The sequence below is a fragment of the Mus caroli genome, chromosome 11 (assembly GCF_900094665.2).
Source record: "Mus caroli chromosome 11, CAROLI_EIJ_v1.1, whole genome shotgun sequence".
Classification (NCBI taxonomy): domain Eukaryota; kingdom Metazoa; phylum Chordata; class Mammalia; order Rodentia; family Muridae; genus Mus; species Mus caroli.
In genome coordinates, this window is record NC_034580.1 from 47,111,873 (window position 1) to 47,182,022 (window position 70,150).

The window sequence follows — 70,150 nt, forward strand, 5'->3', positions numbered from 1 at the left end:
AAAGCCAGTCTGTTCAGATCTAGACTGGCAATTATTAATAATCTGGATGGAGATGCACTCCTCCTAGCTTATTCTCTGCAATCCTGCAGCCATCTTGGCTCTTAGGCGGAGGTTTCTGGAGAAAGTAGAGTTGATTCAAAAAGTGTGGCACTACTCCAGTCTTTTCTGATAAATACTGCTCCTTCCTGGCAATGCATTAGCACTGAGGCCCTACCACAGAAGTTTCTCCAATTACTATAAGCTTAAGAATCACCTTGGATAATTTAAAAGGCAGAAAAACCTGCTCACGGGTTAGATTCATTACGCTGAAAATGGACTCAGCTGCCTTTTCTTTTCCTTTTTTTTGTTTTTGTTTTGTTTTTTGTTTTTTTGAGACAGGGTTTATCTGTGTAGCCCTGGCTGTCCTGGAACTTACTCTGTAGACTAGGCTGGCCTCAAACTCAGAAATCTGTCTGCCTCTGCCTCCCAAGTGCTGGGAAAGGCATGTGCCACCACCACCTGCCTCAGCTGCCTTTTCTTGAGTGGGGCCAATTAATTATTGTATTATCCACTAAAAAATTCTTTTTTGATTTAGGTTCTTGCTTTATAGCCTTAGCTGACCCAAAACTATGTAGACCAGGCTATCCTTGAACTCACTATGTGCAGAGGATGCCCTTGAACTTCTGATTCTCCTGCTTCTGTCTCCTGAGTGCTGGAGTTACAGACCTGTGCCATCATGCAGTTTGTGGGGGTGTTGGAAATCAAACCCATGACCTCACACATGCTAGGCAAGCACATTGCCAATTGAACCACATCCCCAGACCCAGAAAATAAATAGACTTGCAAAAGAGTTGTAGTCCTGTATCCAATCCATTGCAGGGAGAAAATTGATATGTAATATATACTTATGAGCCCATACCAAATGGTGGGAAAACATATATATATATATATATATATATATATATATATAAATCACCCTACGTTTGCCCCAGCTGCTAGTTCCATTTCTTTAGGCAAAGGATTTCTTGTGCATCTTTTGTGAACTATCTTGCACCTTAAATATTGAACTCAGGGGCCTGGGCACACTAAGCTTTGTTCCAGCTCCCAAATCTCCATTTTCTGCTCTAAGCATTTGTTAATTCCGTTACTGGAGGCTCTCAGACCTCTGGGAAAAACCATATACTTTGTGCCAAGCAGTGTGCTGGCTTCTTAGGCTCGCTGTATGACCCAGGACTGTTTAAGGAGCCCACCGAGTACTTGGAGGAAAAGGCTCTCTAGTGGGCCTTCCCTAGGAGGCCCGAAGCAGGAGCTGTGAAGGGCAGGCAGCGCTGCAGATAAAAAGCCTGAGAACTGTGGGTCTTTCATCTTCTGTCATCGACTCTGGCACCTGGCAGATATTGGATACCAGCAAACAAAGACCTGGTAATTCAACCCATTGCTTGGTCTCTCTGCCCAGTCTTGTCCTAGAGAAGCTGTAGTCTCTGGTTTCTTTAGGAGGTCCTGTGTGGAAAAGTCTTTTGTCTTTGTGGTGCCAGGAATACCATCATGTGCTCACTGGTTAGGTGAGCCTGGCGCCTTGGTGGGGACAGTGATGCTCCCTAGACACAGCAGGGCAGGGCAGGGCAGGCAATTGCCCTCTTCCTGGCTGGGCTGAGGCCAGATGGGTGCTTTCAGGCCTCTCCCTTTACTTCAAAGCTGTTTCATTCTAGCGACCTTATCACAGCCTTCTTTGAGCCGCCTGTACAGCACAGCCTGTTCAAGTTGAGCCTGACTGTCCCCGTTCACTGCTGGATTGATCCCCAGCACTGGCCTCACAGATTGGCCTAGAGCATGGTTACCCAAAGAATGTAACCTCCATGCTACATTCACATTGACTCTCTCCAGGCTTGGCGCTTCACTCCAACAATGGCTATTTGGGGGCCTGGAAGCCTCTTCAAAGTTCAAAGGTAGGAAATAAAGGTGAAGATTAGCCAACAGGGTGGTCCTAGCCTTGAATCTCCACGCTGGCTATTGGGAGGCAGACAGATCTGAGTTTAAAGCCAGCCTGGTCTAAATAGCGAGCTCCAAGCCTTATATAGTAAGACCCCATCTCAAAACAAAACAACAAGAGTATCAGGTAAATATATATGTGGTGAAAATGCCTGTAACCCCAGCGCAGGTGGAAGGAGATCATGAATTTTAGACCAACCAGGTCTACATACTGAATTTACAACTACTCTGTGCCAAACAGGGTCCCGCCTTAAAATGCAAAGAAAATAAAACTTTAAAAATCAAATAAGCAGGTGTACCATGTCAGGAGTATTTAAGAATTCTAAGCCGCCTAGGTTAAAGAAACACCTTGTCTCAACATGGCATATATATATATATATATATATATATATATATATATATATATTTAATTCAGTATCAGTAGAGTAGGTTCAACTCCTGAATCCCTGGTCGGCAAACTCAATTCTATTTCCTTAGGTTATTAGGAGAGTAACGGTGGTCAGACTGAGGCGAGTCCTTTAAGGAAAACACACACCCACAACCGGTTTTGCGGTTTGTTGTTTCCAGGCTTTTCCAGGACTGGGGTCTTTCAAGCAGTTTAAGACAGCCCATGCCTGAAAGACCCTTCGGGTCGCGATGGTTCCCCAGCCGGTGCCGGAGTCCGCATTGAAGGAGAGCATGGCGCTGTTTAGGCCAGCGGAGTAAGGAGGAAGTCCCTCTTCTGCCCAGTCACCCCTCCACCCGCAACGCTCAGCACCTCTCCAGGAGACCTCTGCGGCGCTCAGGGTCTGCCGCCTGTCTTTCGCCTGCCGTCAGGCGATCTCAACGACCAGCCCGGCCGGCTGTGTGACGTCACGGGATCGGGGTCCTCGGCGCCCGCGTCCCGCTGCTATAAAAGGCGACGCCGCGCGGCGCCGCTCGAGTGGCCTTGTTCTCGATACTTCGGTGCGGTTGGGAACTCTCTCCGGCAGCCTCGGGCCTGCGGTCTTGAGACGGAGCACCGTGAGTAGCAACCCTCGAGCCGGACCCGTTCCTCGAGGGAGGGGCTGGGTGGGAGCCTCGCGTTGGCTGTGGAGTGCAGGAGGTGGCGAGGCGACCTGGCCTCGTATCCTGAGGCGCCGTGCGGCCCGTTGTAGACCCCCGGACCGCGGGAGGCTCGAGTCGGCCGAGTCAGGCCTTCAAGGACCGCCCATCCTTTCGGCGCTCGCCCAGGGGAGAGAGTCGAGCCCTGTGGCAGGCCTGCCGCTTTGCAGGCGACGTCAGTCGGCCCCGAACGCGACTGCAAGGCCCAGGCTTCGTACCGGGCCTGCCTTAGCGACAGGCTTGCTGCTCCGCGCTCCAGGCCGGGTGGGCGGCGAGGCTTTGAGTAGGGGTCCTGGGCCGTTCCAGGTGGTGGCGGTCGTTGCCACTCGATTCTTGGCTCCCTCCCTTTTCTCCTGTATCTGGCGTCATTAGCTCCTTATTGGTCTCACCTTTTTAACCACCGAATATGCAGGTAACAGACTCCCAATGTTTCTTTGCGTTGTTTTGTCACGTTCTGCAGTCTCTGAACTTATTACTGTAATAGATACTGTTGTCTGAGGTGTGTGGCTTTTGACGCTAAAACCTGAGGTGTTTGGGTTTTTTAAGGGATAGTGTTAAAACCTGCCTTCTGGTTCACTTTTTCACGGAGTCCTCGGGTTTGGAGACTCAGTTTTTCAGCAGAATGTTACAGTAGACTGTATTGTGGTATAGAACAATGCAGTCTCTTCCGTCCTGCAGTGTAGTAACAAGTGTCAGAATTTCGAGTCACTTAAAACAGGTTTGTTTTTAAAGTCTGGTATACTAGAATTCTCATGCTAGACTTGGATGGTTGTTTAATTTCCAAGTCTAGGAGCTTAGAGAACTGAAGAAGGGTTTTTTGAAAGCATATCAAATCGAAACCTCATACATTATTACTTAAAAATTTTGCACTTAATTCCAACACAACAACAAAAGTGAAGTCTAGGATTACAGAGTGCGTTGAATTACAGATTAACCGATTGCCTCCCTGTCATTCAATAAGATTCTGGCTCCCTTGCAAGTAACCTAATACCTAAATTTGACTATGACTAAGCACATCTTTATTTATTGTGAATTATTTCAAGGAAATACGGAATGGTCTTTTAAAATAATTTATCAGCTACATAGACTTGTTCTGGAGTGCTCATTGTTGTACTAGAGATCATAAAAAGAACATAGTGTCTTGCTATTAAAAACTGGCCTATTTTAACTTTTATTGTTGCCTTATCATAGGGAGGGTCTGCTGCTCTGACTTCTCTGTTCTGCAGACATGTTTGTTAGTTGAAAAGTGAACTCTTGAGTCTCTTCAACCATGGAGTGGGAGCTGGGTATTTCAATGGATGATTGTAAAACAAGCTTTACCTCTCCCAACCTCCTTTCTTGAAGCTTGTTTACTTGAGGAATTGGGGACAAGTGTCTCAGAAAGCTAAATGAATATTTTAGGAGATGTGCTGAGTCTTAAGTGTTTGACCCTAAAATAGGTGTAGTAGTTATTTTAAATGCTAAACCCTATACTTTTGTGAAAAATCACGTTAGTAATACAACTCAGATCCAGAAATGCTTAAGAAGTACCTTTACAGTAACATTGAAGGCTTGTATCTTCCTCAGAAGCACAGACCCTGCCTAGTTGCATGTGAGGTAGGGATTTTGGTACCCACCTTTAGTCCCAGCACTGGAGGCAGAGGCAGGTTGATGGCTGAGTTCAAGACTAGTCTTAAGTTCCAGGACAGCCAGGGTAACACAGAGGAACCCAGTCTCAAAAAACAAAACAAAACAAAAACTACCAGAAAAAAAGTTGCTTGTGAATTTTAAAGAGGTCTTGAATTAATCCTCTTCTGGAGGGATGAAGGGGAAATCTGATGATACGAAATTGCTGGCTTAGAGCTTTTAGTATTAATACTGATTTGTTTTTATTTGGCTTTGATTTTTTTTTTTCCTAAAACTCAAGTCATATTAGGAACTAGTTGCTTAATTTTTTTATATATGAAATTATATTTTTCCTAATGACTCATTTTATATCTCAGTTGATGAGGTTTTGGATTTTTGTTTTTTGGGGGCATTTGTTGAGTTTAGTTTTTGAGACAGGGTCAAGAAAACCAGGCTAACCTTAAATTTATTTTCCTATGTGTCAAGAAGATGGTCATAAACTCCTGATCCTTCTATTTGGCAAACTGTTGGGATTATGGGATGTACTTACTTGGCTCACCTTTTGGGCAGAGGGGGAGAGGGTGGTGTTGCAGATTGAAGTAGAGCTTTATACATGTTAGGCATTATACTAAGGAGCTATATCTCCAGCCTCTTTTGTATTTCATTTTAAGCAGACTCTTACTGAGTTCCACCAAAGCTGGCTTGACCTCATTATGTTACTTAGCCCTTGAAATTATGATCCTCACTCAGCCTTCCAGAAGCTGGGCATTACAGGACTTTTCTCTGTGTAGCCCTGGCTGTCCTGGAACTCACTCTGTAGACTGGCCTTGAACTCAAAGAGATGCACCTGTGTCTTGACTCCCAAGTGCTGGAATTAAAGGCATACACTACTACCATGCCGTTTTAAATTAATTTATATTTGGTGGTTTGTTTTGTTTTTGTTTTTTGGTTTTTTTTTTTTTTTTTTTTGAGACAGATTCTTACATAACTTAGGCTGGATTTGAACTTGGCTGTGTGCCTGATATCTGAATTCCTGTGTCTTAAGTTCTGGCTTTATAGGTGCCTGCCACTATGACTTAAATGCATTTTGTAGTTTGCTTTCTTGGAGACAAGGTCTGTCTATGTAGTCCTGGCTATCCTGTATGTAGCTATTTAGACCATGCTGGCCTCTATCTGTCTGCCTCTGCCTTCTAAGTGCTGGGATTAAAGGCCTGTGCCACCACTCCTGGCTTTAAATGCATTTTAGAAGAGTTTTTTGTTTGTTTTTTTTTGTTTTTGTTTTTTGAGACAGGGTTTCTCTGTGTAGCCCTGGCTGTCCTGGAATTCACTCTGTAGACCATGCTGGCCTCTATCTGTCTGCCTCTGCCTTCTAAGTGCTGGGATTAAAGGCCTGTGCCACCACTCCTGGCTTTAAATGCATTTTAGAAGAGTTTTTTGTTTGTTTTGTTAGAGTTTCTCTGTGCAGCCTTGGCTGTCCTGGAACTTTTCTCTGTAGACCAGGCTGGCCTCAACTTATAGAAGTCTGCCTGCCTCTGCCTCCCAGTGCTGGGTTAGGATAAAGGCATGAACCACCACCCAGCTCCTTTAAAAATTTTTATTACCTATTGCTCACTCAGGTGTTCAAGTTTGAGATTGTTTGGCTAAGTCCCTACCAAAAAAAAAAAAAAAAAAAAAAGACCTGTTTCAGCCAGGTAGTGGTGGAGCAGGCCTTAATTGGAGCAATATTGAGTTCAAGACCAGCCTGGTCTACAGAGTGAGTTCTAGGACAGTCACAGCTACACAAGGAAACCTTGCCTCGAAAAAACAATAATAGGTCTCTTTTAAATTTAAGTTCTGTGTGGGTTTTAGGGATGGTATTATCAGCTGTCTTATACGTCCTTTATTATCTTGTATGTGGTCTTGTTTAGAAGTGAGCATACACTAATCTTCTCCTTGAGGTAGTTTATTTGTTTTTTACCGGTAGATTTCATTGTAGGAAATTTACTTTTATTTGATAGCTTTGTTTATTTTGGATTGACTTTGCTCAGGTTTGTTAGTAATTGTGGCAGCTAAATTTTCAGATTGAGTAGTTATTACTCCATGACAGCATAAAAGAATATAGAAATCGTGTATTATATGGAGATTTCTTGGTCCTGCCAGCAGATGAACAATGACACAGAGACCTTTTTTTGTTTTGTTTTTTTCGAGACAGGGTTTCTCTGTGTAGCCCTGGCTGTCCTGGAACTCACTCTGTAGACCAGGCTGGCCTCCAACTCAGAAATCTGCCTGCCTCTGCCTCCCAAGTGCTGGGATCAAAGGTGTGCGGCACCGCGCCCTGGCGACTGTCAACTCTTTATTAAACCAAACATCCAGCAAGGAAGGTGAGGAACCATAAGAATAACAATACCAAAATCGGAGCCATACTCAGCTCTCTGCCAACACAGAATTAACAACTGAATAGCACAAAAGACAACCATCACACATTGTATAAAAGTCACCACACAGTGTGTCTTAAAATTTTTGAGGAGCTAGCAAATGGTTGGCCCAAGCCTGATGATCTAAGCCTGATTCTTGGAACCCACCCAATGAAAGAGAGATCTACCTTCCTGCAACTTGTTCTCTGACCTCCACATGTGTGCTGAGGTATATGCACACCCACACACATCTAAAAGTAGATGTCAAAAACACTGCTCTTAAAACCAGTTGTATTAATCCCAGCATTTGAGAGGCAGAGGCCGGCGGATTTCTGAGTTCGAGGCCAGCCTGGTCTACAAAGTGAGTTCCAGGACAGCCAGGGCTATACAGAGAGACCCTATCTCAAAAACAAAACCAACCAAACAAACAAACGAAAAACAAAAAAACCCAACAACAACAAAAGTTGTAAGTTCAGTACTGCCTTTAAATGGACCTTAATGACTGAGAAAATATTCCTCCCTCCCTCCCCTCTCCTTGTTCCTTTCCCTCCCCTGTTCTCTCTCCCCCCTTTCTTTCTTTCTCTCTCTAGATAAAAGCAGAGCCAGGTAGTGGTTTCACACCTCTGTCACAGCACTTGTGAGGCAGATGTAGACAGATCTCTGAGTTCAAGGCTAGCCTGGTCTATAGAGTTCCAGGACAGCTAAGGCTGTTACACAAAGAAACCCTGTCTTACCCCCCACACACACACACACACATACACATATACATACACACACATATAAAACAATTTCAACAATTACAGGCTTGTTTGTGAAGAACTTAGAACTGTACAAACTGCTTTCTGACAGACTAGTTGATGAAATGTCTTGTGGGATGGAATTAATAGCACTTAAATTTCTGTACCCTTTTTAGATGCCTACGATAAAGTTGCAGAGTTCTGATGGAGAGATATTTGAAGTTGATGTAGAAATTGCCAAACAATCTGTGACTATCAAGACCATGCTGGAAGGTAAGTTTGAGACCTTGTGTGACAAAAGGCGATATATATAACATAGGATGGGGCATATAACTTGCAAGTTATTTACTTGAGCTCGTCTGTTATAAGCTTGAAGATAATTTTCTTTCTGCTTTGTGTGAATAAAACCATAAACTATTAAAGTTTTTATTTATTTATTTATTTATTTATTTTTAAGATTTACTAGGCAAGGTGGCTCACACATTTAATCCCAGCATTTATCAGAGCAGAGACTAGGGATCTCTGAGTTCCAGGCCAGCCAAGACTGCATAGTTGACACATTGCCTCAGAAACAACCAAAAAAAAGATCATTGTGTGTGCAGGCATGCCATGTCACCCCAGATAGTATATTTCAGGAGTTAGTTTTCTGCTTTCACCTCTTCTATCCTACTTTATTGGTGTTTGTTGTGTTTTAGCTTTTGGTTTTGAGACAAGTCTCTCTCTGTAGCCCATGATGTTCTGGAACTCCATGCAGACCAGGTTGGCCTTGAATTCAAGGAAATTCACCTGTCTGCCTTCTAAGTGGTGGGATTAAAGGTATGCTTACTATACCTGGCTACTTTGTTGCTTTTTAACTTTTGGTTAATTATGTGTGTGTTTAGGTATATGCACATGCTTTCAATTGCCTGTGAAGACCAGAGGAATTGGGTTCAGCTGGTGCTGGAGTTAACAGGTGGTTGTAAATTGCTCAGTATGGATGCCAGAAACTGAACTGGGTCTGCTACAAGAGCAATACACTCTTTTGACCAATATACCGTCTCTCCAGTTCCTCCCCATTACCCCTTCCACTCCCTTTTGAGGCAGGGTCTCTCTTGTTTCTGCTACTACAATACACATCCTTACCTCTTTGCCACAAAGAGTGCTTAGATTACAAATACAAGCTACCACATCTAGCTGCTTATGTTGATTCTGAGGATCAAATTCCCCTCTTACATAGCAGACTTCTCCCCAGTGAGTCCTCTTGCTGACCCTAATGTGACTTTACATATCAGACAATGGTTCCTTTTTGCTTGTTTTTTTGTTTTTTAGTTTTTTGAGACAGGGTTTCTCTGTGCAGTCCTGGCTATCTTGAAACTACCTCTGTAGACCTCTGCTGCCTGGAATGCAGATCACTTGCCTCTGACTGAGTTCTGAGTGTTGGGATTAAAGGCACATAGTACCATGCCTGACTACAACAGTTCTTTTCTGTTTCAAGTAAATTGGATTTAAAAGTGTTCTTTGTATTTGTTTTGTTTTCCTGACGATAAAAATCAAAACATTTGGATAGGGGGTTATCTTGATAAATAGCAACCAAATAGAACTGCTTGCTGTTTTGTTGTAGAAAATAAGCTGTATGGATCAGATGCTGTTGAAGACTTTCAAAAGTCTACACCTGAAGACTATCTGTATTTAATTTTTTAAAAATATTTATTTATTTGTATGTATGTGAGTACACTGTCACTGTCTTCAGATACACCAGAAGAGAGGGTATCAGGTCTCATTACGGATGGTTATAAGCCACCATGTGGTTGCTGGGAATTGAACTCAGGACCTCTTGAGAGATCATTCAGTGCTTTTAACCTCTGAGCCATCTCTCCAGCTCTGCATTTAATTTTTAAAAAATTATTTTTATTTTCTGTGTATGTCTGTTTGGCTTGCATGTGTATTGTGTACCATGTTCATGCAGAGGTAAAAAGAGGGCATGGGATTCCTTGGAACTAGAGCTGCTAGGAACCAAACCCAGGTCCTCTACAAGAGTAATAAGTGCTCATAACTACTGAACTGTCTCTGCATTTAGTTTTTATTATGTGTCCTCTGTGTGGTGTGAAATGTGCATACCTCAGGACAACTTTTGGAAGTTGGTTCTTTCCTTCTGTTGTGAGTTCTGAAGATCATTGATCAGTTAGGCTTCCATGGTAAGCACTTTTTACCCAAAATGTTTGGTTTTGCCCTTTTTTGGTTTTTCGAGACAGGGTTTCTCTGTGTAGCCCTTGGCGCTCTCTCTCTCTCTCTCTCTCTCTCTCTCTATATATATATATATATATATATATATATATATATACATATATAGGAAAGGTCTGCAGCTTATAAGTTCTTGAAGGATGCAAAGAGTAATACAGGTCTAGTGGACAGAATCTATAACTTTAGACTTGGGAGATTGAGGCAGGACTCTGGAACAGGCTTGGGAGTTACATATAACCATTAGCTACTCGGCCTGTAGACCAGGCTGGCCATGAACTCAGAAATTCGCCTGCCTCTGCCTCCCAAGTGCTGGGATCAAAGGCGTGTGTTTGTTCTTAAAGAATTTACAAACTAGGAACGATACCAGATACTAAACAAAACTTGCAGTAGCATCTTGAATGGTGTCAGTCCATGTTTTAGAGACACTACAGTGTGTGGTAGTAGTGAGACAGATTTTAAGTTCCATAATTTTGAGAAATCATGCTGGGCTAAAGTAAACAGGATTATTAAGGAAAATTAAGCTAGTTATAGTGGTGCATGCCAGTAATTACAACACACAGGAAGGTCAAAGCTACCTTCTGCTACATAGACAGTAAGGCCATCCTGAACTGTCCTTTCAAAAAAGGAGAATTGAGGTGGCTAGAATGGTGCTTCGGTGGTTAAGCGTACTGGCTGCCCCTCCAGAGGACCCATGTTTGATTCTCAGCAGCCACATCGTTCACACACATAGTGGCACTCACTACTCTCTGTAACTGGTTCCCAGGCCGTCCAGCACCCTCTTCTGGCCTCCACAGGTACCAGGTGTGCAGGTGTACATGGACATAGCAGACAAGTAATCATACACATAGAATAAATACACAGTTTGGTTTTTTTTTTTAAAGGAGAAACTGATATTTTTAGTGGCCATTTGTCTAGATGGGATAGAATTGTAATACAGTAATTGGTGAAAATGTAAATGAATTTGAGAGGAATATTGATTAAAAAAGACTGAACTTGAATTGTGTTGAAAATGCCTTCAAGGGGCTGGTGAGATGGCTCAGTGGGTAAGAGCACCCGACTGCTCTTCCGAAGGTCCAGAGTTCAAATCCCAGCAACCACATGGTGGCTCACAACCATCCGTAATGAGATCTGATGCCCTCTTCTGGAGTGTCTGAAGACAGCTACAGTGTACTTACATATAATAAATAAATAAATCTTTAAAAAAAAAAGAAAGAAAATGCCTTCAAGGGAAGAGGGAACATTTCTAGGTGACTGGAGTGCTTGCCAGATTTCATAACTAATATAGGGCCTTTAACCTTCTTGGAGTGCTGGGGACTGAACCCAAGGCTTGTGCATTATTAGACAAGTGCTCCTCGCCTTAGGTAGAGGACTTGTAATGCTGATTGCACAGGATATGTCTTCTATGTGACTTTAAAATAAAAACTGGACACGTTCTTTTTGGTAATTGGTATATGTCATATGGCACTTGAAGTCCTATATTCTGGTAAGAACATTGTAGATCCCTTCTATTAAATCTGTAGATCCCTTCTATTAAATCTGTAGTCAAGTAACTGTTGAATGAAGGAGTATGGAATGATCACAATAAAGAGACAGTGGTTTTCGGGGCAGTGGTAGCACACGCCTTTAATCGCAGCACTCGGGAGGCAGAGGGAGGTGGATTTCTGAGTTCCAGGCCAGCCTGGTCTACAAAGTGAGTTCCAGGACATCTAGGGCTACACAGCGGAAACCCTGTCTTGAAAAACCAAAAAGAAAAACAGTGGTTCAAGTATCTCTGTAAAGGTAGGTAAGTAACAGCAAATTTGCTCCCTCAGTACTTGTTTTGGCAATGGAAGTATTTGCTTCATCTTAGTGGTTGTTTGATGTGCTGATCTGACCTGTCCTGCTTCAAAGAAGCATTTGCCATTTTAAAGAGCATTAGTTGCCTAAAAACTTGTGCAGACTGGCTTTGATCTCAGAAGTAGATTGGTAGATAGCAGTAGTTAAAGGGTTCTTTGTCTTTGTATCCTTTGTGGGCTCAGAGCAGAATGGTTTCATCTGAAGTGAAGTACTTGTAGCTTATAGGATTCTAGCCTATTGAGATGTGGAGTTCTTTGAGTTTGGCGTCTTATTGCTTTCTATGTTTTGTATCTGCAATGTCCCTGGTTAGAATTTCATGTGACTTTAAAGTCAAAATTAAACTTTTTAAACTCAGGATAATCAGAAGTGGAAATCTTTTTTTTAAAGATTTATTTATTTATTATATGTAAGTACACTGTAGCTGTCTTCAGACACTCCAGAAGAGGGAGTCCGATCATGTTATGGATGGTTGTGAGCCACCGTGTGGTTGCTGGGATTTGAACTCCAGAAGAGCAGTCGGGTGCTCTTACCCACTGAGCCATCTCCCCAGTCCCCAGAAGTGGAAATCTTGATAAATGTGCACGTGAATTGGCTTATTCAAGTCAGGAAGTGGTATCAGATACAGGTGTCTGTCAGAACACCCTGAAACTAAATAGCTTAAAGGGATGTGTTCTGCTTTCTGGTCGTAAAGAAAAAATGCAGCATATCTGCATACTAGAGAAGCAGTTCTTAATAGTCGCAAGGACCTTAGTATTACTCAAGCCCTCTTCCAAATAGCTTTATATTTAAACAAATGTATTTTATGTTTATGATATGTTTATATCACCCAAAGAGATATTTTATAGTATAGATTATTTTAACAGTATTTGTTGGGGAGAAGGGGTGGTTTTTATATATGAAACTTGAGGCTTTCTTTGCTATTTGCTTTGCTTTGTCTTTGTTTACTCTAAACTGGGAAGAAGTCTAGGAAAACTATTGGAATTATGAGGAGAGATGATCTCTTTAGTACTCTACTGGAACTTGTTGTAAAAGGCCTCAGTGAATACTTCATTAAATTACCAACAAGAATGTGCCCCCATGCCCGTCCATACTAGCTAGTTTTAGGTCAGCTTGACACAAACTAGGGCCATATGTAAAAAAGGAACCTCAGTCGAGAAAATGTCTCCATTAGATTGGTCTGTGGGCATTTTCTTGATTAATGATTGTGGGAAGACCTAACCCATCGTGGGTCCTCTCATCTGTAGGCAGGTAGTCCAGAGTTTATAAGAAAGCTGGCTGACCAGGCAGAAGAGCAAGTCGGCTAGCAGTGACTTCTATTTTAGTTCTTGCCTTCAGATTCCTGCCCTGGTTCAGTTCCTGTCTTGGCAGGCTGTTACCTGGAAGTATGCGGTGAAAATGATTTTCTCTCCAGTTGCTTTTGGTATTTTATCACAGCAATAGAAGTCGTATGTTGTTATGGAGTTGAGAAATAATGACTTTTCTCTCCTGGTTTTCTTAGATTTGGGAATGGATGATGAAGGAGATGATGATCCAGTTCCTTTACCAAATGTTAATGCAGCAATTCTAAAAAAGGTAAGCGATGATTGTTTTTGTTTTTCTTATTTTGGTACTGGGGAATTGAATTTAGGATCTGAAACATACTTAACATATGATCTGTTAGTAAACTAAGCTCCAATCTAGGTAAGATCTTTTTGGGGAGTGGAGTTTATTTCTTTGGTTTGTTTTTATTTGTTTGTTTATTCATTTTTGTTTTCGAGGCAGGGTTTCTCTGTATAGCCCTGGCTGTTCTGGAACTCACTCTTGAAGACCAGGCTGGCCTTGAAATCAGAGATTAACTTGCCTCTGCCTCTGAGTAGTGATATTAAAGATGTGAGACACCACCTCCTGGCTTGGTTTGTTTTTTTTAAAATAAGGGTCTTGTTTGATAGCTCAGGCTGGCTTTGAACTTGGAAGAAATTCTACTGTTGCCTTGTGGGTGCTAGAATTGGAGGCATGTGTCATCATACCTGTCTAGACTTCTTAATGAACTTAGGTTATAGTCATTCTGTTGTTTCTTTGTATAAATGAGTAATTTGGTTTGTGGTATATGTGTGCATGTGTCTTGGTTGTATACCTGAAGCCTGAGGAAGACATTAGGTGTCCTGATACATTCCTTCTCTATTTCCTGAATCTAGAGCTAGACTTTTAACCAGCAAGCACCCCAATACCACCAACACTAGGAGTTGCAAGTGCATGATGTCTCAACATTTTTATGTAGATACTAAGGATTCAAAAATGGGATCCTTGGGCTGGTGAGATGGCTCAGTGGGTAAGAGCACCCGACTGCTCTTCCAAAGGTCCAGAGTTCAAATCCCAGCAACCACATGGTGGCTCACAACCATCGGTAACAAGATCTGACTCCCTCTTCTGGAGTGTCTGAAGACAGCTACAGTGTACTTACATATAATAAATAAATAAATCTTTAAAAAAAAAATGGGATCCTTATGCTTGTTCAACAAGTGTTCTTACTGACTGAGCTATCTTACCAGTGAGGGGTGGGATATGATGAGAGAGGGAGGGAGAGAGGGGGGGGGGGGGGGGGGGGGGGGGGGGGGGGGGGGGGGGGGGGGGGGGGGGGGGGGGGGGGGGGGGGGGGGGGGGGGGGGGGGGAAGAGGGGCAGAGAGAGAGAGAGAACACACGATAATTAAAATATTTTTAAAAATTGACTCTTAACTTTTTGTTAGACTTCCTTAGCGAGTTCTCATCATAGTGTAGTGATGTCCCCAGCATTGAACTCTGAAAGTCTTGTCATAGAATGCCAGAAGTATTTGTTGTTGTAGGTCATTCAGTGGTGCACCCACCACAAAGATGACCCTCCTCCTCCTGAGGATGATGAAAACAAAGAAAAGCGGACAGATGATATTCCTGTTTGGGACCAAGAATTCCTGAAAGTTGACCAAGGAACACTTTTTGAACTTATTCTGGTATGTTAATGTATAATGTAGTTCTGTTGCAGAGCCTTTGTCTATTAAAGGATTGAATTGGCTAGGTGCATTGATCTTCAACTGTGGATATTCTCTGTACTCAAGAAATGTAATATACTTCAGTAGTTAAATGTAATATACTTTAGTAGTTATATTAAATGTAATGATCCAAACACCTTTGAGGGGTAGAAATAGCAGGTCAGATAAAGCAAAACTATTTTTTGCTACCTGTGTGAAAATGGAAAAGAGTATGCTAATGCAAATCAGAAGAAAGCTGGTTGTATTTTGAAGTTAAGAGGGTTATTTTCATAATGATAAAGGGGATTCGTGAAGAATAATTGTCATAGACATCTACCTAGAAGCAGAACTTCAAAAGGAGAAAAGGAATGAAGCACAAAGGTCAATACACAGTTGTGTAGGCACAGAAACTCCAATGTTGCTTCTCAGTAATTATAACAAGTGGACAGAAAACCAGGTCAGCAACACTGCTGAACAGCTTGTCTTAATTTATATGTAGGATGTTATATTTAATTATGGCCATATAAATTCTTGTCAAGATAGACTAAGTTCTGAGCCATACAAGTCCCAAATGTAAAAGTATTCAAGTTATACAAAGTATGTTCTCTGACTTCAGTGGTAGAAGCATGAAAAATGTTTGAAGCTGGGTGCAGTGGTGCATACCTTTAATATAGAATATAGGGGCAGAGCTCTGAGTTTGAGACCAGCCTGGTCTACATAGCATGTTTTAGGATATTCAGGGCTACGTAGTGAGGCCTTGTCTCAAAATAAAGTAAAACCTGGGAAAAAATTGTGAATATTTGAAAATTCAGTAATTTCTTAGTAGTTTTTAAGCCAAAGGAAAATTTTAAATTAGTATTTTTAATTGAATTTAAATAAAACAACTTAAAATTCAGGATAAAGCTAAAGCAGTGTATAAGAAGAAAGCTAGTGCCAGGCAGTGGTGGCGCACGCCTGCCTTTAATCCCAGCAGAGGCAGGTGGATTTCTGAGTTCAAGGCCAGCCTGGTTTACAAAGTGAGTTCCAGGACAGCCAGGGCTACACAGAGAAACCCTGTTGAAAACAACAACAACAAAAACCAAAGAAGAAAGCTAGTGAACATTGAAAATAATCAGTATTACAGGGCAGAGAAGTTCATAAGAGTTCATTGAACAGGGTATCATTTTAAGCTCAATTTGATGTAAATTGTTAACCTCAAATATTCAGTACATATGACTAAAAACCTGCTATTAATTACAGGCTGCAAACTACTTAGACATCAAAGGTTTGCTTGATGTCACATGCAAGACTGTGGCAAATATGATTAAGGGGAAAACTCCTGAGGAGATTCGTAAAACCTTCAATATCAAAAATGACTTTACTGAAGAGGAGGAGGCCCAGGTAGGTAGCACACAACCCATCTTCAATTGCTTTTTAAAAAGAAACTGGAACCCAATACCAAGACAAAAAAAGCCCATCAGAAAGTCTTGGGCTTGTGCTGCTTACCTGAGAACACCTTTAAAATTTCCTTGATACCAGTGGGGCATGGTGGCAAATGCCCTTTATCTCCCAGTACTTGGGAAGCTGAGGTAGACTGTGAGTTCCAGGACTACATAGAGAAACCTGTCTTAGAGAACAAAAGAACTAATAACAAAAGTCTTGATACAAAGGTATAATGTGCATCTGTCTCTGGATCTAAGCACTTAGGTGAGAGTTCTTGAAGACTTTAATTTTTTTTTTTTTTAAGATTTATTTATTATTATATCTAAGTACATTGTAGCTGTCTTCAGATGCACCAGAAGAGGGCATCAGATCTCATTACGGATGGTTGTGAGCCACCATGTGGTTGCTGGGATTTGAACTCTGGACCTTCAGAAGAGCAGTCGGTGCTCTTAACCACTGAGCCATCTCTCCAGCCTGAAGACTTTAATTTTAATTCATGAGTATGAGCATGGTGCCCAGAAGAGGGCATCAGATTTCTTGAAGTTGCAGTTACAGGTGGTTGGGAGCTGTGGGTGGGGGTGGGATAGGATAGGAATAATCTCCTCCAGGATAACAGTTTTAACCAGCCTGGTACTATTCTTTTAGAAACCTAAGAAAAATGGATTTTGAACTAAAGAGATTCTTCATTATCAGATTCTCATTTTTTTTTTTTTTACCTGTGACATTTGTATAGGTCGTAAACTGTTGGCTTTAGAAATCAGGGCCTGATAATAGAAGAGTGGATAAGTTGGGTGTACTTGCCAGCTTAGAAAGTGGGACTAGAGCTTTCAAGTTGACATCTGCTGTTCAATGTTAGAAAGTTAGTCATCAAGTGTGCTTTTACTTAGCCTAATATTTCCCAACTTTCCATTTTCCTTTCTCATAGACATAGGCTATTGATGATACAGTATGGGTAATGCTTAGCCATCTCAGGAAAGACTACTCAAGGTATACCTTCTGTCTCTTCTAGGTACGCAAAGAGAACCAGTGGTGTGAAGAGAAGTGAACTGCTGTGCCTGTCACTGTAACACTAGAAGGGTTGTTCCAAATGCTAGTTGCACTGCTCTGTTTATAATTGTTAATATTAGAGATCAGTAGACAAACATGGCCTTGTCTTCACTGCATGTGTAGTTCCAGTCCAGATCAGACCTGTGGCTGAGTTTCTTCTGTGAGCAGAAGTTTCCTTTCCCCCCATTACTCTGAATAAAACTGAACTATGGGTTCTCTGCGGAAAGTGGCATTTTGGGCTTTCCCTCTTTCTGTAAAGTGATTTCTGCCTCTAGTTCATTGTCCAGTTAACTTCAGTGAGCCTTTCAAAGTTGACATTGTAAATAAAACAACTTAAGAAAAGTATGCTGAAATAGAATTAACAAAACATGACACTTGTTCATGAATCGGAAACTGGAATAGGGCAGCTTGAAGTTAACCATGTGGGTGTCTTCCAACCTCTATGCTGCTGGTAAGCTTGAGTGCAGCTGGGCTCTCTTAATTGGATCTGAGGCCTTGTTTTGTCTTTTTTTTTTTTTTTTTTAAATCTTCTCAGCTTTGAATATGTTGCCTAGAGATTTAGTTTACTACCCAGTTTGTGGTTTTGGAGTGGGGACTGTAACTCAACAATTTGTTAGCTTTTCAATTAAAAAAGACACTTACTTCATGTGGTATGTCATCTTTTTATCATCATTGTTCCCAGGTGGAGAAACACTACTTGCATGTAAAAATTAATTTAACCTTTAACATTAAAGTGTATGGTAAAACTCAGAAAACAGCCATCCTAAGTACAAGATGCTTTTCAATAAAAAGTAGTACAATAGGTAGTAAACAGTTGCTTTTGTGGATGTAAATGTGTTTCTTAATGAATTAAGTTTTTTTTTTTTAAGATTTGTTTATTATACATAAGAACACTGTAGCTGTCTTCAGACACACCAGAAGAAGGCATCAGGTCACAACAGATGGTTGTGAGCCACTATGTGGTTGCTGGGATTTGCACTCATGACCTTTGGAAGAACAGTCAGTGCTCTTACCTACTCTCTGAGTCATCTAGCCAGCCCACTTGGTTATTTTTTAATTGTAGAGAATCTTGCTGAATGGTAGTAGGTAGTACCCACATCTTTTTTAATCCCAGCACTTATAAGGTCAGCCTGGTTTACAAAGGAAGTTCTAGAATAGCCCAGGCTACAAAGAGAAACCCTGTCTTCAAAAGCAAAAGAAAAAAATTCAAGTGATTTCTTTATTTTTGGAGAGGGGGTGGGGGTGGGGGTGGGGGGTTGAGACAGGGTTTCTCTGTGTTGCCCTGGTTGTCCTGGAACTCACTCTGTAGACCAGGCTGACCTCGAACTCAGAAATCCACCTGCCTCTGCCTCCTGAGTGCTGGGATTAAAGGCGTGCGATTTGGTTTTTTGAGGCAGGGTTACTCTGTAGACCAGGCTGGCCTCAAACTGCCTGGCCAGTGATTAGTTCTTAAGACGTAACTGCTCAGCCACTATTTTTTTTTTTTAAGATTACTTATTATACGTAAGTACACTGTAGCTGTCTTCAGACACTCCAGAAGAGGGAATCAGATCTCGTTATGGATGGTTGTGAACCACCATGTGGTTGCTGGGATTTGAACTCTGGACCTTTGGAAGAGCAGTCGGGTGCTCTTACCCACTGAGCCATCTCACCAGCCCCTCAGCCACTATTTTTAGCTTCCTTTATGGTAGATCAGTTTTTCCCTTTATTTTGTAATGTTGGACATTGAACACTAAGGGCTTTGCACACGTTAAGTGCTCTCTCCCTCTGAGCTCCATTGCTAGACACTGCCTTTTCCTACTGAGGCTCCCATTTATTTTGTGGTTTTGCTAGCTAGTGACGAGTAATTCCGTTACTTTACATTCTCAGCACAGTTGCTGAGAAGCATGCTGGCCTAGATTATCACTTTACACAGCAACTTGGCTCTTCCCTAGCAAAGCCTTAAATGTTGCCTTTTAATTCCCACTTTATTCTCAGACTAGGTTTAGCTATGTATGTCTAGGCTGGCATTGACTCAGGGTAGGGTCCTCTTGCCTCGTCTTTGAGAGCATTGGGAATTTGAGATGCACACCACCATATTTTGTTCCCATTTATTTTCTATACGTAGATAAAATAACATACCTGTCATCTTGTTCTAGTCTGGTTCTGCCATCTTTGTAAGATGGTCTTTACACTTGAATTTGAAACCTTTGTTAAAATATTAAAAATGCAGCAAAGTAGTGGTGGCACATGCCTTTCGGAAGTCAGGGGCAGGCATATCTTTCAAGTTTGAGGCCAACCTGGTCTACGAAGGGAGTTCTAGGATAGCCACAGCTACACAGAGAAACCTTGTGAAAAGCAAAAATAAACAAATGGGGCCTATGAGATGGCTGAGTAGATGAAAGCGCTTGCCCCCAAGAATGATGAACTGAGTTTGATCTTAGGAACCTACAAAATGGAAGGAGAAAACTTAACTCCTATGGGTGCTCTGCTACTTGCATGCATGACACAAAAGCGCACCCCCACACACACACACATATACTAATAAAAATTTTAAAATAGCCAGATGGTAGTGACACATGCCTTTAATCAGGAGGCAGAGACAGTGGGGTTCTCTTGAGTTCGTGGACAGCCTGGTCTATAGAACTAGTTCCAGGACAGCAAGGTTACACAAACTAGTCTAGGAAAACAAAACACCCCCAAATATATTTGAAAATAGATCAGAAAGTATAAAATATCTGGCTTTCTGAAGAAATTTAAGCTCCCCCCCCCCATTTTGTTAGTTTAGGAAAGAAGGAAGATGATAGTCCAATGTTGGCTGGAGTATTTCACTTGCCAGTTAGTTATAACACATTTACCCAGCTTTGTAACCCTGCTTGTGTCAGGACAAACCCAAGTTTTTACTAAAGCTCTAGGATTACTGTTACATATCCTGTTTATAAAGCAAGTGTCAATTTCTAGGAAAAACCTGGGTTGAGCCTTTTGAGACCAGGAGCGGAAATGCTAGGTCTTGCTGTATGGCCCAGGCTGATCTCAATTCATGGACATAGAAGTCTTACCCTAGCATCTCTAAGGGCTGGAATTGGGTGTGTGTGAGATGGGGGAGTGTTAGCATTGACGTCATGATGCTTTGAGATTTAGTAAGCCCAGGATTTTGTGAGAATGGCAGTAGGAGTAGGGACATCACTATCTGTATTTAAAAGGTGAAATGAGCAGAGGTATGCTGAGTTTGTTCTCTCCTTGACTTTGGAAACTATAGCCTAGTCCTCTTTCCTGATGGCTCTCTCAGATATCTTTTACTATATAAAATACTATATTGGCTCATATCAAACTTGTATTTGTCAAGAAGCTGAATTCTGCTAATATGACTCCTATTCTTTTAGACAAGTGAAAAATAATTATAGGATTCAGATTAATAGATCTGATAGCTTTTCTGAGGGAAAATTGGCAATTTGTGTCCACTGTTCACCAGGTTCTAGGTCTGGTGTTGAGCCCTTTTCCATGCTGGCAGTTTATGCCACTTCCTGTCAGGTACTCATTTCTTTGTGTGTTCATATGTTCATAAGTATGCATATGTTGAAGTCAAAGGACAGCTTTCAGGAATTGTGGGACCTGGGGGTTGAGCTCAAGTTGACATACTTGGCAGCACTTTTACCAGCTGAGCCATCTTGCCTACCAAGTGCTTCCCAGGCTCTCACCCCTCACCAGAGCAGCTGAACCTTACTCTTCTGTGTGCATTTACACTTTGTGCTTTCCCTTCTTTTCATTAATTTGAAGACAGCCTTGGCAGTTCTGAAAGTTGCTATGTAGGCCACCACTGCACTGCTCCCTCCCCCTTTTAGACTTTGACATGAAGGCTGACTTGAGGCTGGACTGAACCTCCATTGCTTCAATCCTGCATGGCCCTGAGCAGGTTGCTATTGTTTTAGCCTTTCAGTCTGTTTTTATGATAGTTGATCCTGGCCACTTGATGGCAGGCCTTATTTAGGGCAGTACTTAGCAGCACTGTTCCTCTATAAGGATCAGAAGTGAGAAACCAAGAAGTACACAGTTAGGTGCTGAATGTGATTGAGAGGACGCTCACAGCTCTGGATTTGAACCCAGGGTTTTGTATATACCAGGCAAGTACTCTACAAATGGAGCTATGTCCCCAGACAGGGAACTTGTTCTTGAGCAACCTTTAGGCTTAATTAGGGGAATGCATTTTATTGTGTTAGATTGGTGATTGCCAGCTAGAACTGAGGAGTGTCAAATTTTGTCTGTACCCAAAGTGCCTAGCTGCCACCTACAATGCATTGCTTCTCAATGCTTCAAACTCCTGCGACTGTGGTCAGCTTTAATTTTGCACACAGCCCCTCCACTGTCCCCCCCGCCCCAACACTTAGGATTTACCTGTTTAGCTGTAAACAGGTAAAAACTAGGACGTTTTTATTAAGGTGTAGGGTCTCACTATGTACTTGAAGGCCTTGAACATTGAATCCTATGGTGTGTTGTTGCTATTACTGACTTTAAACTCCCAAAGCCTGAAGAGCTTCCCTCCATCCTGTGCTCCTCCCTCACGTAGCCAAGGCTAGCTTCTAGCTCAATGTATATCCTTGTTTGTGTGTTCACCTCTGAAGTTCGGGGATTATAGGACTGGAAGCACTAAGGAACTTTAAGAAATCTCTGAAGAAACCCAAGGAAACTAGCCTAGCCTTCCTAATCACAGAGAAAAGCCACCTCAGCTTTATGTAGTTAATTTGGGGCTCTTAAATTCTTTGATATGAGTCTGGCAAGTGGGATTTGACATGGTCTTGTATTCTTGCCTTCTGTTTGCTGATGATCAGAGGCAGGAAAGAGCAGAATGAAAAGTGCCAGGCTGTTCCTCTCTATGAGGCTAGGCTTCCTATCCCTGCCCTTTGTTTCCCCAACAGAGATAGGCAGAGATCTGGCTTGGGCTTCCACATCCAAAAGGAACTTGAGATATACGTGTCTCTCAGAAGAGTCCAGACAACTGGTCTTGGAAAAGAGGGAAACTTCTGCCTTCAACTTGGAAAACATGGCTTCAGTTGAAGCTATTTGACAGCTTGCAGGGCTCAGCTCTCACTGTCCATTCAGCATAGAGTGAGAAGTGATTGTAGCCGAGAAGAGCATTTAAGATAATGTATTCCAGGGAGTCCTAGTTATTGTCTTGGAATGGGTTACAAAGGCAAGGGGTGGGGATCTTGTTCTCTAATGTCTTAAGAAATTAGGTTGGTTCTTGGCTGGCTGTGTGATGAGATTGGTGTGGTATGTGAAGTCGAATTAGGTTTCCATTCTCAAGTCCTTAAGACCTCCTCAGGTCTCAGGAATGTAGTGCTGTGAATTGGAAGGATTCAAAGTTTGTTTTTGGAGTCAGTTTTTCTAAAGGGTTTCTTTAATTCTAACAAAGTTGCCAATGTCTTCTCCCCACCACACACACCAGCTCTGCACTCCACAAAGAGTGTATTGTTCAGTGTACTCTAGAGGATACACCAGATCAGATACAAAACCCCCAACTTGCACCTGGTAAGAATGCAACGTCTTTTTGTTTTTAAACATCGAGGCTCACAGCCAGAGCAGAATTCTTTAAAACGGGACAAATGCAAATGTCCAAAGATTGCCTGGTCATCTTTAGCATCCTCCCAGAAAAAGGTTAAAGTCCAAGATTTCAATTTCTAGTGTTCTATAAAAGTACTTTGGGAACTAAAAGCTGCACTGCAGGATAATGGTTTGGTGGCTGTCCTTGAACATTAAGTATCTAGGTTGACCTACTGGGATGGTGTTCATACCATCATGATAGAGCTCTACAAGTTAGCAGCACAGTGTACTTTAACATGGTGTACCTATGTCCAAAAAAGTCGTTACGACTCCAACTTCACAGGTCTAATACTGAAGTGCTTTAAAAAGGCAGTCCTAAGAATCTAGCAATCTTTGCGTAGGACTTTTATGACAAATTTTAAGACTGGACTGCGTATTTTTCTTCAAATAAGTTTGAAGTGTTTTTCTTCTTTCTGTCCTTAGAGGAAAGTTGATCCTGAATACACTTCAGGTTGGACTGTTCAATATCAGAATGGCAGCTGCTAGCTAGCTCATTGGTGCACAAGGGTATTGGGGAGTAGGCTGGCCTGCGTGATTGTAGTGTCAGGATTAAAGGAAAAGCTTGGAAAGTGAACTCAGCTGTGGTGTCAGGACCAAGTCCCTGTCTGTCGAGAGACACTGATTGTGATTGTTGGCTTTTGCAGGCAGTCTTGGAATCTTTGTTCATACTAAGGGATACACTCCAGGTTTTGTGACAGAGAGAACAACATTAGTAGACACTGCTGAGAGCTGCCATGCAGGTGCTGGGAACAAAACCCCGGTTCTCTGCAAGAGCGGCAGTGTTAACTGTTAACTCAAACAGCTACTCAGTCAGACTTTGAAAAACCAAGTAAAAAGATTCTTTATTCTCATTGTTAAAAAAGCTTTTCTATGGTAATGCATTACAATACAAAAATATTTGGGATACAAGTTTTTCTTTTTGAGAAAAGGTCTTCTATACAGCCCTGGTTGTCCTGGAATTCACAGAGGTCCCCCTGCCTCTGTCTCGCAAGTGCTGGGGTTATAGGTGCACACTACCACACTTGGCCAGACTTTCTCAAGACTTTCAACACTACGGTAGAAACATGATCTTTGGATTGAGAAATGAGTGACTAAAGTAGGAACTAAAGGGTATTTTGTTTTGTTTTTGTGTGGAATACTTGGATAACCCCTTTTTGTTTTCTTTGGATTCAGGCTATCTACAGCGAGAATGAAAAAAAAAAAAAAGTTACAACAAACAAACAAAAAACTTGTTTTTCAAGGCTCAGGGTTAAGTTTGGCTCAAAAAGAGTTTCTAGAATGTGGCAAGGAACCATGTCCACCCCAGAGAGGTTTTATGGGTTCCTTGCTTTTAGTAGTAACATGTCTTCCTGCAGCCCCACAGAGAAACTGAAGCTGGCCGGTTCTCAATGCTGAAAGATAGGCTCTGGCTGTTGAGGGTTTGGGGTCTGCCCTCTCACAGTTGCCCAGGAGCTGACTCAGATGAGCTGGAAATGGAACTGGGAAGAGCCTGATAGGAAGGGTGCACACTGGATTTAGGCCAACTTTAATTTATTGACTGTAGTTTTTAATGCTGGTGAGCTTCTTGGGAAAGATTGAAATGAAAGCTGACTATTGCCCACCAGTAGGTAGTTGGTGCCAAGGTTGAAAGGCCTAAATGTATCCTAGTCCCTCCTCTTGCAAGCGCCTGAGAACACAGGGAGACGCTTCCTCCGGCCCAGCTTATGAACAGCAGCTGGTTTTTGTAAACAGAACTTCTCGGTTTAAGAGAGAAGCGTTATTGTTTAGACTTGTGGCTGGTTGACCACAGATGTATTTTGTGTGACAAACCAGGTACTCTTGGTCCAAGAAGTATTGGCATGGGGAGGGTGTGGCAGAGGGCAGGAGAAGCATTTGTAGGGTAGGCAGCTGAAGAGATCAGTCCAACCCATCTGACCTACAGCAAAACAAAACCTCCTAGGCCAATAGGGAGGTCCAGCCAGCAATAACAAGAGATATGGCTGTCAGAGGCAGCAGGATCCCCTTAAGATGACACAGCTACATAGATCTAATCCCCCACCTCTCGAATTGATGGCCCCTGGTTCAGGGAGTTGTGCAGCCTTTGAAATCTTCATCACCTTAAGAGGACCCCTAGCTGGTTCCATGGGAGCTGGTCATGTTGCCTCCTCCTGAGTTAGGGGTGGGCCCCTGGAGCAAGCCAGGTGTTCTGTGCCTAGCAACCAAGGTTGTTAGGCTGCCTGTCTCTGAGATTCTTGTTGCTGTATCTGTGGATTCTGGAGGGTGCTGTGGGGGGTCTTTGGAGACTTAGGGGCTGGAAGAGTGAGAGCTGCAGAGCGACCTGAGAATGTTGGTGCTGGCTCCACTGGGCTAGCAAGCAGTTCTGTGGGGAAGGAGGGCAACAGAAGATACGAGGGTGAGTCCTGGGGAGCTGGGGACCGGGGACAGCCTAGAGCACTGTCATCGGAAGGAACGGGGCTGGGGCAGCGGCCTTCTCCGGGTAAGTACCGAATGCATTTCTTTTTCCTCCTAGGAATAGTGAAGAGAGTTATCTGTAAACAGAGGGTGAATCCATAGTCACACATCACAACCAGAAAATGGCTGTCCTTGAACAGGCCTGGCTAACCACTTTTTTTCTCCATTGCCAAGGAAACTCTGGCCATCTTCCAGCCCTACCTGGCCCAGACCTAGGACAAATGCAATGACACGGAACAGCCACAAGGTGGCAAGAGGAATCTTGTGTGTAGGCCTGTGGGCTGCTGCTTGTTTTCCAGGGGCTACTGTTCAGTGTCTATTTGTAGGGATTAGATGAGCATTATTAAGGCAAGGCTGACTAATGCTTGTGAGCAAACTTGGTTCTCACAACCAGGCTAGTAGAAGAAATACAAAGGAACTGTTGCTTAGTAATAACTAGCTCTAGCACTTTGGGGGCGGTTTGTCTTTTGCTCTTTGTCTTAGACAGGGGCTCTCAGTGGTGCTGGCTGGCCTACCTCAGCCTCCTGAGTGCTAGGGTTCCGGGTGTACACCTGTCCCCAGCCACAATCTGTCTTAAACCGCACACATGGATGGAATAGGACCTCTCCTAGGAACGGAGTCTCCATTTCCTATTGGAGCACAGCACACATCCACTTCTTTCCTCCTTGCTCTTGGATGCTTCTCTCCCGTATCCTCGGTCTCCTTATCCTCGGTCTCCTTTTCTGGTGTTACCAGAGCTAAGGTGACAAGTGATCACACACGGGTGATCAGACTATCTCCAGGAGTCTCTGATACTATCTATCACCTTGTATCTCTCAAGCAGGAATTCTACTTTAAAGAAATGAGGGAGTTTGTGGAACTTAATCACTTTGGAGCTAGGAGTAGGGGCTTCAGCTACCTAAGTGTGTGACAGATTTGTTTCCTAAGGTAATGATTTGGTTATCTTGTTACCAGACCCACTTTTGCTTATGTATGTCTCCCCCTTGCTACTTGTCTCACCTTCACAAGCTGTGCTCAAAATTCAGTTGTATTCTTAGGAGTCATGGGTTTCCTTCTCTAAGGGCTTGCTAGGGGACTGAGGGACAAAGGAAGGGCTGCAGACCCGGCAGAACATGTGCAATAAGGGAAGCAGCTTGAAGCAAAGGGAGGATGACGGTGGGGACAAACCCACCTGCACGGACCACACCAATCCGTCTGCTGGTTGAGGCCAAAGCGAGCACGACATTTCTTAGGCGAGCCAGGGTCTGCTCACACCCATGCCAGAGGGGCAGAACAGGGCAGAGGGCGAGCAGGCAGGCAGCAGGGCAGAACAGGGCCCAGAAAGAAGAGGTAACATCAGTGTTAGCCAGTTATAGACACCCCATAGCCCCCACAGGCAGAGTGGACTTCCCATGGCAGAGCCAGACCCAGGGGAAGCCTTAGGACCCAGAGCAAGGGATGAGAAAAGGCAGTCACCCAGCTGGGCAAAAGAGTCAGTGGGAAGAGTGACGGAGTGTGGGGTGCTCTTCACGTGCCCTCCCTTTCCCTTGCCTGATCATCCTTCTAGCATGGGGGCTCCAGAACTGCACACAAGGCCTTTAGGACTTCTACATTTTCTATGTTGGGGCTGTCCTCTTCCCCCAACTACCTCCATGCTTTATGCAGAGCCATCTGGCCCACATTCCTAATAAGGCTAAAGGTATATATGGCATAATTATACCTAATGTTCCACACTACAGATGGGAATAAAGACCTGTTCTATCCTCAGAGAAAGGCCTAGGAAATTCTTTCCTGTCCTGTCCCAGTCCTAGGCTCCAGCTTTTCTGTATGGGAGCAACGTAGCTGAGAATGTGCATCACAGTCTGTCACCTAAATCATCTGAGCTGGGACAAGATAAGGCCTCTGCAGCACTGCGCCCTGCCATGAGAAATGGGAAGTAGTGATGGAGAAATCACTTGGTACCTGTCAGCAGGCTGTGTGATTACTTCCGGGTCCTGGCTAACATTTCTGGTTTAGACATAGAACTTTATGATCAGTTCCTCACTAGCTGTTCTCGTGGAACCGAGCTGGGAGCAGGGCTGGCAAAGGTGGCATGGGGTGTGTCGTGTGCTCCTGCTGGTCCATTCCTACAGTTAAGCTGTTACTAGCATGGAATTAGATTTAAGAGATGCAGATTTGTTTCCAGAGGGCTCAGGCACTGAAGCTTTGTGGCTGAGAGTTCCACCCCACCCTCTGGGCCAGAGCAGGGCTGCTCTTGAAAAAGGAATGTGGAGAGGAGCCTCTATATTACTGAAGCAAGCCCTCACCTGTGGTGGATTCTTGATGCTTTTCCCTTGACCGCCTCTTCTTCTTTCCCTGCAGGAACAAGAGAGATGGTTGGTTCTGGGTTATCTGCAGCCTACTGCCTTTAGGATATAGACCTCTCCTACTTTGGGACTCCTCTTTCTTGACTTTAGTTCTTGTAAGGCTACAGTAGACAGGGTATGACTAGGGGTTCCTCCCTCTCTCATCTCCCATTCGAGGAGGGGTTTGCAGGCCCCTTCCTTCCCCTTCACGTGGCCACACTAAATACTGAGCAACAGTTCCATAACTGAATGCATTCTGGAGTGGAGAACCATCTTTAAGGGAAGTTGCTTAAGCTTTCTTCTGATATAGTCAAGGGGGGTCTTGGGCTTTCTGTGTTACTTTGCCTATATTGTCAAGGTAAATTCCCCTTCGTGTGTTGAGGTGGTTGCTTTGGGTATGATATTTCAGGGTCCTTGCCCCATGGTGTATTGCCAGCCACTTACGTAGTTATCCCGCGCGGACCAGCCTGGGTATAGCTGCATGTGCAGCTGCCTTTCCTTGCGGGCCAGTTCATAGTACTTGGCCTGCTCTTCTCGAGATAGTGCATGCCACTGCAACAGGGAAGCGGGGCAGACGGGATGCATCAGGAAATGAGGAAGCCGGGGTGAAAAGGGGTGGGGGCAATCCCTCAGCCCACGTGCCAATGGCCTCACCCTGCGACCCAGGATCTGGTTGATGGCAGCGCTCTCCTTGAGTGTGCACTCGGCAATGACCTTGGCTCTCATCTCCTTCATGTAAAGCATGAAAGCATTGAGGGGTTTCTTGATGACTGGCTTCTTAGCCTCCTTCTCCGCCTTGGGTTCTGCCTGTGTTTTCCTGAGGTGCACAACCAGATTACATTTACTTGGAAAGTAGCCCCCCCCACTCCTCCCCACCCCCGGCCCCCAGCAGTGAATATAACCTAATGCCACCACCACTTTTGTTCTTTGGAGACAGGGCTTCTCTGTGTAGCCACGGCCTGGAACTCACTATGTAAAACAGGCTAGCGCTGAACCCAGAGATCTGCCTGCCTCTGCCTTCCAAGTGCTGGGACTAAAGGCCAGCTTTGCCACTCTTCATGTAGTAGAGTTTTCTAATTGCCTCACATGAGTGAGCAGAGAGCAACTGTTCCTTTCAAGAGTACCACAGCCAAATGGGAAAAGCACACAGAGACTCATCCCCTTCCTTCTGGGCTCCTGATCCTTCCCTACCCACTCCTGCTTTTGAAGACTACAAAACACAGCAGTCATGGTCAATGCCAGAGCCACAGAACAGCTGGCCGGAGCCCTCCAGGCAGTCCTGTGAGGTGCCAGGAAGGGGACCTTGGACCCCGTGGGAGGCAGGTATGTCCTGGCTGACCAATCCACTCTGTTCACCTGCCCAGCTCACACCTTCTCGTCCCTTCCCCTCAGCCTCTGTATTAACTCACAGGTTTCTATCATATGGCTGCAGCTCCTGCTTCCCTGAGGAGGGCACAATGGCCGGGTGAGGGATGGCTGCTGGGTGTCCAGGTACACCAGATCCCAGCATCAAGGATGGGTGGGTGAACCTGAAAGCAGAAGGAGAGCAACACTAAACCAGAAATTTGGGCTAGATTTTGAACACACATGGAGATCCCTGCACAGAGGACACAGCTGACAGATACTTTATACTCATTGGTCTGGACACAGGTACACACATATGTATGCACAGACACTGCAGAAGACTCGCATGTGTTACTTAGATGGTTATTAATCCTGCCCCTATGAACAAGCTTGGAGCTTCATAAGCTACCCGTGGGCCTGTTTGCTCTCCACAGCAGTCCTCCATGCTCCCCTCTCACAATAAACTGACTTTTTGTTTTTGTTTTTTATTTTTTGAGACAGGGTTTCTCTGTGTAGCCCTGGCTGTCTTGGAACTCACTCTGTAGACCAGGCTTGCCTTGAACTCAGAAATCCGCCTGCCTCTGCCTCCCGAGCAGACTGACTTTTAAAAGACTGCTTCTGGCTCACCCCAGCTCAAGTTCTCCTGCTATACACAATGGAATAAAACTCAGCCTGCTTCCTGCACCCCTACTACATTCCTCCCCATCTTCCTACTTCCCTGTCACAATCATCTCCCCATCCCTCAAGCCAGCTCCAGCTTCTCGGTTTACCTTTTTCAGAAGTCGATACCCACAATCCTCTCTGACCCATCATGCCTGCTGGGGTCTCCTTAAGGCTTGTTGTCTTCAGCCCAGCTGACCCATTCTGCTGCTGTTCCTGTATCTCTACCTCCTAATCATGACATGTCTAGTGCTACGTCTGTCACTGATGAGCTAAAGGAAGGGGCACATATATACACCCTCACCCCCAACCCCTCTTCCCTGCTAGTGTGCGGAGACTACTCTGTCCTTTGCTGCTTGCAGAGATCTAAGAATCCTGAGCAGGCATGCCCTAGGAGACAGCACTATCTAGAAGGTACTGCCTTGGCTTGTGCAGAGCTCCAAGGATGCCCCAGCAAGGGTGAGCAGTAGAGCTGAATTCACCACATACACATTGTTGTCTTGGCTGCTCTGGGATGCTCTGCCCAGTGTGTCTTAGGCTGAGACTTTTAGTTGAATCCTCAGGCACAGAAGAGCATGGGACTCCAAAGCTACAGACAGACAGATGGACAGACAACTAACACAGGGTAAGCACTGTCCTGAACACAGCCCTATGTGGGCATTGGAGCCTGGGCAACAGGAAGCAGGAGCCTGGCTGCAGGGATGGGGACTCACCTGGGATAGGGGGCGCCAGGGGCTGCAGTGGGGGCAGGGAAGTGCTGTCTATATCCGCAGGAAGGGGACAGGGGGTAGAGAGGAGGGCTGGGCCTGTGGTTGGGAGAGACAGCTGTTAGCCGTCTGACTGCTAGCCAGACATGGGGAAGGACTTGTGCGCCTTGTGTGGTGGGACTCGTACACAGTGCTGCATGCACCTGGCAGCCTTCTCTCAGAAGTGAGAGCTGTATGCTTTCTACTGCACTGTCTGCATTGCTCTTCCGTCCCAACTGCTCCAGCTCTTAAGTTTTACCATTTGCTAATGTGCATGAGTGTTTGGCCTGCATGTGGTCTGTGCACCACATGCATGTCTGGTATCCAGGAGCTCCGAAGAAGGGACTGACTCCAACACGTGGGTGCTAGGAACCAAACCCTAGGTCCTCTAGAAGAACAGCCAGTTCTCTTTAACTGCTGAGCCATCTCTTCACAGCCCCTACTTCAACTCAAATGCCCAGGGGACCCAAGGAGATGAGGTGTCTCTCTGGGCTCCTACAGTTCCAAACCAAGACAGTGTTAACAGTGCATCCTAACTCCTGGCTTCTTGCCTGTCTGTCCACTGGGTAGACTTTGCTTTGAAGAGCAGAGATCTAAAGTCACAATCAGCTCCAGCAGAGTTTCTCGGGCACCCACATTCCTTGCCAGCACATACAGGGCTCGCTCAGTGCAGAGTGAGAATGCTCCATGTCTCACCTGGCAGCAGCTAAGAGCATAGAGCTACACTTCTCTGGGGGCTCAGTTGGCTCGGATTTCCTGGTCTTTGGAGCTGCAGACCTAAGGGATTTAATAGGCTGTGCAAACAGTTGCCTGTTCAGAGCACTGGCCTGGCACCATTAGGCTGAACGCTGAGTCCCACCTTGGTACTGGGATAGGCTGACTTGTATTCAGAACGGAACTTTGTCCCAAACATTCTGGAAATGGTGCTCACTTCGGCAGCACATATACAATCTGGAAATGGAAGAGTGTGCTGATCATGGATAAGAAGCAGGTAGAACAGGGCAGGTAGGCCCAGGCTGAAGGTCTGCCCTTCACTGCCTTCTTGGGAAGACAGTCTTTCCTGCTGCTGATTAGAGATCTGCTCAGGTCACACTGTGGCCAATGAGTAAAAGGCAGGCGAGTGGCCTGTTGAGACCCAATTCTAGCTGAGAACAGACTCTGGCCAATAGGCCTGGTCCAGCCTTAGTAGACCCTTCCAGTAGGCTGGTCACAAGTGTGGCTCAAGCAAGCACCAGAGACCAGGAAGGACCATTCTTCATAGAGCTCCACCAAGGCTGGGACGGACTCGCAACACTCAGGCCACCAGGGAGTTCCCTGCCTGCCTAGCAGGCAGCTGTGAGCGGCAGCAGCCTCTCCATTGGTGGTGGTTTATACTGCCACCCTGCTCAGGTCCAACTGTGCTTCCTCACCTTCTGGAGAATTAACCTCATAGGGTTGAGACCAGCAGCCAGCATTCCTACCTCCCTAAAGAAAGTATGCCAAGCTCCCTGGGGAATGCTCATAGTCGCAAGGATCGCTAGCTAGCTCAGAGCTAGGTAAGGCAAAAGCTACTGGCTACAGAGCTGGCAGCTTGGGTCTCAACAAGCTGGGTAGAGGAGGAACAACGGGAGGGCAGGTACAGTGCCCCTTTTTCCCTGGGCCCACACTTACCAGCTCACAGTATGGGGGAGCTGTCCCATGCTGCCTGAGGTCAGAGAATAAAATCCGGAGAGATCGGGGGTCTGCAGCGGCCTGTGAACTCCTGTAGTGGAAAGGGCCAAGTAAGCAGGTTACCTGACCTGGGTGGGAGGTTGGAACAGTGACTGTCTGTGCCTTCTATAGAGGCCTCTAATGTCCCCGCTTCCTCTTACTAGAGGCCCAGATATCAGCTGGTTTGTTTAGAACTCCCCTAGGGTAAAAACAATGCTCTTCTGACAAACAAAGGAACCAAGGACAGAGGTGCTGAGTGACTTGCCTTAGGACACTGCCTGGACAGAGGCAAAGCTTCGGAAAACTGAGAGGTCAAGCCTCACTGATTCCTGGTGCACTGCTGTTCGGCCTCGGGGGCCTCTGCTTAGGACTCTTGCCTGGCTCTTTAGGTAGAAGGCAGCCCCTAGCCTAGCAGAACCTGACCTGAGGAGGCAGGGTTCCACCCAGCCCCAGGGTTGAGTCAGCAGGTTTCCCACAGCTGATAATGGTGGATTTCAGAATGACTTTGGCTGAGGCTGAGGTGAATCAGCCATCACCACCACCACTTTCCATTTTCTCACTAGGGGGAAAGGCCATGAGGTTTACAGCTGCAGCAGTGCACAGAGCTGCTCTCTCACACTGCAGTGGAGAGCCAGCAGCCTCATGTTCTGATTGGTTCTTCCTCCTCTGCCCTCAGACTTGTCCCTTTCTGACTTTTTTTAAAAACCCTCCAGGGCAGGATCTTGTTTTGTATCCCAGGCTTGTCTGGAACTCTTGTGTAGCCCAGGCTGGCTTCAAACTTTCAATCCTCTTGGCTCTGCCTTCTCCACCTGGTACCTTTCTGACCTTTTACTTGGGCACTGGGTTTGCAAAGTCCCAGCTTTGTCTGTTATAAAATGCAGGCCAGCCTATGTGGCTTCAGAAGTCAGGAGCTTGGACCCTAAGTTCCCACCTCAATGACATTCTCCCATCCCTGGCCCATACCTTGCTTCTGGCTGATGTCCGCTGGTGCAGGGGTGGGGTGTGGACTGCTGAAATGTTCGTAGAGTGGAGAAAGCTGGGGGACGCCATGTGGGGGCTGGCCGGGCTTGTTATGCTGGAAAATGACCAGAAGTCTGATGAACATGGAGTGTTCTGGGGCAGGGGGATGCAAAGGTAGGGGCATGCAGAACTTCAGGAAGCTCTGTGGTCATCCTGGCAGCCAAACATCACAAGCTTATGGGAAGAGGGCACTCTATACTCCTCGTGTCCTGTGGCACTGTTTTCCTGCCTCCCAATCTTGCAGACTGACTATGCCGTCCCACTGGATGTCTCTCCTGTCTAGAAGCCCTCCCTCACCTCCTTTCTAGGAAGCCCAATGGCTGTCTGCAGCCTTTTCCTTCCACAGCTCCCAGACTGTCCCACCTGAGCTCCCACGGCATGTGTGGCTCGGAGCAGGAACCTCCTTTGACCCCTGACTTGGGTGAGGTCAGGAGGTACCTGGCTCCCTCCAGGGACAGTCTGTCCAGACATCATTCTTCTGGTTTCCTTAGCACTGCAAGACTCTTACTTTTCACAGTCAAATGGTTCTATGTCAAGAGATGACTCAGCAGGCCGAGAGAGCTCCCAGCTCAGCCACAAGGAGTCGCTGCCAGGCCTGGTGTGCATGCCCTTGCAGGCCAGAGGTCTGTGGATATCTACAACAGGGGCTCAACTTCCACCCAGACAAACTTGTCTGTTGAAACGCTGTTGGCTGAGAGCACACAGGACTGAGTGACTGCTCACCACGGCACAAAAGGAAGAAACGAGACATCTTGGAACAAGACAGTAAAGAGGACACCTAAGAGAAATAAAGCAGACGAGTTGGCTGCAGGCATTTCAGTGGAACAACCCTCAGATCGCGGGTGTCTTCCGGAAGGCAATGGCCTAGCACAGGTCCAGGCTATTGCAGCTCCGGGGTAAAGCCTGAGGGAGAGCTGGGTGGGCATGAGGCCTCTAGCTGGGCACAGCTCCAGTAGACCACAGACATCCCGGCCTACCATCGTTCCCTGCATTCCTGCCTCCAAGCAGGCAGCTGTACCTTCCCCTCAAGTCTTGGGCTATCTCAGGCCACCATGTCTTAGATAAACAAGAGTTGACGTCTGAAGCTGGGCATGTTGGCGCTCCCCTTAAATCCCAGGCTCAGGAGGCAGAGGCAAGTGCATCTCTGAATTCAAGGCCAGCTTGGTCTACATAGTTCCAAGCCAGCAGCATCCAGAGCTACATAGTATGTCTGTCCACTATGGGAGGAGAGACTGTGAGATGCATGGACACATGTCAGGCACATGCCACTAGTGCACAAACAGGCTGTTGTCTGTCTGTGATCCATCTCCCACCTATCACCTCATTACTCTTCCCTCCAGAGAACCCTTAGTAGGTCCAGCCTTGTTCAGTGACTCCAGATCTCAGCTCTCAGTCTCCCCTCAGCCTAGCCTGTCTCTTGCCCCAAGAAGACCTGTTAGCATCCTCAATGACTTCCAAAATGCCGAGGTCAGTCCCCAACACTGTGCCCTCGTGAGAAACGGATTCCTCCTCTCTTCCTTGAAACCAGGAATTCCGTCACGTGACTTTCAGAATACCCAATTGCTTTACTTCCCTCCAGCCTCAGAGGCCACTCTTCCTTTAGCCCTGGAGTCGATTCTCCCATCCACATGGGTGCGGCTGTAACATCTTCAGGCTGGAGGCTGGTGAGATGGCTCAGCAGTTATGAGCACATGTCAACCTGTAACTAGAGCTGCAGGAAATGTGACGGCCTCCACAACACACACACACACAATACAAATACAATCTGAACAAGAAAGAGAACAGCATCTATCTCCTGACCCCACACTCTCTTTTCTTTTTTTCTGAGACTGCTGCTTACTATGCAACCCTGGCTGTCCTGAAAGTCACTCTGTAGATCAAAATCAGGTGAGCCTCCAACTGAGATCTGCCTGTGTCTGCCCCTTGAGTGCCAGAATTAAAGGTGCGTATTACATATTACATGCCTACCTGACGTCACATTTTGCCAGGAACTCTACTCTAACTCCTACTCAACTCCAGGTCTAAAATGTCTCCAAGCTGGACACTCACATAAGTGTTCTACTACTGAGCTGTATCCTTCCTCAAATCACAGCCTTCGACTCTGCGGTATGCTGTGGACTTCCTCAGTTACTGGCAGCTCCATTCTTCCATTAATTGAATGTTCAGAGCAGACAACATTCAAGTGGTTCTTGACATTGACCCCATGTTCAGTTTCTCAGCGGATTCTAATGGTCCACCTTCAAAGTCTAGACTCTAACCACTTCCTACCTCCTTCTCAACCAGGCTGAGCCATCACTCGCACCTGGAGCACTGAGCCATTTTAGAGCAGAGAGCTGCATCCTAGCCAGGTTCCAGCAGACACAGAGATCACGCCACTGCTTAAAGCCACCCTGACTGTCTCCTTACCTGGTGAGAGCTCTGTGTGACCACCCCCAGCTCCCTAGTGACAGCATCACCTACAGTGTCCAGGCGTCCCACTGGTTAGGTTTTGAGGTATACGATGGTGTGAAGGGAGCCTGGAAGCTCCAGGCGCTGCTGACCATTTCCTGGTCCTGGCACGCCAAGATCCTGGGCAGCCTCTCTTGCCTCCTGGGCGCAAGTGACAATATCCGCCCTGCCCACCTATCAGTCTTTTGTTTGTTTGTTTTCCGAGACAGGGTCTCTCTGTATAGTCCTGCTGTCCTGAAACTCACTCTGTAGACCAGGCTGGCCTTGAACTCGGAAATCCGCCTGCCTTTGCCTAGTGCTGGGGCTAAAGGCGTGAGCCACCACCGCCCGCTCCCACCTATCAGTCTTAAACCAAGCTTTGTCCTAATTTTAAGGAGCACCTGTTGAGGCCCTTTATGACAGGAAGCTTCCTGACAACAATCTTTAAGGTCTTTTTCATCCTCACAGATTCCAAGAGAATGGCAGGTAGCAGCCTGGTGGCAACTCGGACCTCACCGCACTGCACCCCTCATACTGCCTAAAGCCCCCAAGCCCAGCTTTGCCTCCTGAGCCCCAGGGTGCAGTGCAGCTCCAGCCTCAAGACGCCTCAGAAAACCAGCTCAGCTTACAACTCCTGCCTACAGTGTTTGTGTGTGTGTGACTCCTGCCTTTTCTCTCTCTCTCTCTCTCTCTCTCTCTCTCTCTCTCTCTCTCTCTCTGTGTGTGTGTGTGTGTGTGTGTGTGTGTGTGTGTGTGTGTGTGTGTGTAAGTTGGGGGTCCTGGGGATGATGGGCCTGTACTGCCTACTTGTGTTTCCTGGTTTTGGGGGGGTAAAGCCTTATTAATCAGAAGTCTGCAGACAGACCACAGAAGTACTGGGTGGGCAGGGTGGGGCACAGAACCCACCAGCAGCTAGAGGTCCTGGCTAGTTCTTCTCAAGCGCATGTAGTCTGCCTCCTCGCCCTGGTGCTAGCCAGGGGGAACCGTCTGGCACAAGGCTCCTTGCCCCCTTAGGCCAGCAGAACGTCCCGCTCCAGGGCTTCAGTACAAGACTGTCTCAGCGCCAGACTTCCCAGACAACAGGGTGGGGTTGCCTAGGGCTTGGTGCATGCACCGCAAGTTCAGGGCCTTGAGCCCTCCTCCCTCATCTGCCTTCAGGTGACTGTCCCTAGCCTCCAAGGGAAGGAGGCAGGTTAACTGTCCCCCCCCCCCCAGGCACTGAGCACCTCAACAGCAGAGTCCCTCATCTCCTTACTAGGGGAAGGACACAGTGGGACATAAACCTTCATACAGGAGGCAGAGACCCAACTGCACGTAGTGCTTCTGCCGCATCAGACACTCCACAACCCCACTCCTTGCTGGAGCCCTGGCAGCTGCTCCCACCAGCCTGGGGCACTCCAGGACAGGTCCAGGACTCGGAGTCTCAGGGGTGCCTGCAGCTACCCTGCTATTCCTGCCAGGACCTATCTAGCCTGCTGGCCACCTGGTGGCCAGCTCTCCCCCCCACCCCCCAACAAGGAGGTCCTTCCTGCTGCTGGCATATCCCAGACTCTCCCACACCCACCTGCAGCTACTGTCCCAAAGGGATCTTCTGAACCCTAGCCTGGCTATCACCTCCGGGCAAGGCCGTGCAGAGTACAAACGGGGAGCCCTGAGCAGGTCTCTGCTTCAGAGCTGAGCTTGGGCCCAGCTAGGCTGTCCCTAGCCTCCCACTTCCTGCAGGTTCAGGTAAAAAATAAACACAGTCGGCATTTTCCCTGCAGACCGCAGCGGTCTGCTCACAAGGCTGAGAGCTCTCTGAGAGCCCCTGTCACCACTAGCAGAGAAACTCCCTTGCCTCTGACGGTTGACTCTGAAAACCCCCAAGCTCTTGAGCCCCACAACACTTTCCCAGCGAAGAAAGTTGCTATTTCCTCTGGCCTCAAGCTTGATGGGGGTAGAAGAACAGATCCTCTCAAGAAAGCCCTGTGGCAGAGGCAGAGCCAAAAGAAGCATCCCCAAACACCTAGGACCCATAAGCTCAAACAAGTATCAGGATGTGTCCCCGAGCTCCTAGCTTGTGTCAGGCAAAGAATGTCTGAGGCTACAAGCAGCACCTGCTAATGACTGAGTGTTGCCCTCCCTCCCGGCAGGCAGAATTCTGAGCACCAGACACACCGCTTCAAGCAGACTTACCATGCAGGCACAGTGACTATCACCACTGGCAGGGAAGGAAACTGAAGCATAAGGTCACAGCCAGAGCTCAGCTGCTAATAGCTACAGTGCAAAGACCTGTGATTACTATGGACAGAGTATGGGCAGAGGAGGCTGAACCAATCTCTCCCTTCAACCTGGCTAGCTTACATACACTGTGCTGAGCCCATGTTCCCCTGGCTCTAAAAGGAGTCGCCAGAAACCAACCTGATATATGCCCCCTGAGGCCCTAGCATATCTCTGTGCCCACCCTGGGCATGCTCCTGTCTGCCTAAACACCCAGATCTCTGTCTCAATGCCTCTTCCCACCCCTGAAAGACTCCACAGCTCCTACTGCTCCTTGTCATGCTGGCTCCCACACAGACCTATGACCACCTCTAACCTAGGTAAGGGTCGGCCAGCTTGGCACGCAACTGCCTGAGCATCCTAGAGAGCTGGGCATCGCTGCCTCTCCAGGCTTTGCACTCACAAGGTCTGGGAAACTCTTGGTGCCCCAAATTCCTGCACATTCCACTACACTCGCCACTGTCCCTCAGGAGAGGGGGCTGTCTCCAGTTCCTATTACAGAGCTGGGAGTGGCCCCTAGGGACCATCTGAGGCAGGCACTGAAGCGAGGCTCTGTGAGGAGAGAATGGCATCTACAGCACAGAGCCTTGGGGACCCTTCAAGGATCCTTGTCATCAATGATGCTGGCTAGCCACACCCCTATAAACTTTCCTTTTCTCACTCTTTGTACCAGCCACCAAAAACTGGAGTGCTCTTTCCTGCCTCATATCGAGGAGACTGCTTCTGGGAGACCTTTTCTTTTCTTTTCCTTTCTTTCCTTCTTCCTGCCTTCCTTTTCAAGGCCAGCCTGGTCTACAAAGTGAGTTCCAGGATAGCCAGGGCTACACAGAGAAGAAACCCTGTCTCGAAAAACCAAAAAAAAAAAAAAAAAAAAAAGATTTATTTATTGTATGTGAATACACTGTAGCTGTCTTCAGACACACCAGAAGAGGGCGTCAGATCTCATTACGGATGGTTGTGAGCCACCATGTGGCTGGTTGGATTTGAACTCAGGACCTTCAAAAGAGCAGTCAGTGTTCTTAACCTCTGAGCCATCTCTCTAGCTATCAGAGAACTTTTCGACCCTCTACACATGGCTGGTACCTTCTTGTGTCTTCACCCACCTTCTCTCCTCCCTATGTTCTGGAACTATGCCTTTCATTTTTGTCACTGAACTAAATCTAGAACCCAGGTTGGTTCTCTGAAAGCGGTGCAGATGAAACCAACCTGCACACGTGGTTTGCACATGTTCAAAGAGACTTGCTGCCCTGGGGAAGTCTGGGGCTTCACCTAGTGTTATGGCAGCATACAGAAACTGGGACCACTTTAGGGTCAGGGGTCCATCTGGCATCCGAGCCCCTTCCTTTTCTCCTTTCTACACCCTAACCACCTGAGGCACTCTGAGAATGACAATGACCATAGTCACAATCAGACCTGCCACTAGTTCAGATGGTGTTTTGCTCTAATTAGAAAAGGTACACACGGACAGAAGCCCAAGCCTCATCTGGGGAACACTGCAGGCTGACTTCATCCTCAGCTAAGTGCCCTGAAACAGTCCAGTGGTAGCCACTGCAACAGTTTCCTCAGTGCTCACTCTTGTCTCCACACCCAGCCATCGTCAGCAGCAGCAACTTGTGTGTGCTTGGGAGTCTGACTAGCTGGCTCGCCAGTGCCTGAGCCCATGAGAGTGAGTGTCCCAGCTTGCAGGGGTCCTGCAAATGACTTCGACCAGGGCTGGACCTGCACATTTCCACAGACCCTCTTCTGCAGGCATACTTCAGACTGGCTGAGAGGAGCAGGCTGTGCTCCTTTAGTCCCCAGCTCTGGCCGCAGGTTCTACTGCCCAAGGCACGACAACCTATAAGTGTCTCACCAACACCCTGTGCCAGATACCTACTACAGAACCAGGGCCATGGCCTTAGGACCAGCAGAGCTGAGAGGGCTGGGGGACAGCTGGGCCACACCCTATACCAAGAGAAGGCTTTAGAGCGACCTGTCGGCAACAAGGTTGCCATGGTTGCAGAGACAGCATGTGGCTAGTCCACTAGCCTCCTGGCCCGACAATCAGATAATGGACCTGCCTCACTGGAGGTGAGGACCAGAGTCCCTGCACGCAGCCTTGGCAAACCTGTGGTTTCTCTGCCTAACCCAGTGGCACCATTAGACTGAGCTGAACCCTCATAAGCTGAGTGGCCTTGCCCATGGCCTCTTGTGGGTTCTATGCATTTGTCTGCTTGTGTTTTCCTTCCTCCTCTTTGAGGTAAACGCCCCTCAGGACAGGATGTTTTTAGAGGAAAATGTAAGCTTCCGGGAGCTGCTGCAGCTGAGCTGCTAGCTAGCACTACAAACACCCTGTCTGCGGAGTCTGCAAGCAGTGCAGGGCTGGGCAGGCCCCAAGCCCAGGCAGTAGCTTTGCTCCTCCCACCATGGATGCAGCCTCAACGATGTCTGGGCTTAGCAATGGGGAGAGGGAGGCATGTCAGCAGGTTTGGGCCCTGGGGGCACAGCTGGAGGCTTTGTAGAGATGCAGGGCCCAGAATAGGAAGGAAGCAAGGTGCAGACTTGGAGCTGGTGGTCTCTGCCAGTCCAGCAATGGCTGGCTGTGTGTCCAGCAGTCTACAGAGTTCCACCTTGTGCCAGACTCCTACCGGTCTTCACAAGACACTGTGTTGTGCACGAAGATTCTACAGATGAGGATGGTGAAGCACAGAACATTCTGGTGAGCCACTCAAGTCTTACGGCCAGCAGTGACCAGTCTGGATCTGAGTCCAGCCCTGAGCTCTTGGCCAGAGCTCACGGGCAGCACTTATGCTGGCAGCCCTCTGCAAATCAATCTCGCTGGCTGCTTCTGAGACAGGGTCTTGACTGTGTAGCCTGTGTAGCTCAGAAGAAGCCGACGGGAAGATGGTGGGCAGTAGTAAGAATGTGGAGGAGAGAGACCTGGAGACCTCTTGCCCCAGTTTAGTCCATGAAGGACAGCATGGGGCCCCCAAGTCACCTGGGCTGCCTAGACTGCCTCAAGAAGACAGTTTTGCCTGGAGGCCACACAAGGATGCTCCTTCTGGTCTGACCCTTGAAGCTCCTTTGGGTTAAGGCCCAGGAGCTCTGTGTAGACTCAATCCAGCCATTTCATCCACAAGGTCACAAGACAAGGAGCAGAAAGAAGTTGCGAGAAGCAGGTCCCAGCCCTGGAGTGCTGCCATAGCCCCTACACCCAGTATAATAAGCAGAGGTAGGGCTGTGCCGTTCCAACAGCCACAGGGTCTGAGCTGAAGCCCCTTTGGAGGCTGAGCTAGGGGCTCATGTAAAACTGCACTACCGCTCACCTGTAGGAAGTGCCCCTACCCAAGGGCATGGAGGCAGAAGCATGGGGGAGCCAAAAGCACCAGCTGTCTGTCCCAGGAATGCTGCCTACAGAGAGGCAGGGCACTGTGAAGGAGCTGGGTTCAAGTCACCCCTCCAACACTTGCGCAGGGCAAGTCTCTTGGTGACCACACTTGGTGTCTATAAAATGCCCATGAGCTAGTGGGACGCGTCGAGGCCTAGGTGAGTTCTTACATGTGTTTGCTAATATTCTTTTTGTACTTAAGATCAAAAAGAGAATGAAACGACAAAAGCAAGCCCTGTCCCTAGACAAAGGCTTTTCAGGAAAGTTAACTCCATGCCAAGTTGGGAATGCCGGTCCTCAATGTCCTTTGGACCATTGCCTGGTCACAATCAGGCCAAGCTTCTGAACTTCTCTCTGGCCTGCAGTAACCACAAGGGACAGTTAAAAAACATTGTCCTCAAAATGCCCCCATGAGGCTGGCAGGAGGCTCTGGCTCTCAAGAAGTTTGTTCATAGGTGTCACACCCAGGCCTTGGATTGCCCACCATCTCCTTTGCCCACCTTTTCCTAAGGACTTGGAGCCTCGGAAACTTCAAGCCAGAGAGGCCAGGCAGCAGACTTTGGGCTAAGTGAGGACCAAGCTGGCAAAGAAAACTCCACAGCAGATAATTTCTAACCATCTTCTGTCACACACCAAACCTGGCTCAACCTTAAAGGTCATTTACAAACTGTTTCTTGTTGACATTTTCTTTGGGGGCTGGGGGAGAGAGACATGGACTCATGTCTCTTAATCACGAAGTGCAGCCCTCTTCACCCTGGGAGGACGGACCGTGCCAGGTGTGCAGGGAGAAAGCCAACTCAGGCCCAGAGCCTGGAGTGCAGGCCGAGCCAAGTCTCTTCTTGGGGTCAGAGGAGAGCCACACAGCTCCATAGCCAGCACTGCTCCTGTCCCTCATGTTCTAGAACCAAGGGAGCCAGCAGCAGGGAGCTCGGACAGCAGAGAAGAGCCACGTCCAAATCCTGACCACCAACTACCTCTCTCAGCCTCAGTTTCCCTAGCAATGCTAGAACTCGCTGTATGTGTGCGCGCGCGCATGCGTGTGCATGCATGTGCTCATATATATGAGCCTGTGTGCAGAGGACCGTGTGTACAAATGTATGCGTGTATATGGCAGCCAGAGGTCAAAGATTTCCTTGTTTTCTATTTTCTGAGACAGGGTCTCTCTCAATAAAGCCAGAGCTGCCCAGAGAGTCTGGCTGGCTAGAGTGCTCCAGGGTCAGCCTGTGTCTGCCTCCCTGGCACTGTTGTTGCAAATGTACATGACCAACAAAACAACAAAACAAAACAGGGCCTTGTGTAGCCTTGGCCTTGAACTCACTACATAGTAGAGGATGACTCTGAATGTCTAACCACTCTACCCAGGTTATGTGGTACCAGGAACTGAACCAAACCTAGGGAGGCTTCCAGCAAGCCAGGCAAGGACTTGGAACCTACAGGTTTCTTTTTTTCTTTTCTTTTCTCTTTTCTTTTCTTTCCTTTTCCTCTCTCTCTCTCTCTCTCTAGTTCTGTCATAAAGGAAGCTACATCTAGACTCATGAGATGTTTCTGTTTTCTGAGCGTCAGTACCGAAATTCCCATACTAAAAGGAACAGATACAGCCAACTCTCTTCTCCCAGCCATTTCTGATCAGAGCTACTACAGTCCCTGCATGCTTCAGCTGATGTAGCCACCAACCTTTTGGTCTCGGATCTCCCTACTTCATCTGTTCCCTACATCCCCACCCACAGGGCTGCCCACCACAGCAGGCAGCTCCCAGGGCCGCACACTGCTTCAAAGCCTACCATCACGCCCTGGGGTGGCTACCGCAACCAGCACACCCCAAGTGTCCAGCCATGCCTGGCAAAGCCCCCACTGCTTCCCACAGGCTGCCTCGAAGCATCAGGGGCCCACCCACCCTCTGCCTGCCTGGCCACCGGGAGGCCACAGAGCCATCTGATCTGAGTGAAACTTCAAACTTAATGACTTTCATGCTGGTTATTTAAAACGCAATGTAATTTTCTTAAACACCCTATTATTTCCTTTGATAGTTACAAAGCTTCCCCCAATCCCATAAGCATGTTTATTTTTAGAGAAAAGAGTGGCTTGCAGTTGGTCACAGAGACCATAGGGAGAGGGAACCCACAGAGAGCAGGGGAAGGAGTCAGCCTGAGGCCCTTCTGCTAGCTCTCCACCCAGCCCAGCATCACACAGGCCCACCCTTCCCTTCCCAGCGCCTCAGCCAGTGACTGTCCTGTGCCACACTAGCCAGTGACCAGGTCAGTGTTAGGCTGGGTCTCGGTGCCCTTGATGATTCCACTTGCTGCCCATGGGGCCTCCCACAGATTCTGGGCCAGGACAAGAGAAGGGTCCGCACCACACCCTCCAGCAGTCTTTCTTTCCCCTGTTCCAGACAGTCCGCCTCAGGTAAGGCCTTGGGCCTGAAGCCTTGGCCAGCAGAGGAAGAGCATGTCTAGATACAGCAGCCTCAGGCAGTGACTGCCCACAGTGGGTGGGTGGGTATGTGCAGCTTGCCATTCGGAGCTGCTGGGCAAAGGAGGTGGCATGGAGGAGGGTTTGTGTGCAGAGGTCAGCTGAGCCCCACCAGTGCGGGGCGTCCTCTGGGAGCAGCTATTTTTAGGTCTGAGGCTTTCATGTGGCTGAATGATGGGAGTTTACAAAGCATCAGTAATGCGTTTCAGATGGCGGCCCAGCAGGCCAGGAGGCTGGGCCCCTGACACCAGAGACAAGTCAGAGTTACTCAGCGTCTCCATTTTGGGTTCCCATCACCTGTCCTTCCCTCTCCATGGCCCCTACTACCTAATAGTGAGGCTGGTCCTCGCGATGGCCAGCAAATCCCACGCTATTAACAGACCTTCCCAATGCATACCTATCGGAACCTCAAGAATCCTGCTGGGGACAGGATTCCCACCCATTGACGAGAGGATACCGACACCCACTTAGGTCGACAGGTGACCACAACCCGCTGCCCGTACAGGAAAGCCAGCTTGAAGGGAGTGATCCAACACCATTGGCCCCCAGGCCTGCTCACACTCACCATGAACATCCTGAGCCCACACCCACTGTTCCCTTGGGCCTGGACCTGCCCACCCAGGCCTGGAGTCTCTGCTATACACACGTCATCTGGAAGCAGACAGACAGTGTGGGGCCCAGACAGCTTCCCTGTCCTTGGAGAGGGAGGTGGCTGTTTTAATGGGGGGAGAGGGGTTGAGGAGGAAGCGTATTTATTTGACAGCGTGTCTGCTTCCTCTGATCTCCAGGGAGTTCTGGCTGTAGAGTCAGGGCCTCGAGGGAAGGCTGTGTCACCCGGTTGGCTCTGGCTCTAAGGCAGAATCTGGGTGCAGTCCAGGGAGGCAGTCTCCATGGGTGGGACAGGCCACAAGAGCAGCCTTCTGGCAGAAGGGACCCAAGCTCACACCCTTCCCAGCTCTGCTGAGGCAAAGGCCCCCAACAAGTAACAGACGTCCTCCAGCCTGAGGGCCTGGGTACCAAATGGAGCAGCGGCAGTCGATGGGTACAAACCTCTGACAAGAGCAAACCCTATTAAGCTTTGGTGGCACAAGCCTGTAGTCCCTACTACTTAGGAGGCCGAAAAAAGAGGTGCTCAAGAGCTGCAGGTGCCACAGGGTGGGTTCAAGTTGAAAGATGATGCAGCAGGTTAAGAGCACTGTCCTTCCACATGACTTCACCAAGTGAGTGTGGAAAGAAAGGAGCGCCTGTGGATATAGCTCAAGCCCCACTACCACCAAAAACAAGCAAACAGTACACTACACAACAGATGATGGGCCCACCAGGGCTAAAGACAGGTTTTCAGTCTGAGGCCGACGACCCAAACCACATTTGTAACTGGTTTTGAGACAGGGTCTAATGTAGCCCCAGGCTGGCCTTGAACTCAGGGATTAACCCCAGGCAGGGCTTTGTGCCTGCCGACTAGGTCCTACCAACTGAGCTACACCCCCAGCCTAACATCATCTCTTTAGAGACTGTTTTTTGTTTGTTTTTAGGTGGTTTGCAGTTGTGGGTTTTTGGTTTCTGTTTTCTGTTTTGTTTTGCTTTGCACTTTTTGAGGTTGGATTATTAAGTCCTGGCTGTCCCAGAACTCTGTAGACCAGGCTGGCCTTCAACTCACATCCATCCTCCTGCCTCTGCCTCCCAATCCCTGGGATTAAAAGCATGTACCACTAGAGACAGTGTGTGAGGAGAGGCCACAACTGAAGAGAGGCAGCAGAGACTGTACTAGGTTCCAGAGCCCTCCATAACCCTGGGCCCTCTGATCCTTGTTAGATGGACTCTGACCAGACGTCCTTCTCCACCTTGACTGGCTCGACAATGGTGTGAATGACAGCAGTGCCCACCTTGGAGGTCCTCTGGCCTTACCTTGGCCCCTCATTTCTCTCTGCCCAGAGCTCACCCTTTCCACGGTCTGTTCATATTCCTCCAATCGCCATGCCACTCCCAGCGTCCACCCTGCCCCAGCTGCCAGCTCTGTCTGCCACGGTCCTCCGACTCCATGTCCAACCCAAACCATCTGTGGTGGGCACCGCCCTGCCCTGCCAAGGCTGCCAACCCAACGCATGTGATCACCCACCCCTCCCGGGCTCTGGAATCAGTGAGGCCCTGGCCCTCAAGGTCACATGTCAGACCCTTTCCTGGCAGCACTGCCCCTGCCTCATCTCACCTTCCTCAAGGACCCCAGGGTGCGGTCTGTCCCGGTGATGCGAGAGCAGCCCACCTAGGCCTCTCTCCGCTGCTCTGCTGCGCCCCACCCAGGACGTCCTCCCACTCGCCCCCGCGGACGCCTCTTCTCTCAGGAAGCCTCAGCAGCTGCCCCCGCAGCCTTTCACCCGTGTGCATTTGATCCAGCTGAGCAGCACGCTGGAGAAGAGCTGGGGCTCTCGGGGAACAGCTCTTTGTCTTTCCAAGGACTGAACTCTGGTGGGCAGTGGTAACCTCCCATTCATGTGACTCAAAAATACAGAGTGTGGAGTCAAGGTTCTAGCAGGCACTGCTCCTAGGGGATGGTGGCTGCCTGGGGAACCCCAGCCCAGCCTGAGGTACAAGGGTCCACAGCAGCCTGTCCTAGTCCCAGGCCTCCAGTGTAGTTTCTGCTCAACTTCAGACTTCACATGTGATAGCTCATCCCCCAAAGAGCAGAGCCCTCCTATCTTTGCTCTCAGAGGTGGTGGGTGACGTTCCCAGGGCTATCCAGCTGGGAAGCAGCGTATCTATAGCAGAGGATGGACCTTCCAGACTAAATGCTTTTCCTCTTCATGCTAAGACAGGATCCTCCCCACCTGGCTTCCCTGTCCATCCCCACCTGCAGAGGCAGAAGGTTGTTCCTCAAGAATCTGAGCACTGTACGGTTGGGGGGTGGTGACGCTCCTGTGACCTGATAAGACACCTGTTTCCTCCAACACAGCCTTGTTTGTACACAGTGGCAGGAAACACCAGTCACAAGGTGTGAGGGGGTGTGACTCTACAGCTCTGGGACCACAGCAGAGCTGCGGAGGTTCGGAGGGACGGCAGCTGCTCCCCTTCACCTAACCCTACCCCTACCCCTGCCCTGCAGGCTCTTGGGCCTAATCTAACCTCGGCAGTTATAAATGACTTTGAACTGGCACCCCTAGAATGCTTTACGGTTCAACTCAACCCTGCTGTATTTGCTGTATTCAGGAACAGGGGAGGGTTGTGGTCTCTGCAGAGAGCACCCCACCACCGCTGCCGTACGCCCTCCTGTGACTACCCAAACCCATGGCTCAGAGCAACCGGCAGAGCTGGGACAGAACACTGGGTCCTAGTGGCCCTAGCAACCTTCAGGGCTTTGTGCTGACCTTGGTGCCCGAGAACAGTCTCTCTGCCCCAGTGAGCTAGCTCACCCTGTCCTTCCAAAGAAGTCAGAAGCAGATTTGCAGCTGTAGCTGTCCTCCCTGGCCCTGGGCAGGGTGAAGCTGGAAGGCCCAGCTCTAAGCAGGAGTCTGAAAGGCAGACTTCTGAACCTGCCAACAGCAGTGAAGTGAAAGCCACCCTCAGAGATTCCTAGCTGGGGACAGAGGAGAGGCAGCAGACAGTCCGAATGCTACACCAGCCCCTCACAGCCCTCCCAGGCTTCAGAGAAATGCAGTGCCCGGGAACTTCAAGCCCCACTGCCCACCCACTGAGTGGAGAGCAACACAGACAAATATCCCACAGGAGGCGGCTCTGAACCAGCCTGGGAACAGTCATAGGCTCAAACCCAGTGAGTGACCTGGGGCTGCACCAATTCCTGGGCCCGGAATTACTCTGGATGCTGTATCCAGGAAAACCATCCAAACAGACGCCAAGGTAAAGAACTGGAAGGAGATCCGTGGGTGCTGCCTGGGCTGCACTTTTTCAAAGCCTTACATACTGGGAGCCTCGGGGGGTTGGGGGGGACAGTGCCAGGAAAAGGTCCGCAGATGGCTCAGCGGCCAAAGACACGAGATCTCCGTTATCCTTACAAAACCTGATTTCCTCACATTCACTATAAGGGCTAAAAACTATTCACTATAAACTAAACCTTTGTGGTTGTGGGCATGGGGTGGGTGATTTTTAAGAATAACACATCTGACTCAAAGACCCCCGGGGCAGGGCACAAGCCAGGTAATAGCCTGGTAGCCTGAACCCTATATGTGCAGGATTCAGACGTTCAGACCACTCTGGCCCACAGTAGAAGCACAGCTATCTGTATGGGAAGACATCTGAAGGCCCATGAGCCAAGACCAGCCATGGCCAATGCACACCCTCACCAACTGCCCGCACCTCTCTGGCAAAGTTGCAAATCCACCTTCTGCTTCTAGAAGGGTGCTTGCTAGTCCAGAGTCCAGAAGGGAAAGCAGGCGATGTTAAAAGAAAGGTTCAGTAAGTGCCCGGGGACAGCAGCACCCACTGCCTTGGTCTGATGAGCTGCTAGGGTTAGCGTGGCAGCCAAGGCCTGAGGAAGACCAGGAGACCCCTAGAGCAGACGCCTGCAGTCAGCCCTGACTGAGCAATGAGGTGGTATTCATGTGAAGAGCCTGAGTGAGGACACAGGTGCAGAAGTCTGAAGTAAGAGGGGGATCTTGTAGGGGCAAGCCCCACAAGGACAGGGTTGGAGGGGGAGGTATTGATTCCCTAATTGGTTCTTGATTGTGTCAATAAAGGGGGCAGAAGCCAATCGCTGGGCAAAGGGGAAAAGGTGGGACTTCTGGGTCACAGGAGGAAGGGAAGGGACCAGAGGGAGGAGAAAGGTGGAGTGGAGGAAGTGGCCAACACGTAGGTCTGGGGCACCTACAGTTTGTAGCCTCCACCGTGGGTGCAGGTCAAGGAGGATGAGGCAGGATAGTCTTCGCCCAGCCATTGAGTTATCTGGCTAGTTTTAAAATATGAAGGCTGTCTGGTGATTTCCATCCATGGCGACTAAGGTAGTCAAGAGAAAAGGCACAGCCTGGGCGGTCACTGGTGGCTTGGTGGAGCTAGCTGGGAGAGGCTGAGGGAGCTCAAGTAGAGCTCTTGAGAAAGAGCTTGCGTGTTTTTAAAATTACACGCAACACGTGGTGCTGGCTACTTCGAGGGGTGGGGAGAAGATGGGGAGCCTCAGCACTGAAGCTGTGGTAGATGGCATAGACTTTTCTCCAAGAGCAGTGGAGGCCCTAGTGTTTCCAGGCAAGAGATGCCCTCCGACCCTGACTCAAGTTCCTAAGAAGGCCTGTCACTACTGTGTGGTTGTAGGTTAAGGATGGGTCTGGGAGGGAGAGAGAGGCAAGGGACCCTGGAGGAGGCATCCTGACATCTAAAAGACAACATCTATGTGGATACTGGGTGGATAGCATGACAAAGTAAAGAACAGAAGATCTGGAATGTATCTGGAGACACAGCTGTCCAGAGGGAGGCCCCGGTGCATGCTGGACCCTTCTTTGTCTTCATCAGTTGAACCAGCAGCTTACAACACTGCTCACTGGAATCCTTCATGGCCCATGCAGGGGCCAGCTCTGCCTAGCACACCCAGAGATGGGCCTTCTAAAATAAATGGGCATTTCCAGGGATAGCCCTGCTTATGGTCACATGGCACCCTGGAGCCAAACTCTAAACTCCCTCTAACCAATTTCATTATGCTCTAGACTGGTGCCCAGCTACCATTAAGACGTAGCAAACCTTCTCTGGGAGGAAGGCTGACACTCACCCAGCTCTGACAGAAAGCCCACAAGGCAACAGGAGTCCCCTCCTTGGCTCCCAGGAGTCCTGCTTAACCCCTCTCCCCTGCTCCCTTAAGGGTTCACTGCATGGCTTTCAGCCTAGACCTCAACCCAGGAATACAGATGGGAGCCTGATAGTTTGGGCCCCTGCATGAGTCCTGTGTCTCCCTTCTGGAACACATATTCAAGTAGCAGAGAGCTGTGGGGACTAGGGACAGGGAAATGTAGCCCCTGCCATGGCCAAAAGCCTCACTTTAAAAAACAAAAAGTCAGCCAGGCAGTGGTGGCGCACGCCTTTAATCCCAGCACTTGGGAGGCAGAGGCAGGCGGATTTCTGAGTTCAAGGCCAGCCTGGTCTACAAAGTGAGTTCCAGGACAGCCAGGGCTATACAGAGAAACCCTGTCTTGAGAAAACAGAACAAAACTAAACTAAATACCAAAAAAAACCCCAAAAGGTTGAGACATAACTCTCAAGCCATAAAATACACCACTTTAAGTGTCTAAATTCGTGGCTTTTAGTAGCTATATGTAAGGTAGCGCAATAGTCACCATCTCACTTAAAAACATATTCATCACCCCAGGAAAAACCCCACAGCCACTAGCAATCACCCCTCTGCTCCATTCTCAGCTACCTGCAACCCCTAAGCTGCCCTGTCTCTCTGGTCTGGATATTACCATTTGAATCACATTCATCTGGAGGGTAAAGGGCTCTTAAGCGGTTCAGATCATAGGCTCCAACAAGAGCCCACAGAAGAGGCCAAAGACTCATGTTGTCTCTGTCCTGTTTGGGATAGCACTGTCACGCAAAGCCTCTTGCCTGAGTTTCCCTACAGAATACCTCACTCACACCAGCACCTGCCCCCAGCACCTAGTCTAGCACATCAGCTAGGTCCCCTCCTTCCGTACCCCAGTTCTGTTCTGAGTCTCAAATCAGAGGAAAGAAGATAAAAAGCACACAGGAACCTGATGCTAAGCCTGAGAAGACAACCTGAGTGTGATCCCTGGGACACACGTGCTGGAGGGAGGAAACAACTCTCGCGTTCATGCATGCACACATGCATGAATGAATGCCAAACCAAAAAACTTTCACACATCCATGGCGATTGGCCTAAGCCACTAACTGCCTACAAGCCTACAGGAGATACCCCACCTCGCCAGTTAAGGGGTCAACTCTGACCAATTTCCCATTCCCATAGAAGGAGTAAAGGAAACCAAATGCCAAAAAGGCCACTTGGACAGGGAGGGGTGAGTCCACGTTCTGGGACAGTTAGCTATGGTCGGTCACGTGGCTCACTGCTCTGGGCCAGGCTCAAGCTGACCTGTTTAGATAGATGTCTCTGATGTAACCATGTGGCCATCCCACTGACAGGGCAGAGAGGGTCCCTGGAGCAGACTTTCCCTGGTACCTAGGAAGGCCTAACCACTGGTCTTAGGCATCTCAGCATAACTGCTGATCTCCTGTATGCCCGTAGGCCAGGCTGGGCAAAGAGAGCGGAGGCCTAGCTCCAAGGCCAATAGGCAGGGATGACCGACATATTGTCTGTCTTCCTACAGAGGAAGTGTGGGAGAGGCTCAGCCTGGGCAAAAGACTCCCTGCACCCAAGATCCTTGCAGGACACTCCTTACCTGTTAAGAGAATGAGGGTGTCGTTCCCAGCACCACGTGTGAGCCTTGAAGTCAGGTGACGATGTGCTCCCCCAAACACGGGATGACCGACTCTGCTGTGTAAAAGCTGACTATCCCCGGAACACCCACAGTCCTTCGTGAGTTGCCAGCTGCTTTTACTTTTTTGACCTTTATTTGCTGCGCGGTCTCTCAGGTTTGCTAGAGACTCTCTCTTGGGCCAGGAAGACGGCTTAGCAGCTAACCCAACTTGTGCAAGCCTGAAGGTGTGAGTTCCAGCCTCAGAACTCTTGTCACAGCGGAGAGAGCCAACTTTAGTTATCCTCCGGGTGTGCTTGCCCTCATATACATTACACACATGCACACTCACAAGTGTGTGCAAGTGCATGCATGCGTATACACACACACACACATATATAACGAATAGTCTCTCTGCATTCCTACGCATCTATGTCCCTAACCCAGCACCCCTCCAGCACAAGCCCCTGATACTGTCTTTGTTTCTTACTCTGCTCAGCAGAGCTCAGCAGCCAGGAAAGTCAGTACCAGAGCCTACTCTCCCTCTCCCATGTTACCAGAAGGCAGTGGTAAGGGCAGTGGCTGAGAAGGAGGGCAGGGGAACAGTGACATGTAGTTATTCATCTGTTGTAGCTTGAGAAGGACCCCCCCCAAAGCAAAATATGCAGAGCCCTAAGCTAGGTGACTTTGGTCCTGACTGTGGGAATCCACCATTCTCCTGCTCTTGGACCTCTCTGAGATCCATCACCCTTACCCTTAGGCTGAACAGTCATGCCGCTAACTCATCCCCACCTCCGGCAGCTCTGGGCAGCTTATGCCTCTGGCTAAATCTGTGAGTAAACCTCCAAACCACACTGCCCTTTCCCCGTGTGGCTGTACAGTCCTGAACATCCACCTTGCCAGCAAGGTTCTGGGGGCTCTGCCTTTTGTCTCGTTATAGCTACCATAGTGAGCCTAGTCCCAGCCCAGACAATGCTTGCCAGTGACTTCAAAGGGGGAGGTTCTGCCAACTGACCCCCAGATGGCTTTACACCCATTAGGGGATTTTAAAAGATTGTCTTGGTTAAGCACTGTTTGTACAGGGCACAAGTCTCTATCTAGAGCATGTGTCATTGTCAAGCGGCAGTGTCAGGAGCCAGCCACCTCTTTACATACAAGAGAAGCACCTCATCTACCAAGCCATCCCAGAGCAGAAAGGCAGACAGACAGACAGACAGAAGCCATCCCAGAGCAGAAAGGCAGACAGACAGACCATTCCGTCAACATGCACAGCTTACAGGTAAAGAATGGAGTCCACTTCCAAAGTCTACCAGGTCTCCCTCGGCTAAGTGGCCTAGACTCCCCATCCTACCCCTCTACCGGGGAGCCTTCTGCATGGGTCTGCCACTCGCCATCCAAGGCTCTACCCTGGGGCTCCAACCTGCACTGGGCTCACAGCTACACCCAACAGACCTCCATGCTTCCTGTACACCCTAACTCCCGACTGAGGACACTCAGGAATCCCAGTAGTTTTCAGGAACCCCAGAACTTTTCAAAAATCATATTTGGCTGCTACCCAGCTCAGAACTAGCCCTTCACACTTTGCTTGCCTTGAAGGGCCAAAGCCATGGCTCATGATGAATACAGCCATGTCACCAAGCCTGACACTGATTCACGTAGCTGACCCCTAACCAACACCCTGATCTGTCCTACATTTAGCAAACCTTTCCTGGTGTGTGCGAGAGCAGCCCAGCCCGCTCAAAACCTACACCATGTGTCAAGGATCCTCAGCAAGGACTTATACACGGCAGTCAGGACACAGTGGAACTGGGCAATGGAAAAGATTAGGTCTCCTACCCAGTCTTCTCACACCCGAGCTCCCTTGCTTCTCTGAAGGAAAAAAAAAAAAAAAAGCTAACCACAGAGCTCTAGCTCAGAGCATGCACATTACACTAGGGAATGGCATGGGCTCAGCTCAAAAACGTTTTCAGGAGACCTCCATCCACAACCCCACCGTGGGCCAACACAGACACCTGCTTGAGCAAGTTGGGAAGACAAAGGCTGACAGCAAGTGAGAAAGACTGGAGCCCGGGCGCTCCTTCAGAGATCTCCTTTTGGGTCAGACTCCTCTGGATGTGAACTGGGCAAGAGCATCTAGGAATTGGGCAGAGAAGTCCTTTTTTGTCCAAGCGTCACCTGCGTAGGCAAGTAGGTAGCCAGCCCCATTACAGGGCCTGACTGCTTCGGTCACTTACCAGCGGGGGTTGAGGCTGCGGATGCTGCCCTGCTCCCGAGGCCGGTGGGTAGGGCATGAGCAGATTGAAGGCAGAGTAGACAGTCTCTTTGTACATGCCACTGGCACACTCCGGGGCCTTCAGGCCTGGAAAAACCACAGCTGGGTCAGACACCAGCCCAGCCAGCTGCTCCTAAGGGCTGAAGGCTGTCTCCTCCGGAGGGGTAAAAAAAAAAAAACAACAAAACCCTGCCAAGGGGTCCCGTTCAAGTTCGTGACTTGACAGGGAACGGCGACCTCCGAACGGGTGGAAATATCCGCAAAGCCAAGTTTTTGAGGAAAGACCCCCGAGTCCAGACCTCCACTTAGCCACCAGGACTTGACTCCCTACCCCACCCTCCTGCTTGGGAACCTTAGCCAAGGCTTGCTCCTCAAGGCAAAGGATTAGTCAGTCACCTGGGCTGGAGGGGAGGCGGAGATGGCGGGGGTCTGTTTACTCCTATAAAGGTCAGGGCACCGGAAGTGACTCCAGCTCAGTGGCGCCCGGGAAACCCGCCCCCTAAACCCCTACCCCCGTTTCTAGCGCCTTCTTCCCCAGCCGCGCAAAAACTCACCGTCCTCTAGGGACTCTGGAAGTTTGTCCGGGAAAAGTCTCTGCGAAGTGTGCTCCCGTCCCAGGGCCTGCAAAGCGAAGCAGAGGGGCCATGAGGAGCGGAGGGAACAGGAGGGGCTCCAGAGATGGGACCCACGAGGACCGCGGGGCGGGCGGGGGGGGGGGCGGGGCCGCACGAAACCAACTCGGGACGAGGTCCTCCGGGGAGGAGCGGGCCGGGCTCACCTCGGGCGCTCCCTCGGCTTCTCCATGTACTCGGACGCCGGGACCCGGGACCCCAGCGCCTGCGGCCGCGCCTTCGGACTCATTCACCAGTGAGGACTTGAGCTCCGCCAGGTCCCGCTCGGGGCCCACAGCACTGTCGCGATTCTTATCGTCCTGTTCCTCGCCTTCGTCTTGGAAAGCCAGCAGCTCGTCAGGCGCGCCGAGGTCGTCGCCTGCGCCCGCGCCGCCCCCGCCCGAGTCCAGCTGCGGCATGGTGCGCTGCGCCCGCCGGGGCGCCGGGTGCGGGGCGCGGAGCCGGCCGGGGAGGCGGCGAGCCCAGGGTGCGGGGCTCCGAGCCCGGAGCGCGGCGGGCGGAGCGCACGCTGACTCCGCCTGAGCGGCCAGTGGGCGCGGGGCGAGGGCGCGGGGCACAGCAGCTTTGGGAGCCGGCGGGTCGGAACATCAAAGGCACCGCGGGCAGCGAGCCGGGGGCGGGGCGGGCGCCGGGGCGGGGCCGCGGTGGGAGGGGCTAACGCCCCAGGCCCCGCCCTCCCCTCCCTGGAGAGACCGGGACAGGCCCACTGGGCATAATCTTAAAGGGCTCGCTCTCCTCGAGCTATTCTCTAACCTTTTACTAAACTGTGGAACTCCATTTCCTTAACTATCAGACAGCCACAACTTGCGTCCAAGTTGCGGAGAAGGTGGTTCCTTAGACCGATGGAACTTGTGGGTGACTTGGAACCTTGGTGTGAACAGCATCCTCTGCTTAATCTGGAGGCTTCTTACGTCCCTGGGATGCTAGATGGACCCTGACACACACACACACACACACACCTGCCCCTTTGATCACCCCTGTGCCGATTAGGGACCTTATTCCAGACAGCCTGCCCACATAGGCACAAGCATTAGCGCCTCACACATTTATTGAGCGCCTGCCTGTTGTTGCATGTGCAAATCAAACACCATAAATATATGACATGTGGTGGCTCGAGGCGAGGAAGGATCATGACCACTCACGTGGTTTCTCCAGCCCGCTATGACTCTCTGAACTAAGTTCGACGCCTAGAACCTGCTGTCCAGGAACTGAGACTTCCGGCGGCCACGTGGGCCACGAAATTCTCTCTTGGGGTCTTTAGGCAGCTGCTCAGTCTGGGAAGTTGCATCCGGAGCCCATTGACTCAGACGCTAGTTAAGGCCGCGTCTTCAGTGGCATCTCCTTGGCACCCAGGGTCGAATCCACCGCGACCGGTCACTGTTTCTGTAAGACACTAGGCCCTTTGGATGGTCATGCAGTAAATTGAAGGCGGCACACCTCCGCCTCAAGCACGTTTCGGTGTTGGAGTCAATGTAGACCTCTTCCACCTCTTGGGAAAGCAGTTGAAACAACAGTGGGTAATTTGTGAAGGAGGACACTGGCCGCCTCTTCGACTCCGGGCCCCACAGGACCCCTGGCAGCGGCGCAAAGCCGGCCGGAAGACAGCCGCACCGCCCCTCCCGGTCCAGGCCCAGCCTGCCTGGCGGAGGATCAAAGAGACCAGGCCTTGCTTCTCAGCGCTCAGATCCTATCAGCGCCCTGCCAGCGGGGCTTCTGAGTCCTCCAGCTCCCAGCCGGGATGCCCGTTTCACCTCCTTCTCAGCGATGGGGGACTTGGCCATTAATGCTGAGCTTGGCAATAGAGATGCGGTGCAGACCCCGCCCTTGGCGCCTCTAAAGTCCTTCTTCCGCAGGTGCCAGTTTGCTGCTGATTTTGACCCCATCTTCTCTAGATTGGGGGGCAGGGCAGGGGCTCCAATGGAAAGCTACAGGAGAGGAAGGGCCCAGGGGCGAGGCCTCCCGCTACGACCTCAGGTCCGAGGTTGTCCCGGCTAACTTTGGGGTGAGCCCTTCTCTGAGAAAGTTGCACAGAAATTGAGAGCATCCTAAACCCACGCGCAGCGGATCCTCCTGTGTTTATAAACGACTCCAACTTTGGCAATGTCGCTTCCATGATGGTTGGCAGACCATGAAGTTTCAACTGACACAGGTCATTGGGGGTCGAATTTCTGAAGAAAAGTCAGGGCAGGGGAGGTGTGATTCGGCCCTCCAGGGTAATTTTTTTTTCCAGCTTGGTATTGCCCTTTTATCAAAGAACAAGGCCTTTGGGCTTTATTGGTGCAGAAGTAGCCTATCCTCAAATGATAGTGAATATATATATTTGGCATGAGAAAATATATTTTTTCCTGATTTGTTAGCTTTCCCATCCCCCAGTTTCTTTGGATGACTTTATAGAGCTGTGAAATCCCCCCTTCCTGGGATCCACTGCCCTGGGGCATCCTGGCTCCAAGCCTCACCCCCTAGGGATGAGCAGTGAGGGGGAGGCAAGAGGGGAGAAAAGGAGCTTGAGGAGGGGGGGGGGTTCTCCGCTTCCACACTGAGCATAGTGTAAAGGCTCGCTGAGTAGCAGCTGATGTAAACTCACACAAGATGGTAGAACAGGAAGGAGTGCAGGCACAGGAGGTCGAGAGACCCGGAATGGTCCGAGAGGCCTAGGGGTGGGGAGTGGGAGAGAGGTGGAGGTGAGAGTCATCTGGTGTGGAAAACCCCCAGGGTTTGGAGCGCTAACCCAGCCTGAGCTACATAGTGAGATTCTATCTGAAGAAAAATAAAAATAAATAAATAGATAGATAAATGAATGGGCAGGTGTTTCCCAGCAGAAGGCTAGATAGCACCAGTTCTGTGACCATCACTGGAGAGATGACCTCATATACTAGGCGATTACAGCCTGCCAGCATCCATGGGAGCTTCACACACATCACCTAATTTAATCGTTACTAAACTCTGAGATATGGGGACAATTGTTCCCATTTTACTAATGAGGAAACTGAAGCTCAGAGAGGTTGTTTGAGTCACCCAAGGTGTCACAGCTTCAAAATGAGGGTGCTGAGCTGAGCTTCCAGCTCCTGGTGGTCAGTCCCCAGACCCAACACCTAACTGCCATGCTCATATCCCCTGAGAGGCTGAGAGGCTTCCTGACCCACATCGAGGCAGGGTTTTCCTGTGCGGCCCTGACTCTCCTGGAAATCATTTTTCTGTAGACCATGTTGGCCTCATCCTTAGATCCGCCTACCTCTGCTTCCTGAGTGCTGGAAAGGGACTTATCTGCTGTGTGACATATGCAGACAACCTACTGAGGAACCAGCTATCACTAATAAAAATTACTAAACCTGGTTTTGAAGGGTGATTCTTCTTTCAGGGAGAGGCTATGGAGGACTAGAGGGCTGGGGGCGTGGCTCAGTTGACAGAATGCTTACCCAGCTTGTGTGAAGCACTGGGCTTGATCCCACATAAACTGAGGATGGCTGCTCATACACACCACCCTCTCAGTTCTAGCTCTCAGCAGGTACAGGCAGGAGGACCAGACGTTCACGGTCAGCCCCAGGCTCACTACAGAGGATCCGGTCTCAGAGCGGTGACAGATCTTTCAGAATGATGTGTTCCAGTGGCCAAGGCCTTTGGTGGCTACTCCCCTGGAAGTTCCCAGAGAGTTGGAGGACCAGACCAGTTGTTAGGGAGAGCCAAGTCTTCTGTGGCCCCAGCCACAGGTGGTAGGCCTATTGTTATGCAAATGAGCCTGGTGAACTTGCCGGTCCTCCCTAGGCTGGCATAAAAGGAACCCTCCAGGCTCTGCAGTTGGAGGAAGGAAGCTCCAGAGGTTCCCCCCCCCCCCCGTGGGACCTAGGGCAGGTCACTGGCCTCAGCGCCAGCATCCATCCTCACGGGTGGAATGGCTGGCCATCTGGGCCTGCATCTCTCTTATACCAGCATACGACGGGGTGAGTCACTGTCTCCCAGGAAAGCGCTCAGCACAAAGCCTGGTACATTCCAACACTAATAAATGGGTGCTCTCCAGCTCGATATTTTTCGGAAGTTGTTAGGCTAATTGGCTCTTCATGTAATGCCATGTAAATCATCCGACCGTTCTCATGGCCTGAGCCCACTTAATCATAGCTAAGGCTGAAAATCCACATTTCCTCTCCTTCCTTTCAAGTCCCTTTAACATGAAAGGCCCCCGTGAACTCCCTGACCTTTCCTAACTGGGAGATCCTTGAAATGTGGCATTTCCAGAAAATGGCTCAAAGGAGCCCCAGATGGATTGAGTAAATTACAGCAGAGAGAGACTCAGGAGCAGGCAGAGAGCAGCCCTCTTCTGGCCTGCCAGCCCACTTGCCATCCTGTCAGGACTTGCCACAACTGCCTGAAGGGTGGTTGCAGGCTCTGGGCAGGTTTCTTCCCTGTGGGTGAACTCTCTGCACACAGAGCTACTGGACACAATCCCTGAGGCAGACTGGAAGCTGCGTGTGTTCTCTCTCTCTCTCTCTCTCTCTCTCTGTCTCTGTCTCTCGTGTGTGTGTGTGTGTGTGTGTGTGTGTGTGTGTGTGTGTCTGCAGCACACATGACAGCAGTGGTACAGAGGCACAATGCAGCTGCCTAGGGATGTAGCAGCAAGTCCTGGAGCCATGTTTCCATTCGTAGGGAAGGATGAGGAACTGGGGGTGTAGCTCAGTTGGTGCAGTGCTGGCTAAGCATGAGCCAAGCTCCAGGTTTAGTTCCCAGCACCCCAGAAACTAAGGCTTTCTGGTCAGCCACTCTGGTTTACCCGGTGAACTTCCAGACTGAAGAGACATCCTGTCCCTAAGGAGGCTGATGGTGCCTGAGAATGACCTCTGAGATTGTCCCCTGGCCTATGCACACACACACACACACACACACGTTTTTAAACATGTGAGAGCTGGTTAAAAGAACGGGCTATTTCAGCCTACACTCATATATCTGTGCTTACAACTGTCCAGCTCCAATCTCAGAAGATCCGACATCTTCTCCTGGCCTCTGCAGGCACCAAACAGGATCATGGTGCACAGACATAACGTGCAGTCAAAAACCTATACACAGATAATAAATACTAAGGTGTGTGTGTGTGTGTGTTTACACTTAGGGTCATCTTTGGCTACATAGCCAGTAGGAAATCATCTTAGGATACATGAGATCTTGCCTTAAACAACAACAACAAATGTGTATGTGTGTGAGTGTGCATGTGTGTTTTAAAATAATTATAAGAAAAAGGAAGACAGCACTCGGGAGACAGAGGCAGGCGGATTTCTGAGTTCGAGGCCAGCCTGGTCTACAAAGTGAGCTCCAGGACAGCCAGAGNTANAAANANAAACCCNNTCTCNAAAAANNAAAAAAAAAAAAAAAAAAAAAAGAAAAAGAAAAAGGAAGAAAGATGGCTTGATAAAACATGCTATAGTTCCTGCACTTGGGAGGCTGAGGCAGGAAGACAGTTCAGGACTAGCATGAGGTACATAGTAAGTTTAAGAATAGGACAGGAAACGTAAAAAGACCTGTCTTTAAAAAGCAGCCAGGTGGTAGTGGCACACACTTTTAATCCCAGCCACAGGGGACAGAGGCATGTGGATCTCTGTGAGTTTAAGGTCAGTCTGGTCTACAGAGCCAGTTCTAGGACAGTCAAAGCTGTACGAAGAAACCCTGTCTTGAAAAACAGAACAAGGGTGGGCTGGGGTGGTGGTAAAGAGATAGCTCAGCAGTTAAGAGCTCTTCCAAAGGTCCTGAGTTCAAATCCCAGCAACCACATGGTGGCTCACAACCATCTGTAATGAGATCTGATGCCCTATGCATACTGTAGATGTCTGAAGACAGCTACAGTGTACTTACATATAATAAATAAATCTTAAAAACAAAACAAACAAGCAAACAAAAAACCAAGGACGGACAGTGGTGGCGCACACCTTTTATCCCGGCACTTGGGAGGCAGAGGCAGGCAAGTTCCTGAGTTTGGGGCCAGCCTGGTCTACAAAGTGAGTTCCAGGACAGCCAGGGCTATGCAGAGAAACCATGTCTCGAAAAACACAAAAACCAAACAAACTAAACAATAAAGCTATTTTAGCTATGTAGTTTGTACTAATGAAACCCCCCAGAACTAAGGGGGAATTAAGGAATCTGTCCTACAGGTTCCGAGAGCCTCTTACCACTATTTCCCACAGCCAAATCCCATACTGGATTCCTAATGAATGGACCTGAAATTCACTCACCAGAAGGAATGACCTGGGTCAGCAACAGCACAGGAAGTCTGGTGTGTTTGCCATGCACACTGATCATCCTAAAACTGAATAGGCCCAGGCCTGTGCCTGGGTCCCTAGCCTACCAGGGACTTGACAAGCAAATTCCAGTAATTCCTCTGTGTTCTCTGGGGCCAGAATTATCCAAGCTCCTGCCTGGATGTGGGAGCTGCCATCAACTTCAAGACTATGCACCCATATCAATACTGGTTTGAACTGCTCAGGCCCCTGAAGTAGAGAATGTCTCATGAGGCAAGAGAAATCATTAGATATTTGTCTGTCCGTCTGTCTGTCTGATGTGGACAGTGTTCTCCTTTTGAGCTGACACTGACTTGGAATGTACTATAAAGTCCAGGCTGACCAGAAACCTGAATCCTTCCCACCTTAACCTCCCAAAAGCTGGCTTGTAGGTGTGAACCATCATTCCAGCTTTGGATCTTTTCTTTTTTCCTTTTTTTTTTTTTTTTTTGACTGGGTAGCCAAAGATGACCTTCACCTCCCACTCTTCCTGAATACAAGGTTACAGACCCATGCCACCACAGTTCATTTACGTGGTGCTGAGAGTGAGCCCAGGACTTCATGCTTGCTGGGCAAGCACTCTATCAATTGTTCTGGATTTCCACCAGTCCTAGTTAAGGTTTCTATTGCTGCAATGAAATACCAATGACCAAAAGCAAGTTGGAGAGGAAAGGGTTTATTTGGCTTACACATTGGACCATATCATAATCCATCATTAAAGGGAGTCAGGACAGGAACTCAAGCAGGGCTGGAACCTGGAGGCAGGAGCTGACGCAGAGGCCATGGAGGGAGTGCTGCTTACTGGCTTGTTTCCCATTGCTTGCTCAGCCTGCTTTCTTATAGAACACAGAAGCACCAGCCTAGGGATGGCACCACCCACGGCGGGCTGCCCCCCCCAACTGCCATCAATCACTAATTAACTACAGCCAGACATCACCTTCATCATCACCATCATTATCATCTGTGTGTGTGTGTGTGTGTGTGTGTGTGTGTGTGTGTGTGTATTATGACGCACACTCAGAGGTCAGAGAACAACTCTATGGAGTTGATTCTTTCACATTCTCTGAGTCTCCAGGATTGAATTCCAGTCACCATGTTTAGAGAGTAAGGGTCATTGCTGGCTGGGCTATCTCACTGACTTTAGTGGAACATTCATCTCTGCCTTTTCTGATTGTCAATGGGATGCATGCATCGTTTGGTGGTTAATACATGCTCGCCACTAGAGGATGTAGCCACCGCACAGAGGTACTGTGTTATCATTCCAGTTTGCTAGTTGGTATCTCTATGGTGTTCGAGAGGCCTTTGTATTTTTTAAGGCCCAGATAGTCTTTTCCTAATCCAAAAGCACCCCCACTGTTGCAGGTCTACAGAGCTCCCATGGCCCTGAGCACTGAAGCCAGGCAGGTCATCCCAGGCTCTTGGTTGGGTTCCTGTGAGTCCCCTTATCTGCTGGTCACTGTCTTTGCCTCTTGGTGATCAAGAGCTGGACACTGGCCTGTCACTGTGGAGACACAGGTCCGTGACTCCAGCTACAGAAGAGGTTGATGTGGGAAAGTGTTGAGTTCAAAGCCAGTGTGGTGTGTATAGCAAGTTCAAGGACAGTTTTAGGAATAGAGATAGAGCAAGCCGCTGTCTCAAAAGAGAAAGGGAGGAAAAGGGAAGGGTCGGAGATGTAGCTCAGTTGGTAGAGAGGACGCTTACCTGGCGTGTACAAAGCCCAGATTTGATCCCCATGGTGGCGCATGTCTGTAATCTTATTACTTGAGAGGTGGAGACAGGAGGATCAGGAATTTAGGTCTCCTCTACTATATATTTTGAGACCAGCCTAGAAGCACATGAGATCCTGTCTAAAAAAAAAAAAAAAAAAAAAAAAAAAAGCCAAAAAGCGGGACAGTGGTGGCACACGCCTTTTATCCCAGCACTTGGAAGGCAAAGGCTAACAGATCTCTGAGTTCAAGGCCAGCCTGGTCTACAGAGTGAGTTCCAGGACAGCCAGGGCTACACAAAGAAACCCAGTCTCAAAAAAAAAAAAAAAAAAAAAAAGTACTAGAGAGACAGCCCAGTGGTTAAGAGCATTTACTGCTCTTGCAGAGCATCTGAATTTGTTTCCCAGCATTCACAGGGGTTCAACATCCTCTTGCCTTTCCAGCCACACGCTCATGGATGCACATACACACTACACTACATTATGTGCGCACACGTGTGTATATATATATATATACACACACACACTGTGGGCAAGACCTGGAACCATCTTAAGTGGGGATGAGAAATGATACTTGTCCATCAGAGCTGAGGAGATAGGGTGAGCTCTTGCTGGAGGCATTGCTCCGGTGCCTGGTTCAGGGCAGGTGCATGCACAAGTAGTGGCCATTGGCAATCACTATCAGTGTTCCAAGCCATCAGGAACTGGGGCGGGGGTGAGCCCCTAGAGGTGGTGGCACCAATCGGGCAAGTAGCCGCAGTGCCATGATCGTGGGCAGAGACAAGGTTAGAGGGCTAGGAAACCTGTTTCTGCTGCTAGCAGAAGCATCCAGAACATTCTGAGTGCCTGGAGCTTCCTCTAGCCAAAAGTCCGGTCTCCATATGTCTGCAGGCTGGAGGAGCGCTGGCCCCGAGGGTACAGACAGGACTAATGGGAGGAAATTACTCAAGAGATTTCATCTGGACCCAAGGAAGCATACCAACCAGTCAGAGCTGATGGACCATAGCAGCCCAGCTCAGCTGAGTTCGTTCTCTGTCCTCAGAGGCGTGGGAGCAGAAGCAGGGCTCTGCAGGCCCGGAAGCTCTGCAGGTGCTGGTGTCTTTACCCTCCCCAGATTCCCTACCCCCACTCCAACCCTGTGCAAGGGCAGTTCCCTCTATTTTCCAGGTAGCTCTGCTTTGCCTTGGTCCCAGGAGCCTGGGCAGACATCTGGCCAGATGTAAGGGTGTTTGGGGTTGCTTTCAGGGTGGGTCCTACATTAGATCCATCTCAAGGGGACTTAGCCAACGAGGGCATCTTCTGAGGAGAGACATTTTGGTCTGGTGTAGAGTTGGAGCCTGGCAGCTTTGTACCCCAGTACCCTCACTACCCCACCAGGGTGAAAGAGAGCAAAGATTTCGAGGTAAAATCCCTCTCTTCTACTTCAGTTTGTTCTGAGACTGGAGATGGGAAGAAGAAAGCAGAGAAGCAGAAGAGGAGAGCCACTGTCTTAGCTCTGACTTCACCATTGGCTTCAGGAGAGAAGAGGAGAGTCACACTGTCTTAACTGTTTGGCTTTGGGAGAGGCACTTAACCACTCTGGGCTTGTGGATGGTGCGGTCACACTTCCTGTCTCTCACAAGTGTTCTCTTGAGGATTAAAGGAGTTAGCACAGCTCGGGAGATAGCCTGGTGAGTGAATGGCTTGTCCTGCAAGCCTGATGACCTGAGTTCAATCCCCGGAACCCACATGAAGGAATAATGCCATAAAACTGTCCTGTGCCATGAGTACCACCCCCATATCACACACACACCCCCAGCAGCAGCACCACCACCACCACTACTACTACTAAAGGTCTAATGGATTGGTTTAGCAGGTAAAGGTGCTTGCCACTAAACCTAACCACTAACTTAATCCCTAGGACCCACGCAGTCGAAGGAGAGAAGGGACACCTTCCACGTCGTCTGATCATCAACATGCACCCCAAAAAAGTAATAAAAAATGAATAAGCAAAAAAATTGTTAAAGTTATTGTTTTTTTAACATAGTGCCACATTAAATAAATAGAATAAAAATTAACCAGACAGCTCACCTCTACCCAGGACTGTAGGAGGGGGTCTTTCACCAATTATCTTGTTTAGTCTTCACAACAACCTTACGGTGGAAGGACCATTCCTAGAAAAACTGAATCTAGGAAGATCAGCATCAGGGGCGTTGTCCAAGGTCAAACAGTGAAAGAAAGCATTCAGTTCTAAAACTGTTGGCTCTGCTGTCTTTCAAAGGAGTGGAGCTGTCCCCCAATATGCCAGCCAGCCCCTTGGGTTGGAGAACTGGCTGGCTGGAGACTGGATTACAAATTTCATTCCTGCCGAGCAATCTTCCCCTAGGGACCAGAAAGTAGGGGGTTTCTGGACTGGACAGTCCCAAGGTCAGAGGAAAAGCTGACTGGGCGTCCCTTGGAGGTGATATTACCTAGGGAGCTAGAAACCCTGGTCCTTCCCCTCCTTAGTATCTTTAGACTCTGGACTGGGACTGCTCATTTCATTTTAAATTCCTTCACTGGCAGAGAATGGCTGCACCGTGTGTACTAGCTGGCCTGAGGATGACTCCAGACACATGCCCACCACTTCACTGTTTACCAGTGTCTTCCTGTCTGTTATCTCCTGGGTACTGCAACGCTCAGAGGTCTCAGCCCATTTTACAGACTAAGGAAATTGGTTGCTCAGAAAACGGAAGTGAGTCACCCAAGGTCACACAGCTCCGAGTTGATTCTAACTCTGCAGCCCGAAGACATCTTCCATTCCTAGCGTAAGAATGCTAGAGGGTGAGAAGCCTCCAGGTAAAGGTTCCCTGGTCTCCTTCAACACACAGGTGCTCCCAGAGGCTTCTCCCGGATGCTCTGGAGAGTGTGATGGCTGCCAGAGCCACAGCCCCTAGGTTTTCTGATGGGACAGGGTGCCTCAGGGGTCCCGTGGCCACTTGTTAACCAGACCAGCTCTCCAAAGCCGTCTTCCAGATACTAGGACTGTCTAGTTCCTTCCTAGTTCTCACAGGGATGTATGTGGGTTTGATAGCTCCAACCATTTTTTCCCCAAAGTCATCCCATCTCTTCCTCACATAGTTGGGGGGTCCCCTGCCCTTGTCTCCGGTCTCTGGGTGGATCTGTCTGGGAGCAGGGTGGGGGCTAGGTGCTCAGAGTGCCAGCGGCTCTCACGGTGAAAGTAGCTCCTTCACCTGGGGTCACCGGTGGCCTCTGCTGACACTGCGGTTTTCCTCAGCGTCATTGAAGCTTTTGTTCCCTGCTCTGTTATTAGTGACAAAGGGATTCCCCTCAGGGTCAAGCTTGCCTTTTTTTTTTTAAATGACTTTGGAGTCTCTGTCCTCTCCCCTTATGACTTTTCCTATCTGCTCTTGTGAAGCAAAAGTTGGTAGGGGTTGGTTTAAAAGTAGCCCCATTTGTACCCCTGTCTTCCTGTCCTTGATTCCAGCTGGGCCTGAGGGGTCCCCACAATATCCCCAGCTCTGAGAGCCTCTGGAGAAGATGGTGCCTTTCTGAGCTGGGGGGTGGAAGGTTTGTTTGTTTTCGTTTTCGTTTTTTTGGAGATAGGGTCTCTTGTAGCCCAGGCTAGCTTGAGACTCACTGTTTACCTGAGGATGGCCTTGAACTTCAGATCCTCCTGCCTCTGTTCCCCAAGCACTGGGGTAATGTTCTGTTTATGTGGTGTGCAAGCCAGGCAACTGCACAATCAACTGAGCCATATTCCCAGTCCCCGGGGATTCTTTTTTCCTGCTGTAAGCTCCTTGTAGAGCGACCCACTCGTTCCCACTTTCTCCTTGCCTCCAACTTTACGCCCACCTAAGGCTGCTCCCATGACTGGGGGGAAGCATCTGGCTCAGAAGCCTGTTGACTAAAAGGCGTGATGGCGCACGTCTTCAATCCCAGCACTCGGGAGGCAGAGGCAGGTAAATTTCTGAGTTTGAGGCCAGCCTGGTCTACAAAGTGAGTTCCAGGACAGCCAGGGCTACACAGAGAAACCCTGTCTCTGTGAACAAACAAAAAACAAACAAACAACAACAACAAAAGAAGCCAAGTCCCTTTCCTTCCTGGGTGCAGAGCAGAGAAGAAACGGGAGATGGTCCCCTCTGTAACTCCTGATTCATTGTGGTACTGGCTCTGTGGCTGAAACCCCACTTTCTGAGGTCCACAGCCCATGGGGCTCCAGTGGGGTCTCGATTGTTCATTTGAATTCAGAAGGGCCCCCAGACCTGACTACTTGGCAGTTGGATTTTGGGAAGGCAAGAACCAGGATTGAGGAACATCACGAGATTCACCCCAACTCCTTCATCTGCCTTGCAGTCAGAGAACTACTACCAGCTCTTTGTGGGCCCGTTCTGAGGACCCCACAGTGGGATGTCTCTGTGACAGTTTCAAGGAATCTATTCCAGCCTCAACTTTGTAAAGCAGTGTGTGTGTGTGTGTGTGTGTGTGTGTGTGTGTGTTTGCCAAACTACTGCTGCCTGGGTGAGTGGCTGCTCTCCTGTTGGCTTTGAGGAAGAGATACAGACCTGCAGGGGAAAGCCCTCAACCCCCTTGGCTGCTGAGAATCTTGCGTGAGACTGACCCACAGAGCCTCTGTGTTCCCCACAAGACCTTTCCTTTATACCCACAGAAAGTCCCAAAGTTGCCCCAGACACAAGCTTTCAGGCTAGGTGGGAGCTCAGTGGAAGGATTAACAGGGCGTCCTTGTCACCCAGGCAGCCCAGACACATAGAACAGGGAGCTAGGAGGCAGCACTGTATGGATGGGTGTGAGAGATGCCAGGCAGATCTCAGAGAGGTTGGAGAACAGCCAGGAGGAAAAGTGTGGGGACAGGGAGTAAGGGGTTCTGTGGAGTACATGTTGAAGGTACTCCCTAAACACTGAGGAGAAAGACTGCTAGACCTCAGAGAAGCTAGGACAGAAGAGCAGATGTGGTAGACATGCGTGTGCCCAGGAGGAACTGAGGCTCACAGTCATTGAGAGTTCCTCTACCTTGTTGCCCAGGAATATAGATACCATGTTAAAACAGGATCTCACTCTTTAGCCCAAACTGACCTGGAACTTGTCACCCAGGCTGGTCTCAAACTTCTGACAAGCCTTCTCCCTCAGCCTCCCCCAAAACGCTGGGATTGTAGATGTGAGCTACTGGGCCTAGCTCTAAGGGAGTCTTATATAAATCTAGATATAAGACAGGCAAACCAAAAACACCATTTCATGTACAAAGCATTATTGCTCTTGGAACAGAACCTGAGACTATTTAATGTTATTATTCTAAAAAAATGCATGAGTCTGGTAGTGGTGGCACATGCCTTTAATCCCAGCACTCAGGAGGCAGAGGCAGGTGGATGGATCTCTGTGAGTAAGGGTAGCCTGGTCTACAAAGTGAGTTCTAGGATTGTCAGGGCTACACAGAGAAACCCTGTCTTGAAGAACAGAATAATAATCATAATGATAATAATAATATAATAAAGAATGAAATAAAAAATTCATGAACTGGGCTGTCGATTCAGTGTGTAAAGGTCTATAACTCCTGCTCCAAATCTGAGATCCCCTCTGTCCTCCACAGGCACAGGCACATTTAACATACACACATCGTACTTTAAAAAAAAAAAATCGAATGCAGGTGGAAATCAGACCTTCAGCTGTGGGTACTGGGACTAAGCCCTTGCATTGCCAAGCAATCCATTTATTATTCGTTGCCCCGGGGCCAGCCTTACCCAGGGCCCCATTCAACAGCCCCCTGCTCTCTCTGTATGGGGAGGCTGTGATTCAGTGTGGGCAGCAGGGGCTGTGCATAGGCGCCCCCTGGTGGTTGGCTCCGGAAGAGGCCGATCTCTGCCCTGCAGTAGTGTGAAATTAAATTCTGCTGTTCGAATGCTGGGTCCCTCAAAGGAGAATCCATTCCGCCTTTCCTTTCCCATAGTGCCTACCTCTGCATTCTGAGGAACTCCATCTCATACAGGCCATCAGGGGCTGTGGCAAATGTGTTCATCGGGGCTCTGAAGCAGGCCAAGTGGTCAGACATATTGGATTCCACAAGAATCTTTTGTAATGGAATTGTCATCACACAGGGCCCAACAGAAATGACAGGCTGTGTCAGAGCTCTGGCAGCTTCTCAACTGTCCCCAGCTCTCCTACAGTCACCTCATCCTCAGTATTGATGACTGATTGGTGACAGAGCTGACAAAGACTCCAGCAAGTGTTAGTGCTAGGTATCTCTGACAGGAGTCCTGGCTGTACTTCTTGGGTTGGTGGGCTAACGCCAGGCTCGACTGTGACAGAATTCACTCCAATTGACTGAACACCAACATCCTTTGACACCCAGTGCAGTCCCTCCCTCAGGAAGGGACTCTGAGTTTGGTGTTTTGAGACAGGCTCTCGTGTAGCTCAGGCTAGCCTCAGATTCACAGTGTAATTAAGGACAATTCTGAGCTTCTGGTCTCCCGACAGGTGCTGGGATTACAGGTGTGGGCCAGGCTGAGAATGACCTTGAACTTCTGATCTCCCAACCTCTACATAGTTCTGAGTGCTGAGATCACAGATAGTTGCCTGGTTTAAGAATATAGATATTTTCAGCTGGCAGCGGTGCCTCGTGTCTTTTATCGCAGCACTCGGGAGGCAGAGGAAGGTGAATCTCTGTGAGTTGAAGGTCAGCCTGATCTACAGAGCAAGTTCTAGGACAGCTAACGCTGTTACACAGAAAAGCCCCGTCTTGAAAAAAAAAAGAAAGAGAGAAGAAGAAAGAGAGAAAGAACGAGAGAGAGAGAAAGAAAAGAATATAGATAATTTCTTTGCCCATCAAGATGACTCAGTTGATAAAGGCTCTTAGTACCAAAACTGAAGACCTGGATTTGATCCTTGGGAGAAGAAGAGAACCAACTCCACATAAACACACACATACTAAATTAATTTAATTAAAAATTTATTTTCTTGTATGGCCACAACGCCATGATCACATTCTTCGAAGTCAAAATCCCCCACGCTTAAGGCAGGAGGAACTAGTCACTTTCAGATCAACAGACTTGAAGGACACAGATAATTATGACCAAGGTCACACAGCTTCTAAAGTCTGGCTGTGGGATTTGAACCTAGGGAGTTGGTTTGGAAGCCCATCTCTGGGCCTCAGCTTCTCAGTCTGAAGTGGGTGTGATAGTGATTGGCTGCCTCTCAGGGCAATGGATGCGATGCTCTTCCACGCTTCCAGTAGCCAGGAAAGAACAATGCAGGGCAGGATTCACAGAAATGAGTATAATTGAGAAAAAATACGACAGCTAAGAGAACCCAGGTGTGCTGGGCCCGCCCCCATTCAAGTAGATCTCTCCTTATCTCATTTATGCTTTACCTGAGCAGGCTGAGCATAATTAACAGCTTCATTTTACAGGTGAGGGGACTAAGGGGCTCAGAGGGAGGAAGTGCGCGGGGTCGAGGTGGGGGCTGGCGAGAGTAGATTTTGAAACCAGGCTGGTCTGTTGGAGGGGTAGAGCAAGAAGATGGTAGAAAACCCAAGGGTGTGTCAGGAGCTGAACACAGCCTTTGTCAAGGGCTTCGGGGCAGCCTGCCACCCTGGAGTGTGTGTTTCTGGAATTATTCCTTGAAGGCTGGAGGAAGTCAGCTCTGGTGGTCCTGGGCAAAATAGGATTTCATTGGAAGCATGTGGGATTGCTCACGAGATGGATTAGGAAGAGGAAGCCATGCTGAGAAAAACAGGAGTGTGGCCTAGCCCCTGGTGCCTCAAGTCAGCAGCTTGTCCATCTGGGCCCAACCTTTGGCATGAATCTCCAGCTGCCTGGTTCTCTGTTCGGGTGTGCTTTCTGAGACTTAGCTTCAGAGACTCAAAGGGCCAGGCCAGGGAGTAGCAGTGAAACCTAGTGCTTGCCCATCACAGAAGACCGGAGGCCGGCACTTTCTTGGAAGGTTCTAGAGCACTCGGGGCATGGCCAGGGTGTTTTAGCGGAGTGAAGTAGCTTGAGTTGGAGGGGGTTCCCCACCACTCTCCTCCCCACCCCAGACTCAGCGAGCTCTGGTTTTCACACTATAGTTTTGCTTCTGGTCCTCCGGCGTGAGTCACACGTCAAAGTATCTTGTTTTGCTCTGCCTGTGTCTGTTGCTGCTGCCACCTTCACCGCAGCTGCCACCTCAAGGTAGGAGGCTGGGTCCCAGGCTTCTAGATAAAGAGCAGGATACCCTGTCTGCTATTGGGTGCTGTAGTTTAGAGCGCAAAGCCAGTGTCAGGGGGAATTTTCCAGCCTTTGTGGCACATGCAAATTGGATGCAAATGACCG

General features: G+C 48.7%; 2 protein-coding genes across 5 annotated transcripts; one reads left to right on the top strand and one right to left on the bottom strand.

Annotated features, from left to right (window-relative positions):
- The first annotated feature begins 2,851 nt into the window (after positions 1–2,851).
- On the top strand, positions 2,852–17,939 carry Skp1 (S-phase kinase associated protein 1). Its single transcript, XM_021177985.1, has 6 exons — positions 2,852–2,970; positions 7,963–8,059; positions 13,341–13,414; positions 14,663–14,806; positions 16,064–16,204; positions 17,256–17,939. The coding sequence occupies exons 2-6, from the start codon at positions 7,963–7,965 to the stop codon at positions 17,289–17,291; spliced, it is 492 nt and encodes a 163-aa protein (XP_021033644.1). The 5' UTR covers positions 2,852–2,970; the 3' UTR covers positions 17,292–17,939.
- A 5,744-nt stretch (positions 17,940–23,683) lies between these two features.
- On the bottom strand, positions 23,684–54,287 carry Tcf7 (transcription factor 7). Of its 4 annotated transcripts, XM_029483044.1 has the most exons (12): positions 54,035–54,287; positions 53,811–53,877; positions 53,219–53,343; positions 33,048–33,159; positions 32,046–32,136; positions 30,363–30,455; positions 29,055–29,174; positions 28,300–28,462; positions 28,090–28,197; positions 27,607–27,655; positions 26,493–26,565; positions 23,692–25,375 (listed from the first exon to the last, which is right to left on the bottom strand). In XM_029483044.1, the coding sequence occupies exons 1-12, from the start codon at positions 54,284–54,286 to the stop codon at positions 25,078–25,080; spliced, it is 1,551 nt and encodes a 516-aa protein (XP_029338904.1). In that variant the 5' UTR covers position 54,287; the 3' UTR covers positions 23,692–25,077. The 4 variants fall into 4 exon arrangements, with proteins under 4 accessions (XP_021032311.1, XP_029338904.1, XP_021032309.1 ...); XM_021176652.2 differs by lacking the exon at positions 26,493–26,565 and having other exon boundaries at positions 23,684–25,375; XM_021176650.2 differs by lacking the exon at positions 30,363–30,455.
- Positions 54,288–70,150: the final 15,863 nt, after the last annotated feature.

What these genes read in the sequence shown, in the direction of transcription:
- Tcf7 (XM_029483044.1), bottom strand. Translation starts at nt 54,286, where the DNA reads ATGCCGCAGCTGGACTCGGGCGGGGGCGGCGCGGGCGCAGGCGACGAC. An exon ending in CCTGGCGCCCCCTATCCCAG is followed by an intron (nt 29,175 to 30,362) that starts GTGAGTCCCCAT and finishes TTCTGCTTTCAG; the next exon opens with GTTCACCCACCCATCCTTGA. An exon ending in ACCAGATCCTGGGTCGCAGG is followed by an intron (nt 28,198 to 28,299) that starts GTGAGGCCATTG and finishes TCCCTGTTGCAG; the next exon opens with TGGCATGCACTATCTCGAGA.
- Skp1 (XM_021177985.1), top strand. Translation starts at nt 7,963, where the DNA reads ATGCCTACGATAAAGTTGCAGAGTTCTGATGGAGAGATATTTGAAGTT. An exon ending in CACTTTTTGAACTTATTCTG is followed by an intron (nt 14,807 to 16,063) that starts GTATGTTAATGT and finishes TATTAATTACAG; the next exon opens with GCTGCAAACTACTTAGACAT. An exon ending in CTGAAGAGGAGGAGGCCCAG is followed by an intron (nt 16,205 to 17,255) that starts GTAGGTAGCACA and finishes TGTCTCTTCTAG; the next exon opens with GTACGCAAAGAGAACCAGTG.